Source organism: Benincasa hispida, chromosome 7 (genome assembly GCF_009727055.1).
Source record: "Benincasa hispida cultivar B227 chromosome 7, ASM972705v1, whole genome shotgun sequence".
NCBI classification, from domain to species: Eukaryota; Viridiplantae; Streptophyta; class Magnoliopsida; order Cucurbitales; family Cucurbitaceae; genus Benincasa; species Benincasa hispida.
In genome coordinates this window covers 38,038,544-38,110,632 of record NC_052355.1, presented here as the reverse complement: position 1 = coordinate 38,110,632, position 72,089 = coordinate 38,038,544, and the positions used below count along the sequence as shown (strand labels likewise).

At 34.3% G+C, this 72,089-nt stretch overlaps 1 protein-coding gene and 1 long non-coding RNA gene across 2 annotated transcripts; both read right to left on the bottom strand.

The window, feature by feature from the left end:
- Window positions 1-29,748: 29,748 nt before the first annotated feature.
- Window positions 29,749-30,621, bottom strand: LOC120081724 (sigma factor binding protein 1, chloroplastic-like). The gene has a single exon (XM_039036822.1). The coding sequence runs from the start codon at window positions 30,333-30,335 to the stop codon at window positions 29,895-29,897; it is 441 nt and encodes a 146-aa protein (XP_038892750.1). The 5' UTR covers window positions 30,336-30,621; the 3' UTR covers window positions 29,749-29,894.
- Window positions 30,622-39,954: 9,333 nt separating this feature from the next.
- Window positions 39,955-42,008, bottom strand: LOC120082136. The gene is made up of 3 exons (XR_005483073.1): window positions 41,985-42,008; window positions 41,588-41,783; window positions 39,955-40,400 (listed from the first exon to the last, which is right to left on the bottom strand). It is a non-coding gene; the product is annotated as an uncharacterized LOC120082136 (long non-coding RNA).
- Between the last annotated feature and the right edge of the window lie 30,081 nt (window positions 42,009-72,089).

Here is a 72,089-nt window from a genome sequence, read left to right as displayed (position 1 = left end):
CACAACTCACTCAGGATTCAGGTCATGTTACATATGGTCATCTTGGTGAAATGTAAGTCTCTATTATGAACGATGTTATATAATGATACTAAACATTTCGTGGTCCGGTCTTATACAAACTCCTTTGTATAGAATATTCCCGCTCACAGTTTTATATATAAATAAATATATTTAACTAATTTAAAAGGGTCATGCAAATCATATAACCATAAGAATCTAAGTTGAATTTCTGTTCAAAATTGCAGAAAACTTAAAACTCTCTAACTCTAAATTTGACTTTCAATCCATCTCAATTTGAGTTCCACCACTCAATCCAATGCCAAGAAATAGTAGAGAAGTCCTTGTGGTTGTCTATAACAAATTTGTAAGAAGAAATTCGTGGTAGATTGGAATATTAAAAGGATTCTTCAAATGTTGTTCACTCTAACCCTATTTTCTGAAAAGTTGAATACGCATGCTAATCCACTAAAATCGATATAGTTAGAGTGCTTAGGTTATTAATAGCTTCTATTGGTTGATTGTCAACTTCATCATATTCAGGCTACAACTAGAACATGATAGCCTCGAAGACTAAGAGAAGACCACATTTACCTGCTCATATGGGACTATTAGATCTTTAAAGGATGTATATTTTCTATGTTAATTTCCCCAAAATAGTGTTGATTATTTACTTTAATTACTAATTTTGTAGGTAAAATGGTCCCGAAGGCGTTTAGGAGTCATTGCAAGAAAACTAGGCCACAAGGATAAAAAATGACCGAGAAAATCAACTAAATTGAAGAGAATCAGAAAATTACCAGAATGCCATCGAGTAATCGAGTATAATCAAGCATCGAGTAAATTGCCATCGAGTATCATTGAGTACCATCAAGTAATGCTATCGAGCATCGAGTAACTACCAGAATCCTATCGAGTATAATTGAGTAATTGAGTGCCATCGAGTAATTACCAAAAAGGCCATCGAGTAAGGTTCATCGTGCATCGAGTATCGAGTTAAAGATAGAACGCTCTCTTCTGTTGCAAAACTCGATGTTTTGTAATGCTCCCCACATCATTGCAATGCTTCGGATTTTGACGTGATTCATTTCGCGCGCCTTGCGCAACCAAGCATCAGCGCAACATTGCAATGTTAGCCCAACGCTTCTTGGCTTTTCTACGATTTAACGTTGCAACACTATGCCTGCACGTATAAATAGTTTTCTTTCATTTTTGCTAAAGGGGGAAGCAGGATTTCGATGGAGGCTGGAATTTCTCTCTGTATCAATTAGTCTATATGGTAATTTTGTTTCCTACCTAGGTTAGATTTTGATTTCTTTTTTATTTGTAATCAAAACTTGCAATTCTTTATGAATTTGTCTATGGATTTGTGAAGTAATTCAATCTTGTTTCTATTTCAAGAGTTCTTGTAAATTCTTTTGAGTTTTCTACTTTTCTTTATTATTAGTAATCTGAATTTAAGCATTCTTGAATCTGATTTTAATTCTTGAAGCATGTTGAATGATTTATATCATCAGCATGTTTAGCCTAGATGCTTGGTTTTGTCACATTCACTCATGATTGAATACGTTGATTTTAATGTGTTTGATAGAATGTCTAGCCAAGATCTCCAAGAGGCAATAGTAATTGTGTGTTGAATGGATGACTATCCTATGATGCACTAATTACTAAATTTGGAGAAAATTTGGTCAATTGAGTAAGCTATCTTAACAATTAATCGATGCAATTGAATGGTAGAACTTAATGCGCATGTTTTCTCTTCTATATGGCTACTAAGGAACCCAATAGAGGTAGAAGCATATAGATATATTAGGATCAGGGCTATCCTACCTTAATCGTTGATTATGACACTTTCTTGACTAGGTTATGCTAATTGTCCGCCTTTGTAGAGACTAGTTTAATCTAGATTAAGTAAATAGTTGTATGCTTAATCCAATTGTGAATTAAATTTTAGAATTCAATGATAAAAATTGCAATAAACATCTAACTTGGATTAGAACCAAGATTGTTCTAAACTTGGTTACAACTATCCTTTATCTTTTGATTTTTAGCATGTTTCTTGTCTTAATCTAAAACCCCCATTTTATAGCTTTTATAGTTAAACTTGGTCAAAGAAAAGATTAAATAACATTTTCCTATGGATTGACCTCTTACTTCCACTCTAACCACGAGTTAGTTAGGTTGTTCGAGCTTTATAAATATTGTTTGTTTTGGGTTAGGTAGAACTAGCGACACCTACTTAGCTTTGAGCAAAATGAAAACATTTGTCTTTTGGCGAATGCCATTTGGGTTATGCAATACGCCTAGCACCTTTGAAAGGTGTATGATAGCTATTTTTTATGATTATCTGGAACGCTCAGTAGAAATATTCATGGATGACTTTTCCATGTTTGGTGACACCTATGAAACCTGTCTAGCTAACCTTGAGTTAGTGCTGTAAAGATGCGAAGATACCAACTTAGTGCTCAACTGAAAAAAAATGCTATTTTATGGTAACTGAAGGTGTTGTGCTTAAGGACAAGGTATCAAAAGCTAGCCTAAAGGTTGATAAGGCCAAGATTGAAGTTGTTGAGAAACTCCCCCTTCAAACATGAAAGCTTTAAGAAGTTTCCTTGGACACACGAGGTTTTATCAAAGGTTTGTTAAAGATTTCTCAAAGATAGCGCATCCATTAAGTATGTTGCTTGAAGTAAATAAGCCTTACATCATTGACGATGACTATATGAAGGCGTTTGAAACGCTTAAGAACTCTTGGTCTCAACACCAATTCTAATCACCCCTAAATAGTCGTAGCCATCTAAATAAATGTGTAACGCTAGCGATTATGCAATGGGTGTTGCGTTAGTTCAATGCAAGGACAAAATCCTTCACCCCATAGCATATGCCAACATAACACTCAATGGAGCGCACAAAAACTATATAACCACTGAGAAGGAATGTTAGCGGTTGTGTTTGTTGTGGAGAAATTCAGAGCTTATTTGTAAGGCTAAAAGGTCATCATTCATACAAATCATTCTGCCATTAAATATCTAATGACCAAGAAGGACGTGAAGCCCCATCTTATTTGTTGGATTTTTCTTTTACAAGATTTTGACACATAAACTGCTGATAGAAAAGGAACTGAAAACAATGTGGTTGATCATTTGTCAAGGTTTGAAAGTGAAGAATTGATTGCAGCCGACCAGAGGTGAACACATGCTTCCCAGATGAAGTTGTGTTGAAGAGATATTACTCTTTGGAACGTGGAAATTGTAAACTTCTTAGTTTGCAAACATTTCCCTGAAGATTATAACATACAACAAACAAACAAATAAATAAATAAATAAACCGATGCACAAGCACAAGTTCTATTATTGAGATGAGCCTAACTTATACAAGCGTGGACCTGATCAGATCTTCAGACAGTGCGTTCCTGAAACCACATACTGTCGCATTCTCTCACAATGCCATGAATCACATTTCGAAGGCCACTTCGAAGGGTAAGGAACTACTGTCAAAGTTCTTCAATGTGGGCATGACTGGCCCACGCTGTTCAAAGATGCCAGGGAATTTGTGGTAAAATGTGATAGATGTCAATACATATGGAACATTTGAAGCTGAAATGAAATGCTACTAATATCAATCCTTGAAGTTGAGTTGTTTGATGTATAAGAACTGACTTCATGGGCCCATTTCCACCTTCATGCAGCCATAGTTACATTCTGGTAGTAGTGGATTATGTATAAAAAAAGGTTGAAGCAATTTCCTGTGCTAGAAATGATGCAATGACAGTATCCAAATTTCTTCAGAAGCATATTTTCACATGCTTTGGCCCAGAGGCGCTGATAAGTGATGAAGGTACACATTTTCTCAATAACATCATTAGTAAACTGCTAATCTGTTAGCTTTTATGTCATAAATCTCATAGTTTGTAATATCATATTCTTGTTCAATAAAGCGGTTATTGAAAATCTTGAGTAAATTTAAATTCTATATTCATGAATCCAATAAACTGAGGTTCCAAGGCTATTAAGTTTAGTTTGAACTTTATGTAGTGACATAAATGTGGATCAAGTTCAAATATATATAGCCAAAATGGTGTATAGTATATGAATAAGGTTGGGTGCCTTATTCTGGGGACACTATGGATGCGGCCCATTTTTGTAGTTAGTACAAACGATGTGATCCTAAACCGTTCATATGGAGACATGAAAATGGGGGCATCCTATGTAAAGAGTTTACATAAGATTGAACCATGAAATAGTCACTTTTTACATTCTAAATGTCGTTTAATGTATAAAACTAACTATTTTGTTAATTGATGACCTAGGTAACTTAATCTTAATCCTGAGCTAACTATGAACTCCTGTTCACTCGGAATTATCCTTATGTAACGACCCGACCTTTTGAGTACTTTGATAAGGGTCGTTACTCATAATTACACACTTACATTCAAAACATTTTGACCATTGAGGAAAATAAATTTCATTAAAATAATAAAGATAGTTTTCCAAAATAAATAACAAATAAGTAAAACCTTTTTTCGGGGCCCCTAAAATAATGAAGAAAAAAAATAACTTAAACCAATAAAATTTTGACCAACATTGAGTTTCAAATCAAAACTTTTAAATAGCTTGAAAACGTAAACTGAGCGGAAGCGATTTACATGTCTCATATGGCACGATCACAGGTCTCTCTTATCACCCGCCGGTCTGTTCTTATCATTACCTGAAAAACATAAATTAAGAAAGGTTGAGTATAAAATACTCAGTAAGTGATCTCACTACCAATATCAGACTATGCATCCACGAGCAAAGAAAGATAACCCATGGCTCATACAGTTACATCGGTTTTTGATGTTGACGTACTATCTTGCCTTGAAACGCATGTCTAGTGGCCCGTAGGCACACCGTCAAACATGATAATAACATGAATGTGAACCCATCGGCTCACGTATGTCTAGCGACCCATAGGCACACCGTCAAACATGATAATAACATGAACGTAAACCTGTCGGTTCACATATGTCTAGCGACCCGTAGGCTCGCTGTCAAAACATGAAACATGAAAATAAAAGTAACATGAACGTAAACCTGTCGACTCACACATGTCTAACGACCCGTAGGCACACCGTCAAACATGATAATAACATGAACGTAAACTTGTCGGTTCACGTATGTCTAGCGGCCCGTAGGCACACCGTCAAACATAATAATAACCTACGTCAAGGCGAGACAATAAACCGCTCTACTGGTCTATTCATGCATCATATACGTAATATCAGTACTGATTAGAAATTTTAACATGCTCATAATACTTGTAACTGTTATGCAACTAGCAAAACATAATGACAAACAAAATCATGCATCGGAGTTCACCAAGTAACTTTATAGGTCTAATCTAGGTCGCTTGGCACGAAGGCACCAGTAATAGTATCACTTACCTCAACTTTATAAAAAATGCAAAACAAAATCTCCTTAAAACTTCTTGAGCACATTTGAATCAACCTAAAGTTGTGGCTTGATCCAAGACAAATTCCAAAACTTGATTCAATTAGCCAATCTGATCAAGAATTAAATCCAAAATCAATAACTTAATTTTTCACTATTACTCTCAATCCAAAAGAACAACCAACCAACAACTTACCCAAAACTTACCAATCTTTAACAATTTTCTGCAAAATGAAAGATGGTCTCTAGCTTAATGATTAATGCCTCAAAACTTCCAAATCTTGAATCTAAGTTTCACACCAAAGAGAGGTTACTAATTTAACCCAAAATTAGATGAGTGAATTTCATATCAATAAGTCTTACCCAAGGTTTTTCTCAAGATTCCGATAAAGATTGGACAATGGTGGCTGATGGCACGTCGGCTCGTGGCTACCATAGATAGGCAGCGGGTGTTGCTATCAGACGACATAAATTGTTTAGGCTCACGACTAGTAGTGAGGGTCTTGCATGAGGAGGGTTTGCGAGAGTGAGAGAGGGAATTTCTAGTTTTATAGTTTTATTCAGCAGCGATTAAGAACAAACCAAAGCTCCAAACAACGATCCAACCGTTTAAAATGAAACTCTATATATCTCGAACAGACTGACCAAATTTTAGCATGATCCAACGGTTCAAACTCTGGCAATCAACAATTTTGTGAAAGCTACCGCTGAAAAACCGAATTGCTCTCTTCCCAATATTTGGCCTCTTTTCACTCTCATTTAATTTTGAAAAAATCTCAATCCTTTTATTATTTTTTTTTTCAATTTTGAAAAGATAAATAAAATATTTTATCATAATATCTCTAAAATCCCCAAAAATTCTATTAAATTTATAAATCAATTAACTTTTCAAATTATCTTAATTTAGGCTTTAAAAACCAAAATTAAAGGGCAGATCCATCAATTTGATATAAATTAAATCCTTCCAAATATTTAAATCAATTCAAAATCACATGAAATTAATTATCTCTTTTAATCTTTTTTAGTTGGCCCTAAAATCCAAAATCAAAGGGAAGCAAAATTCAATATTATCAAGATAATCAGTTCGAATATTTGATCAATTAAATACAATTTAACTAATAAAACTTTTTCAATTATTTCAATTTAATCTCAATTTTCCAAATGAAAGGGAAATTTAAACTCAATAATTTTAGATAATTAACTTAAATTTTCCTAAAATTCGGGATGATACATTCTTCCCTTCTTAAGAAACTTTCGTCCTTGAAAGTTCAAGTCCTTAAAGGCTCGTAATACTTAGTTCTTGTCTCATCTTCATATTTCCAAATTGCTTCTTCAGACTGATAATGCTGCCAAAGAACTTTTAATTAGCGTTAACTCCACGTTTCAGAGAGTTTTCACCTCCTACCATGAATTGTATAACTTACTCAGACAATATCATGTTACTCTTTAATCTTAAAACAAACACATATCGCCATTTAGACCCTCCCATGCACGAGTCTAAAAATCTCACTTAAATGAAGCTTTTGAAGTCCCCATATACTGTAGAGCATTTGTCATTCCAAAATACATTACCATAACCTCATAATAGTTGTAACCATTATCTGATGCCAATTTCTAAGATAAAGACCTTCATGATTGCATACATCTATATTGAGAATGTTCACACTCCATAGAGTGGGTCATCTCACTGTCCATGCAACAGAAAACATATCTCTCATGGCATCTTAAGTCTAGGAATCAGAATTCAGGTTTGGCACCTAATTGCCCTGACAACCCCCTGCAACCGAGATACACTATCATATTCAATCCATAATAGTTGATACAAAGTCGTGTGAATCATCTTTCTTTCCTAATAAACAAAGTTGATGTGCTCCAAGTCAAAACATTAAGGCACATATGAAACACTTTGCTAAATGGTTCTTGTATCAATGACTTAGGCTATTCCAACTCTAGTAGAGTCCTTCTATAAGGAGCCTTAAGGATAGGAGTTGCCCTCAATTCAAGTTCATCTCTAGTGCTAGGGGTCATTCTAGGAGATCAAATTTACTCAACCTTAATACTCATATAGCTTGTTTTTTACATCGGTTTTTGATGTTGACGTACTATCTTGCCTTGAAATGCATGTCTAGCGGTCCGTAGGTACACCGTCAAACATGATAATAACATGAACGTGAACCCGTCGACCCACGCATGTCTAGCAGCCCGTAGGCACACCAAACTTGATAATAACATGAATGTGAACCCATCGACTCACGCATGTCTAGCGGCCCGTAGGAACACCGTCAAACATGATAATAACATGAACGTTAACCTGTCGGTTCACGCATGTCTGACGGCCTGTAGGCTCGCCATCAAAACATAAAACATGAAAATAAAATTAACATGAACGTAAACCTGTTGGTTCACGCATATCTAGCGGTCCGTAGGCACACCGTCAAACATGATAATAATATGAACGTAAACTTGTCGATTTACGTATGTCTAGCGGCTCGTAGGCACACCGTCAAACATAATAATAACATGCATCAAGGTGAGACAATAAACCGCTCTACTGGTCTATTCATGCATCATATACATAATATCAGTACTAATTAGAAATTTTAACTTGCTCATAATACTTGTAACTGCTGTGTAACTAGCAAAACATAATGACAAACAAAATCATGTACCAAAGTTCACCAAGTAACTTTATAGGTCTAATCTAGGTCTCTTGGCACGAAGACACCAGTAATAGTATCACTTACCTCAACTTGGTAAAAAAACGCAAAACAAAATCTCCTTAGAACTTCTTGAGCACACTTGAATCAACCTAAAGTTGTGGCTTGATCCACGACAAATTCCAAAACTTGATTCAATTAGCCAATCTGATCAAGAATTAAATCCAAAATCAATAACTTAATTTTCCACTATTACTCTCAATCTAAAAGAACAACCAACCAACAACTTACCCAAAACTTACCGATCTTTACCAAATTTCTGTAAAACGAAAGATGGTCTCTAGCTTGATGATTAGTGCCTCATAACTTCCAAATCTTGAATCTAAGTTTCACACTAAAGAGAGGTTATTAATTTAATCCAAAATTAGATGAGTGAATTTCACCTCCCAAATTATAAGGAAAATAAGTCTTACCTAAGATTTTTCTCAAGATTCCGGCAAAGATCGGGCAATGGTGGCTGATGGCGTGTCGACTCGTGGCTACCATAGATAGGCAATGGGTGTTGCTATCGGACGGCATAAATTGTTTAGGTTCGCGACTAGTAGTGAGGGTCTTGTATGAGGAGGATTTGCGAGAGTGAGAGAGGGGATTTATAGTTTTACCGATTTTATTCAGTAGCGATTACGAACAAACCAGAGCATCAAACAATGATCCAACCGTTCAAAATGAAACACTATATATCTCGAACAGATTGACCAAATTTTAGGACGATCCAACGTTTCAAACTCTGGCAACCAACAACTTTGTGAAAGTTGTCGCTGAAAAACCAAATTGTTCTCTCTCCAATTTTTTTTTGCCTCTTTTCACTCTCATTTAACTTCGAAACAATCTCAATCCTTTTATTGTTTTTTTTTTTTTCAAATTTTGAAAAGATAAATAAAATATTTTATCACAATATCTCAAAAATCTCCAAAGATTCTATTAAATTTATAAATCAATTAACTTTTCAAATTATCTTAATTTAGCCTTCAAAAACTAAAATTAAAGGGCAGATCCATCAATTTGATGAAAATTAAATCCTTGCAAATATTTAAATCAATTCAAAATCACATGAAATTAATTATCTCTTTTAATTTATTTTTTTTTTAAGTTGGCCCTAAAATCCAAAATCAAAGGGAAGCAAAATTCAATATTTTCAAGATAATTAGTTTGAATATCTAATCAATTAAATACAATCTAACTAATAAAAGTTTTTCAATTATTTCAATTTAATCTCAAATTTCCAAATGAAAGGGAAATTTAAACTCAATAATTTTAGATAATTAACTTAAATTTTCCTAAAATTCAGGATGTTACACCTTAGATCTGCATAGGTGAGGGCAGCTCATTATCGTTGGACCAATAAGCCTCTCGGGTAAGATCAGGTGGATAGTTGGGAACATAGAGTGCAAGACGGAATTCACTTCTACCCATTATAGGGATAGTAGATAGGTATTCCCTTTAGTACTGAATCCAGGTCTTGAATAAGGGGCCCACTTTCTCATTGGCTCGAGAGGGATTTGGTTTATAGGTTGGACTTTAAACCAATTGTTCATTAGAGGATCAATGGAACTTAAAGAATAAGATATAGTCTCGGGGGTAAAATGGTTTTTATGACCAGCCGAGATTACGAACAACCTGTGAAGGATTAGCTTACTAATCATAGTTATATCATATGGACATAAGAGGGGAGTGCAACTACGGGACTATAGTGGAATGACCCGTGAGTTAACGAATGTTGATTAGCTCCATCTAAAGAGTTTAGCCAGCTAATCTTGGATCGTTGGAGTCCATGATCTATAGGTCCATTAGGTTCCCCTACTAGCTCATATGGAATAAACTTAGAACAATATGCTAGAATAATTTGAATTGTTAAAATTAGGTGAAGAGAGAGAAATTGACAAGTATATGTGATATAGTGGTCGGTTTTTTAGTTTAGAGATACAACTTTAATATTTAAATATGATTTAAATATCAAGAATATGAATACGTTCATATTCGGAAGCTCAAAAATAATGGAAATGGTCAAAGAGTTGACTTTTGACTTTGAAAAGTCAAACTTTGACCGACTTTATATTCAAACGTGATTTGAATTTCGAGAAAATGAATGCAGATTCATGCTCGGGAGGTCAAAATTAGTCAACACGGAAAAATCATAAAAAATAAAAATGTTGACTTTTCGGTCAAAGTTTGTATTTAACCAAATGTCTATTTTGCCCTTTGACTAAAGTTAGTGGAAAAATCCAAACTTTTATTGGATAATTCCACTAACAAAATAGTGGGCTAGGTGTTGGCTTATAGTGAAGACATTAAGCCCACTTAGATAGTGGTCTAGGTGTGGGGTTTTTATGAAGTTATTTCATGGAATTTTGCATGGCCCTTTTCTATAAATATGGGCTTGTCATTTTAGATTAAAAACTTTTGAAAAATTTTCAAAATTAGTTTTTAAAAATTTGGTTGAAAAAATCCAAACCCAACCCAAATTTCACTATACTATTTCCATCTTTTTTTCTGTCTCTCGGGTTCTTCATTCATCGGGTCCCACAACCTGGTTTTGAATCCAGAGGATAGTAGGTTAGCTCTAGTGGTTGTTCGGTTCATGTTTGAGCGGAGATAGACGAGTTTCGGGAGCTTCAAAGGTAATGTTTCTAAAAAATCCTAATTAACTAATTTAGGGTTGTATGTTTAATTTAGGCGATTAGAGTAAAATTGATCCTCAATTCTGCTGTGCATGCCTACTTTTCCATCATGTGGTATCAGAGAATATTTAAATTTTACTTAATTTCATGTGGTGGGTATCAATTTATTAGATAAAATTGAGATTGAGATTAAAATTATTTTTAGGTTTTGACAATTAAATTAAGTTTTTTTTTGTAGTATTAATTTGTGATTGCTCACATGTTTATGAGCATTAATGTATGAAAAAAGGTCTTTAAATTTACTAGAGTCATTAGAGTTGAAATTAGGATGTAATTGCTCGGTTCTAGGAAAGAGGACAACTTCAAAATGAAGAAAAAAAAGCTGACAGACTCGGGTTTTCTCCCACACCTAAGAGATGTGCTCCCAGACCTGACCCGAAGCCTGGATCCGTCTCGCACGCTCCGTGCGCTCCACCAGACCCACCGACCGGGTTCGCTCCAGCCGACCCACGCTCCAGCGCTTTCGTTGACTGCATTAGCAAACGTTGACCAGCCGGTCCAGTTGAGCCGATTTGACCGGTTCAACCTGGTTTTTGGAGTTTTTTTGGCCGGTTCGAGTGTTTGAAGTTGGTTCGAGAGTAGGTTTTTTGTACTACATCAAATTATTATTGTAATAATTTAGTTGTTAGCTTAATTTAAGAGCCAAAACCAATCCATTTTAGGGTGTTTAACTAATTATGCATGTTGATGTATGTTTTAATTAAATATTGAATCTTGTTGTGCATATAGTATGCCATATAGATTTAAAATCCCATCATAGGTAAACATATACATGCATTTAATATATGTTATAATTGTTATAATGTATATAGTATGCATGTTAGGTATTTTTTTAATATAAAGTGTTATATTAAAGCATGATCATTAAGTATGAATGTATGTTATAGATGTATGATTCTAGGGTTATAATGGTTATAATTTTATTTTATAATTGTTATAAAATAACTTAGACTTTAAAATCTATAACAAAGGTAAAAGTTGCATGCTCACCTAGGATTAAATTGGTGCAATTTCAATTGGCTTTTCTAAAGAGTTAGAATAGGTCAATCACTTGTTAAACAAAGAGTTATTTACTTATCCGGGGAGATCTTGTCTAAAGTTAGGGGTTCTTAAGATGAGGGTTTACGGAACACCTCCTACCTGGAGATCAAACTAGTGTCTAAGTCAAATAACCCTAGTTTTAATGAGCATGCGTGAGAGATGTGAGGTAATAAAATTTGTTTATCACCTAGACATCATAGGTTAAAATCCAGTATAAGAGTTATACATGGCTCTATCACCTAGACTTAGTATATGTTTAATTTAGCTGAAATATATCTATAAGTATTTTTTTTATACCCTAAACCGTTATAGAACACTTCAGTTAAAGAGAAGTAGCGTACTTTTAGCTCTAGCGTCCCTAAGAGTTCACATCGTGAGGTCCATACAGGGCTTTGGGCCGTGCTTAGGAGCGGACTCTCTTCAAAGAGTGTTTGCATGGATCAATATCAAGATGAATAGGGGAAGTAGTTTATAGTAAGTGGGTGAGGGGTATGTAACAACATATCCCACGGTCTCTTCCATTAGGTCGCACCATGAGATTCCTATAATGCGCCTACATGTCTGCCCTGGAGCGACCTTTCCCTTCGGAGGGTTGTATTATAGGATTTGGAACATCGCGAACTCCAAATCTGGATAGGCTCTCTTAGATCAGTTTTTATATTGACTTTCCACTTTTGGGAGCATGTTGATTCTGGTTTTTGAAATCCAAAAATGGAAGGTTACACTTACAAGAATTACTAATATGTTAGTACATTCTCGACCAAAGTAGCGATAACTAAAGTACTATAGGAATAAAGAGTTATTTTGGGGTTAGCATCTAGTCAAGATTGTCTTGGTTCAAAAGAGGAATAATCGATTGTCCTTTGGTGGAGGTTACTCTAAACTTTTGAAATATCATTGCAAAATATAATAATGAAGGGTACATTATTAGTTTTTTTTGCTAAACTTGATTGGATTTAAAAAATTAATGTTTTTTACTAAAAAGGATATGTTTATCTTTTCAGCATGAATAACTCGATAATTCAACTCTTAGCTTCCGAGAAACTAAATGGAGATAATTATTCGACATGGAAATCAAATCTAAACATAATACTGGTAGTTGACGATTTAAGATTTGTCTTAATTGAGGAATGTCCTCAAGCCCCAGCCTCAATTGCTAACCGAACTGTTCGGGAAGCATACGATTGATGGGTCAAAGCCAATGAAAAGGCCCATGTTTACATTCTTGCCAGCATGTCTGATGTTTTGGCAAAGAAACATGAATCCTTAGCTATAGCTAAAGAGATAATAGATTCATTAAGAGAAATGTTTGGGCAACCATCATGGTCCCTTAGACACGAGGTAATTAAGCACATTTACATGAAGCGGATGAAGGAGGGGACCTCTGTTAGAGAACATATACTGGACATGATGATGTACTTCAATATCGCTGAAGTAAATGGCAAACCCATTGATGAGGCTAACCAGGTTAGTTTTATCTTACAATCTCTTCCGAAGAGTTTTATACCTTTTGAGACAAATGCGTCTTTAAATAAGATAGAATTTAACCTCACTACTCTTCTTAACGAGCTCCAACAATTCCAAAACCTTACTTTAGGTAAGGGGAAGGAAGTGGAAGCAAATATTGCTACCATTAAGAAAAAATTTATAAAAGGATCGTCCTCTAAAACTAAAGCTGGACCCTCTAAAGCTCAAATGAAAAAGAAGGGAAAATGGCAGGCTCCCAAGATAAAAAAGGGAAAGAAGGATATAAATAAAGGAAAATGTTTCCACTGTAACCAAAACGGGCATTGTAAGAGAAATTGTCCGAAGTATCTTGCAGAGAAGAAAGCTGAGAAAATGGCACAAGGTAAATATTGTTTACTGGTCATTGAAACATGTTTAGTAGAATATGATACTTCAACTTGGATACTAGATTCAGGAGCCACTAATCATATTTGTTTCTTGTTTCAGAAAACTAGTTCTTGGAAAAAGCTTGAAGAAGGTGAGATAACCCTCAGAGTTGGAACATGAGAGGTTGTCTCAGCTGAAGCAGTGGAAGATCTGAAGTTGTTTTTTGAAGATAGATATCTAGTACATAAAAATATTTTATATGCACCTCTTATGAAGAGGAATTTGATATCTATCGCTTGTATTATATAATAATTATATACAATGTCTTTTAATATAAATGAAGCGTTCATTTTTTGTAAAGATATTCAAATTTGTTCTGCTACACTTGAAGACAACTTATATAAGTTAAGACCAACTAGAGCAAATTTTGTTTTAAATACTGAAATGTTTAGAACATTAGAAACTCAGAATAAAAAACAAAAGGTTTCTTCCAACGCCTATCTATGGCACCTAAGACTTGGTCACATAAATCTCAATAGGATTAGAAGATTGGTCAAGAGTGGACTTTTAAGTTAGTTAGAAGATAACTATTTACCTCCATGTGAATCCTGTCTTGAAAGAAAGATGACCAAGAGATCTTTTACTAGAAAAGGTCTCAGAGCCGAAGTACCCTTAGAGCTCGTACATTCAGAACTTTGTGGACCAATGAATGTCAAGACTCGAGGTGTGTATGAATATTTCATCAGTTTTATTGATGATTATTCAAGGTATGGTCATGTTTATCTGCTTCATCAGAAGTCTGATTCTCTTGAAAAGTTCAAAGAATAATAGGCTGAAGTTGAGAATGAATTAGGTAAAACAATAAAGACACTTCGATCAGATCGAGGTGGAGAATATATGGACATACGATTCTAAGACTATTTGATAGAAAACAGGATCCAGTCACAATTCTCTGCACCTAGTACACCTTAGCAGAACGATGTATCAGAAAGAAGAAATCGAATCTTATTAGATATGGTTCGCTCTATGATGAGCTATGCTCAATTGGCTGATTCCTTTTGGGGATATGCATTTGAATCTGTTGTCCATATTTTGAACAACATTCCCTCTAAAAGTGTTTCAGAAACACCTTATGAGCTATGGAAAGGGCATAAAAGTAGTTTACGTCACTTTAGAATCTAGGGTTGCCCAACACATGTGTTGGTACAAAATCCCAAGAAATTGGAATATCGTTCAAAGTTATGCCTATTTGTAGGTTATCCAAAGGAAATAAGGGGTGGTCTGTTTTATCATCCTCAAGAAAACAAGGTATTTGTATCAATAAATGCCACATTCTAAGAGGAAGTCCACATTAGAAATCATCAACCAAGCAGTAAAATAGTGTTGAAAGAAATTTCAAAAGACGCTACAGATAGAGCTAGTTCATCTACTAAAGAGTTGAGAATGCCTCGATGTAGTGGGAGGGTTGTTCATCAGCCTGACCGTTACTTGGTTTTAACAAAAATACAAGTCGTCATACCTAATGACGGCACAGAGGATCCATCAATCTATAAACAGGCGATGAAAGATGTGGACCATGATCAATGGGTCAAAGCCATGGACCTCGAAATGGAGTCTATGTACTTCAATTCTATCTGGAAACTTTTAGATCAACCAAATGATGTAAAACCAATTGGTTGTAAGTGGATCTAAAAGAGAAAACGAGACCAAGCCGATAAAGTATAAACTTTTAAGGCTCGACTTGTGGCAAAGGGTTATACCCAGAGAGAGAGAGTGGACTATGAAGAAACTTTCTCTCCCGTTGTCATGTTAAAGTCGATAAGAATACTATTATCTATTGCCACCTTTTATGACTATGAAATTTGCTAGATAGATGTCAAGAAAGCCTTTTTAAACAGCGATCTTGAAGAGAGTATCTATATGGCTCTGCTAGAGGGGTTTATTGCACAGGGTCAAGAACAGAAGATTTGTAAGCTTCAAAAATCCATTTATGGGTTGAAACAAGCTTCTAGATCCTGGAATATAAGGTTTGATATTGCAATCAAATCTTATGGCTTTGAACAGAATGTTGACGAGCCTTGTGTTTACAAGAGGATCGTTAATTCTACTATAGCGTTTTTAGTTTTATATGTCGATGATATTTTACTCATTGGGAATGATGTAGGATATCTTACTGACGTCAAACAATGGCTAGATACACAATTCCAAATGAAAGATTTAGGAAATGCGCAGTATATTCTTGGGATCCAAATTATTCAAAATCGCAAGAATTGGACACTAGCCATGTCTCAAGCATCTTATATAGACAAAATGTTGTCTAGATATAAAATGCAGAATTCCAAAAAGGGTTTGTTGCCTTTCAGACATGGAATTCATCTGTCAAAAGGACAATGTCCTAAGACACCTCAAGAAGTTGAGGATATGAGAAATATTCCCTATGCCTTCGCAGTTGGAAGCCTGATGTATGCAATGTTATGTATTAGACCTGACATATGCTACTCAGTTGGGATCGTCAGTAGATACCAGTCTAATCCTGGACGTGATCATTGGACTGCCGTTAAGAACATCTTAAAGTATCTCAGGAGAACTAAGGACTACATGCTCGTTTATAGTGCTAAGGATCCGATCCTTACTGGATACACTGACTCTGATTTCCAAACCAATAAAGATGCTAGAAAGTCTACATCTGGATCAGTGTTCACTCTTAACGGAGGAGTAGTAGTGTGGAGAAGCGTAAAACAAACCTGTATAACTGACTCCACAATGGAAGATGAATACGTAGCTACTTGTGAAGCAGCAAAAGAAGCAGTATGGCTGAAGAAATTCTTGACAGATTTGGAAGTTTTTCCAAATATGCATTTATCCATCACCTTGTATTGTGACAACAGTGGTGCAGTTGCAAATTCAAAAGAACCTCAAAGCCATAAACAGGGAAAGCACATCGAATGCAAGTACCACCTTATCCGGGAAATCATACACCGTGGTGACGTTGTAGTGACTCAGATACCTTCGGAGCAAAACATTGCTGTTTCTTTTACAAAAACCCTCACGGCTAAAGTTTTTTAGGGTCACCTACAGAGTTTAGGTCTACGATATTTCTAAACTAGGACAAGTGGGAGATTATGTTGGGCGTAAATGCCTTAGTTTATTGTATTCGTATGTTTATGTACTCATATGTAATATTAATTTCTCACAGTTAAATTCAGCATTGTTTGATCCTACTAGGAGTTTTAGTCCAAGTGGGAGTTTGTTGGATTTTATGTCTTAAAACTTGTAGTTTGTAATATCATATTCTTGTTCAATAAAGTTGTTATTAAAAATCTTTAGTAAATTTAAATTCTATATCCATGAATCCAATAAACTGAGGTTCCGAGGCTATTAAGTTTAGTTTGAACTTTATGTAGTGATATAAATGTGGATCAAGTTCAAATATATATAGCCAAAATGGTCTATAGTATATGAATAATGTTGGATGCCTTATACTGGGGACACTATGGATGCGGCCCATTTTTGTAGTTAGTACAAACGATGTGATCCTAAACCGTTCATGTGGAGACATGAAAATGGGGGCATCCTATGTAAAAAGTTTACATAAGATTGAACCATGAAATAGTCACTTTTTACGTTCTAAATGTCGTTTAGTGTATAAAACTGGCTATTTCGTTAATTGATGACCTAGGTAACTTAATCTTAATTCTGAGCTAACTATGAACTCCTGTTCACTCGGAATTATCCTTAGATCTGCATAGGTGAGGGCAACTCATTATCGCTGGCCCAATAAACTCCCATTTCAGGGGTAAGATCAGGTGGATAGCTGGGAACATAGGATGCAAGACGGAATTCACTCTTACCCATTATAGGGATAGTAGATAGGTTGTTCCCTTTAGTATTGAATCCAAGTCTTGAACAAAGGGCCCCACCCTCTCATTAGCCCAAATGGGTTTCAGTTTATAGGTTGAACCTTAAACTAATTATTCATTAGAGAATCAGTGGAACTTAAGGAAAAAGATGTAATCTCGGGGGTAAAACAGTTTTTATGATCTAATAGATTACGAATAACCTGTGAAGGATTAGCTTACTAATCATGGTTATATCATATGGACACAAGAGGGGAGTACAACTATGAGACTATAGTGGAATGACTCGTGAGTTAACGAATGTTGATTAGCTTCATCTAAAAAGTTTAGCCAGCTAATCTCGGATCGTTGTAGCCCATGATCTATAGGTTCATTAAGTTCCCCTACTAGCTCATATAGAATGAACTTAGAACAGTATGATAGAATAATTCGAAATGTTCGAATTAGGTGAAGAGAGAGAAATCGACAAGTATATGTGATATAATAGTCGGTTTTTTAGTTTAGAGATACAACTTTAATATTTAAATGTGATTTAAATATCAAGAATATGAATACGTTCATATTTGAAAGCTTGGAAATAATGGAAATGGTCAAAGATATAAAAAGTCAAAGAGTTGACTTTTGACTTTGAAAAGTCAAACTTTGATCGATCTTATATTCAAATGTGATTTTAATTTCAAGAAAATGAATGCGGATTCATGCTCGGGAGGTCAAAATTAGTCAATACGGAACATCATGAAAAGTCAAAATGTTGACTTTTCAGTCAAAGTTTGATTTTGACCAAATGACTATTTTGACATTTGACTAAAGTTAGTGGGAAAATCCAAAATTTTGTTGGATAATTCCACTAACAAAATAGTGGGCTAGGTGTTGGCTTATAGTGGAGACATTAAGCCCACTTAGATAGTGGATTCTAGGTGTTGGGTTTTTATGAAGTTATTTCATGCAATTTTGGATGGTCATTTTCTATAATATGGGCTTGTCATTTTGGATTAATAACTTTTGGAAATTTTACAAAATTAATTTTTAAAAATTGGGCTGAAAAAATCCAAACAACCCAAATTTCACTCTACTATTTTCATCTCTTTTTCTCTCTCTCGGGTTCTTCATTCATCGAGTCCCACAACCTGGTTCTAAGTCCAGAAATAGTAGGTCAGCTCTAGTAGTTGTTCGGTTCGTGTTCGAGTGGAGATGACGAGTTTCGAGAGCTTCAAAGGTAATGTTTCTAGAAAATCCTAATTAACTAATTTCGGGTTGTATGTTTAATTTATGCGATTAGAATACAATTGATCCTCAATTCCACTGCGCATGCTTACTTTTCCACATAATCAAGTATAATGTGCATTATAGGGTGGCGACGACATACCATCCGCTAACCAAAGGATAGGTAAAAATTTCCAATTGAGAAATCAAATCAATCTTGGAGAAAGTTGTCAATGTCTCTCAAAAGGATTGGGCGTAAATGCTGGATGAGGCATTGTAGGCGTATCAAATTATTTGGGATGATGCCCAAAACTCTCGTTGGGTCCTGCATTTTGTAAACACTGTATTGAACAAATGCTTGTGATGTAATAATATAGATATTTCTTCACTATTGTCTATGAAACATGAGATGTTTTATTTGTTTTACCACAAACCAATAAACTAAGATCCCTTGTTGCCATTGTAACTTAAGCATGTATGTGGAGACATACAAGTGGATCATGCCTTAAGTGATAACCAAAATGATCTGTAGTATATGAATATAGGAGGGAAACCTTATCCTTGTGACACTACAGATGTGGCCCGCTTTGTAGAGAGTTACAAGTGTTGTAAAGTGCTATAAATGATGTGATCCTGATCTTTCATGTAGAGACGTATGAGTGGGGATGTTCTATATAAAGGAGTATAAGACCGGACTACGAGATGACTAGTCTCATTATATAATACCATTCATAATAGATACTTACATTTCACCTAGATGACTATAGGTGACATGACCTGAATCCTAGGTGAGCACTGAACTCCCGCCTATGAAGGTAGTCCTTTGATTTGTATGGATGAGAGTGGCCAGATCTTCGACTCAATAAGCCTACAATTTTGGGGATTCTCAATTGGAGAGCTGGGACCACAGCTACATAAAACAAAATTCACTCATTCCATAACGTTTGGATAAGTAGATAAATTGCTCCCTAAAAGATCAGCTACATAAAGTTGAAGGCTTCAGTTAACCCGAGTTAAAGATGTTGATCTCCATGTGTTGAGAGCATATGTTTTAGTCAGTTATTCACGTATCGTTGGATCTTCAAGCTACAGGTCCATAAGGTCCCATTGGTACCTCAATGGATTCAAGTTGAGAATCAGTTTTTGGGTTAGTTTGAATTGTTCAAATTAACAAGGGGGAATTTGATTATATATGATATAATTAAATTGATTCAATTATATGTGATATTATTTATTTGATGTATAAGATACATTAATTGGAGGAATTAATATAAATATGATTTATATTAAATGTCATAAAGGAGAAAAAGAACTATGGTTTAAATATTACATATGATGTGATTTTAAAACTATATGTTATAAATATAATATGATAAATTAGTTATTATATTTATTTATAATAAAATAATTATAAGATAATTGTTGGTGGTTGGTTATTATTTTCTCCTTTAACTATTGCAAATGGGAAGTTTTTATCAATTTTAATAACTGAAGGATAAAAGTTAAAATGTTTTTCGTTTTTTGATGATCACAACACATTCGATCGAGTGAAAAAAAAGTTATATGATAGCCTTTGAGAGAGTAAACGACCAAGCTCCTCATTACTAGATGATAGCCTCTTCTTTAACTTGACTCAATAATCCTTTAGGGAGCAATTTATCTACTTACCTAAACATTAAGGAATGAGTGAATTTATCTACCTACGCATTCGATTGGTTGTACGTGTTGAGGTTCATGTCCTAAACCTCGTGGGTCTTATAGTTTATAATTGTAATGTACAAATAATTTATTTATTTAATAAAATATGAGATATTTTATTTATGATTTAGTTGCATTAACCACAAACCAATAAACTAACATCTAAGGTTATCATTGTAACTTAAACATGTATGCGGAGATATATGGGTGGATTATGTTTAAGTGATAACCTAAATGGTCTGTAGTAGATGGATAAGGCTGGGTATCTTATCCTAGTGACACTACGAGTATGGCTCATTTTGTAGGTGTTACAATTGTTGTAAAGTGCTACAAATGATCTAATCATAATCATTCATGTATTATACATGCGAGCAGGGATATTCTATATAAAGAAGTTTGTATAAGACCGGACCATGAAATATTTAGTCTCATTATATAACACCATTCATAATAGAGAGTTACATTTCACCAGGATGACCATATGTAACATGACCTGAATCCTGAGTGAGTTGGGAACACCTATCTATGAGGGTGGTTCTTTGATTTGTATGGGTGAGAGTTGCCAGATTGTCGACTCAACAAGCTTACTATTTTGGGGATTCGTCTGATTGGGGAGTTGGGAACACAGCTACACAACATGGAATTCACTCCTTCCTTGAAGTAGGGGTAAGTAGATAAATTATTCCCTTAAGGGCTGATTCCAAGTCTTGAACAATGTGGTGCCACAGCCTCTCCTGACCCGAAAGGGGTTTAGTCATAGTAGGACTATGATCTATTGTTCATAGAGGGATCAATGGTACTTAAGGAGTTAGATGTATCTACAAGGGCAAAACGGTAGTTTAGCCCTGCTGTACTTACGAGAAATTTGTGAAGGGTCATCGTACTATTGATTGGTTATATCCAATGGTGAATAATGTAATTAAAGAGTTTAATTAATTATTCATGTACCATTGGAACTTCAAGCTACAGGTCCGTGAGGTCCCCTTGATAACTCAAAAGAATTTAGTTGAGAATCAGTTTTTGGATTAATTTGAATGGTTCAATTTAATAGAAGGATTTAATTATATATGATATAACTAAATTGTTTCAATTATATATGATATAATTGTCATAATGTATTTGATACATTATTGCTTAATGGGAGAAAATAAATATTTGAATGAGATTCAAATATATTTTCTATGAATGTGATCCATAGTTGTTAAATTTAATATAAGTGTGATTTATATTAAATGTCATATAATAGAGAAAAGAAATTATAGTTTATATTGTATGTGATACAATATTAAATTATAGATTATATGTTATATTTGATATAACATATAATTTAATATAAATATAATATGATAAGTTAGTTATCATATTTATTTATATTATATTATTATTATTTGAATAATATGGAAGGGAGTTACACCTCTCTTCCCCATCTTTTCTCTCCACCCACATTAGTGGGTGGTGGTTAATTTGGGCAAGTAGAAAAAGAAAAATGTTTTCTTCTTCTTGTTGTTAATATTGTTGGACGATTGAGAAAAGTTAATAGAAGAGTTCTGTATCTTTGAGTTGTGTGAGAAAAGTTCTCAATCTTCTTCCTCCTCCACATATTAATATTCCCCTCTAAACTAAAATAGTCAGAGCCCATCACTGTGATAGTGTCTAGATTTTGGTTCGAGATTTTCTTGAAGGTTTTCAAGTTGTACGTGACTGTTCGAGGGAGAAACACGAAGAAAGGTTTTTGAAAGATGAGGTTTTTTTAAACCCATTTTCGTTTAAAAGCATGCTGTAATTTATTTTTAAACGCATATCTATTTGTATGTTTACTGTAAACTTTGTATTCGATAATTTATGGAATTTGGTTGATCCGTTTTCGCTCAAGGTTCTCCTCATATGAGTTCTTTCACAAGGAAAGTATCATACTATACACATCACATATACATGCTCGTGAAGACTGGAACATTAAATAATGGTCATGACGTGCTAGCAAAAGAATCAACACACCACGCAATACACACTTGAACTCTAATCAAGTACACAAGCTCATTCACCATTTATATTTAGTCCATATCTAATTTTCTGCGACTGATTCCTTCGAGATACATTTCCCTTTGACCCCTTTTTATTTAGGACCTCAACATTCTCTATGGTGCTCAATGTTTAACCCTTGACGATTTTTATTCAAGGCATCAAACTGTGCATTGCCTCTTAACCATTTTTATTCAAGGCATCTTATGACTTCTTAACTACGCATCGCCCCATGACCATTTCTATTCAAGACATCTGATGACTCCTTAATTATTACATTGCCCCTTAACCATTTCTATTCAAGGCATTTGATGTTAAGCATACATGCTCTTTCTAGACTTATCATGCCGACCCTTGGCCATTTTTATCTAAGGCATCGTTTACAAACCGACCCGTGGCCATTTTTATTCAAGACATCAATCATTTTTATCTAAGGCATCAATGTTCCTCTCAATTCAACTGTAACATATCACTCATTGACCGTTGTTACCCAAGGCAAATGATATTCACCTTACTATCCTTTACAAGTTCAAAAGGTTTAGGTCCTCAACCCCTTTCTCACAAAATCTCGCAAATGCAAGATTTCACACCATATAATCCTAAACCATATTGCATGCCAAAGCCCATAAAACGACAATATGCCCTCAACATAAATCATATGCATAACCAAATATTCTCAACAAGTAAGCAATGTCATAAAAACAAGGTCAGTTATAACTCATTGACATACAAACTATTACATCATTACCCAACATCACAGTATGCTAGTATTTAGCCAAAATACATGATTTAAGAATATCAACATTAAATTACTACAAAAATACAGAATATGCTAACACATAACAAACATACTCCATAGGTAGAATTCCACTTACCTAGACGTCTTAAACCCTTCTACTTATTCCAATGACTCCAAACACAACCTTAAACCTTGAACTGAACACTTTGAATGAGTCTAACCACAAATAAAGTATACCCACGGGTTAACAACTAATTTACAACATCTAAAATCAATTCAAAAGGCTTTAAACAGAGTCCTATAAACTACAACTTACCAAGATGAACTTGGATCCTTACAAAGTGTCCGAACAGTTTTTGAATTTATTCTGAATCTACAAATATGGGATTCCAGGCGTTAGAGACAAGTCTAAAGAGCCTTAAACTAGATTGAAAGAGAATTTATAATCATAAACCTGTTGAAGCATACTCAAACCTAAATCCTTGTTGTTTGATGTTAGAAGTCGTTTAATCCTACATATTTGGAGTTGTTACAGAGTGGGTAACTCAAATCTAGTGTTGAAAAACAACAGGTAAGTGTTGAACCTTGTCGAATAGGGAAAATCACTCTATATGTTTTTACAAAATTAAAAAGTGAATTTTTTTTGAAAAAGATGACATGTGTTAAACAAAAAAAGAGAGATGTGATATCTTCCTATAGAAGATAAAAGAGATACTTGAAATAGAGAAATTAAACTTCTTAAAGAAGGAAAAAGAAACATTGTTAAAGATGTTGCTATTAACGAAATTAAAAAAAAAAAACATACAACAAAATTTCTACAAAAAAAAAGGGCAAAAAAGTTAGGAAGAGTCCGTTAACAAAATTTTTAAAAAAGAAGAAGAAAAGATACGTGATGGAAAATGAGATATTGAAATTAGCTATTTATAGGAAATATTTAGATCTCAAATCATATCTTGATTTTATTTTTTAAAAAATATTTTTTTATTTAATGTGAATTAGAGATTATTAGAAAAATTTGATTTTTAAAAAAATGGCCAATAAGAGATTAGATGATAAAATGAAATTTATTTTTAATTTTTTTTACTAGTATTTAACTTGAAGTAGATTTTAGATATAAAAATGTGATTAAAAAAAGATTTTCGTGAATAAGAGATTAGAAGATAAAATCTATATATATATATATATATATTATCTTTGTTTTAAAGATAAGTAAATATCATTAAAGATAAAATGTGACTTTTTAAATATTTTTAAATTTCTTTTCCATTTATTTAATTTGTAGCTAATATGAAAGATAAAATGAAATTTAATGATTTAAATGTAAAATTGCGTAAGATATCCAATGACCATCAACTAAAATGAACAAAAGAAGAAATAAAATGTTTCTCCCATAATCCCTTTTAGATTGTATAGATTATTCTTGAAAATAAAACTTATAAACATTTTTTCCACATAGTTTTCTTGTTTCATATTATCTACCTTTTGAAAACGTTTTACAAAATCAAGCTATATTTATTTTTTAGTATATATATGGTTTTTAAAAATTTTGATTTCATTTTTTAGATCTGGCTTACAATTCAAACGTGTTTTTGAGTATGATAGAAATATTACTAACAAATTGCTAAGAAGCAAGCATGAATTTCAAAAGCAAAAGCAAAAGAAAAAAAAAAAAGCGAGTTTAATATCTTTGATTAAATTACAAATTTGGTTCTTAAACTTTAGAATGTATTTAAGAGGTTCCTGAACTTAGAAAGTGTATAATAAGTTTTGAAACTTTCAATTACTTTATGTCCAATAGATCCTCAAGGCCCCATCGGGAAACCAATTAGATTTTAGTTTTTTAAATAGTTTTTGTACTACTTCTGCCCGATAAGAGGAGGATTGTTGGGAATGTGACTAAAGTCCCACATTAGTTAGATAAGAGGAGGATCATAGGTATATAAGTGAGAATGACTATCTCCATTGGTATGAGGCTTTTTGGTTAGACTGATGGATGATTGGAGGCTTGGTACTATCTACTATTCAATAGTATTTTCAAACTAGTCAAGTTTTGGAAACTAAAAATAAAAAGATTTTTAAAATGTAGCTTTGTTCTTGACTTTAGCTAAGAATTCAAATGTCGCCTTAAGAAAAATGGAGATCATTGTCAAGAAATTGTGCAAAAACAACAAATAGCAATTGTCAAGTTGGGCATGAAATTGTAGTTTTGTGTCTTTTAAGTCCTTGACTCCTTCAACATTTTTTAGAATTCATAAATTTATTAGATACAAAATTAAAAGATTAAGGTCTCATTAGACATTAAATCTAATTTTATACCTAGTAGATTAATTATATTTTAAAAAATTTAATTATTTCAAAAACCTATCAAACATGAACTTAGAAGCTTGGTAACCTATTACACATGAAATAAAAAGTCTATACATATATTAGACCCTTCTAAAAAGTTTAAGAATCAAACAAACACAAACATAAAAGTTTAGGGACTAAACACATAATTAACTTATTTTTATTTAGTCCAACAAAAAATTAACATTGAAAAATATCACACTAATCCCTATACTTTTAAGTTTGATTCATTTTGACCATTGTAGAATGTTTATTGAGATTCTTATGTTTTCAATTTTTGTTCATTTTGGTTTATGCATTCTTAGAATGTTCATTTTGGTCTATGCAAAGTAATCAATTTAATTTCTATTTAAAAAATTTAACATAAATTTTAAACTCAATGGAACGTTTTAGTGCAAATTTATGGCTACATCTTAAGAAATTTAATTAATGAAGTTTTATTCTAAAATTTTGATTAGAAATTGAGACTAAAATAAAAATAAATAGATAAAAAAAAGAGAAATTTTAACCAACAGAAAAAATATCAAATTATTTATAGAAATAGTAAAAACATACTGATAGACTTCTAATAGCATCTATCAGTGATAGACTTCTATCAATTTTTATCATTGACAGACACTGATAGACTTTTGTCTGCCTCTATTAAAGAAGATTAAAATTTTGTTATTTTGTGTAAATAGTCTCTCTTCTATTTTTGAAAATTCTCCCAAAAAAATCACATTTTGAAGTAGTTTGTGTGTATATTTAACCTTAAGCGAAAGATTTTTTTTTTTTTTTTTTTTTTGAAGTGTATCACATTTTAACTCCAAATTTTAAATGAGTTTTTCATATTTCAACAAACTTTAAGTAGGTAAATATGAAAAACTAACCCTGAAGTACGAAAAACAATTCATTGCATGCAATTTAATTATAACATTTTTACCAACATGAGTGATAGTGCTTAAAATGTGTTATCTCGTCCTACTTAATTTGGGATTGTTATGTAAGAGCATAAAGTTGAGGCTGGCATCACGGCGCCTCAAGACAATAGCATATGATTCTGGGAATCGCATGAAGCGCGCCGCTACAGACTTGTCGGATGAAACGGCATCACAGCATCTGCGACACTGCGTATAAAACCAAAGAGCAAATCTTCATAGAGCATCGCAATGTTGCTTCCAAGCGCCACACACGCCATCCCATATATATTTTATATATATATATAAATTAACCTAATTGCATGCACTACTCATCACAAATTTTACAGAGAATTCTCTCCATTCTTTTCAGATCTCCTCTGTTTTCTTTCTTCCCCATCCAATTGAGAACCATACTTGATCCTTATTTGGTGAATTTGATTATGTATGAAGGTTAAGGTACTATTATCTAGCTTGAGATTTATGGTTTTTATCTTGATTTATGAACTCATGAGATCATGAACAATTAGTTCTTGATATTTTATGGTTTATTGAATTTTCTCCTTGTTCTTATTCAATTGATTAAATGTATTTGAGATTATTTGACAAATTAGTTATGCATGTTTAATTCATCGTTATAAATTTACACCTAATACATAATTGCAATTAGGTTCTTAGATCACCCAATAACAAAATTTAAGTTAGAGTAGTATATTGATTCGACTTTTCCAATCGAATAGCATTCATCTATACTAACTTAGGAGAGGATCACATCGAATATTTAATTGGGCTTTTATTAGTTATTTTGTTCGTCTAGGCAATTGTCCTATATTTTAATGCTAATCAGTTTACATGTTTATGAGACTTTTCCTCTAGACAAAAGAATTGATTTGATTAAGAGAACATCTAACTTTTCTAGAAGTGATTGACTAATTTCAGACCAATAAAATTTTCAAGGCATTTTTGTGATTAATAATCGATGACTGAGAAGTAAATTAAGAGTAATTCCAATTCAACCCAAGCTAGGTCTTATTTCATTGATAGTTTAAATCCAATCAACATCTAATTTGTGTTTATTTGTTACCCTATAGTTCAATTTATTACAATCTAAACCAGTTCATCAAACTCCCCCTTGGTTACTCAACAACAAGTGAATTGAAAAGCAAATTGACCGATTCTCTGTAAATCAACCCATTACGGCCCTAATACTAACGAATTAGAGTAGAAAATGGAACAATTATTTGATTGACTCGAAAGTCTCGACAACTTTTAGCTCGTCAATGAGCATAGATCAGAACTATCAACTAAGGGTTCGTTTGATAACGTTTCCATTTCTTGTTTCCTATTTCTTGTTTCCTATTTCTCGTTTCTCGTTTCCTCTTTTCTAAGAACAAAAAACAAGAATATGTCTGATAATTGTTCATGTTCCCTGTTTACTGAAAAAAAAAAAAAAAGAAACAAAAAGTAGAAACTTTTTTGATAACTATTTCTTGTTTCTTTTTTTTTTAAGCAATAATATATATGTGTATAAAAGTTATGTACTAGATTAAACATCAAAAAAGACATTATCAAAAGTTTATGTCATCTAATACAAGTAAGTCTCGATGGAAACTAAATATAATAATAAAATTGTATCATATCCTTCATATGTTGCAAATTCGACACCGTCATCTCTAACTTGAGTCATTTATCTTAGATAATGTCAAGTCAAACTTAATTACATTATTATGTAAATAGTGTGGTTGTAAAATATTCAAGTTAAGTCAAAATTTATATATTGTAAAATTCTACTCGATTTCAGATATACAGAAAATATTAGAATTAAAATAATATATAAACATGCATATTGTAAAAATTAATACTAAAGAGTTGAAATATAAAAATGATATATATATAAAAAATTAAAATAATATAAATCCAAATATTGGAGAATTTTAAAATTCAAAATTACAATAAAATATAAATATAGTAGAATTATTTTTCTTAAAATAGCAAAATTAATAAAAAAAAAAATAATATAATATAATATAAAAGATGGAAATAAAAAATAAAATAAAAGTGCTCTTGTGAGTTGAAATTTGAAATAGGAAAAAATCATAAAAATATAATATAATATAATATAATATAAAAGATGAAAATGAATATAAAAGAAAAGAATAAAATAAAAGTGCACATCTTGTGTGTTGAAATTTGGAGAATAATTCTTTTTAAATAGAAAAAATAATAAAAATATAATATAATATGATATAAAAGATGAAAATGAATATAAAAGAAAAGAATAAAATAAAAGTGCACATCTTGTGTGTTGAAATTTGTAATAAGAAAAAAATCAATATACATATTGAAAATAAATATATAAATTAAATAATTGAGAATTTTAAAATTCAAAATGAAAATAAAATATAAATATAGCAAAATTATTTTTGTAAATAATAATATTAATAGAGAAAATAAATAAACTATAAAAAATGAAAATAAATATAAAAGAAAAAAAAACAAAATAAAATTGCCCAACTTCAGAGCACATAACCAAGAGGTGGAAGGGTAATTTAGGCATGCACAATAATAAAATATGTATTACATAAAATAGAAACAAAACAGAAGAAACTATTTTTTTTTAACTTCTCAAATTTAGCCACATTTTCAAAAACGTTAAATTTTAGAAACAAAAATGAGAATATTTATCAAACAATTCAATTTCTTAAAAAATGAAAAACATATACAAAAAACGAAAAACGAGAATGTTATCGGACTCTAAGATATTAGAACGTTTGAATTCTTACTATCCACATTGAATTAAAAAAAAATAGTATAATATTTTTCAAATTATTTAGAAAATAAAATCAAACTGTTCTATAACAACCAAACACAAAAATTTGGGCCTTTTTAAATATAAAAGAAAATATTTAAAAAATTATACTTTATAACAAAAAAATTCAAAAGTACAAAATATTGTTAGAGGTATGAAGTACAAATGTATTTTTGGACTTTTTTATTTATAAGAATTTTACTAATAGGGATAATAGACTCTCCAACTATCTCCACAATGGTTCAAAAGGGTCAACATGGTATCTCAAAATGGGTCATTCTAATGGAGATAGTTGTCATCGAACAAAGGACCACTGAGCCTATAATGATATGATATTATCCACTTTAACATAAATCCTTATGATTTTATTTCACCGCAGAAGGTCCAATTTCAATGGAGATAGTTATCTTCCTTTATATATCCATTATCTTTCTCTTATCTAACAAATGTGTAATTTTGATAGCATTCTCAACCAGGAATCCCAAATAATTCTCAAAATTGCCGTATATATTGTATTCAAAATATATAATTATCGACAAAAAAAATGTGGCAACAATTTCATGTATCTATACAAATCCACGTCACATTATTTAGTTAAAAAAAAAAAGGGAGAATCATAAAGTACGCCGAATCTACAGTAGTGCACTTAAACCTGGCATCATAGTTTGTGCCGTAGAAGAATCATACCAAAAGCCATGGAACATTTCTGCAAAACTCGCATCGAAATTCTGCAGAACCGCCAAATCATCCAGCGGCGGAAGAGCCGCAACCGACGATTCATACGCTGCCGTTTCGACCTTTCCTGACACCAGTAGATCGTCATCGCCGAGGAGTTGGTAGTCGAGGAACGGCGCCGACGCTGACGATTGCAGATTCCGATCACTAGCGGCGGAGGCGATCAGTTCCATGAACCTCTCGGCATCGGAGTCCTGACCGGTGAGTTTCTGAACGAGAGATCGGAACTTCGAGGCGCTGGTTTTCACCTTCATCGGACTTGAAATGTACACGACTTTGAAATTGGCCGCCGCCGATTTCTTGCTTCTTTTTGGGTGTTTTTTGCCAGTTACATTCATCGGGAATTTTTCTTCTTTTTTCTTTTTTTGGTTTAATTAATTTGTATAGAGGTAGATAGGGTTTTTATATTTTGAGTGATTTTGGAGTGGAAGGATATGGTGGTGGTGGTGGGATTTATAAAGGAAGTACGGATTATGGATTGGAGAAATTTTCTTGGGAATCAAACATGCGGCGGTTTCCCGGAAAGTGGTGGGGGTGGAAATTTTGAGCGAAAAGGAAAATTCCTATTGAAAATGAAACAAAGAGATTGAGAAAAATGGGAAAAGCAACAGAAGGTTCTTTCTTTCAAGATGTCCTTAAAGGACCCGTAATCTTCCGAGCTAAGGGACCAAATTTTTACGTCCATACGATTTAGGTATAGTTTTTATCTCATACCTAAGTTTCTTTTTTATTTTTAAGTTTTTAGTTTTATTTCAATTTAGTCTTTAAGTTTCTTCAAAATATTACAATTTTACTTTCGAGATTTGAGTTTTATTTCAATTGATTCTCCAATTCTGAGATTTTATATTTTTTAACTTCAATTTTTTTTTATTAAATACTCACTTTCAATCATTGATAAATTTTTTTATTAATTGATTAGAAATAATTATGAAGTGAAATATTGAACTTAATTAATTATAATTCTTATAATGATTTTTTATTTATTAATATAAATTAATACTAAAGATGGAAAATGAGGGAAAAATTAAAAGTATATTGCCCTTTTAGAAACTATTTAGGAAAATATTGTTGTTTTCAGACTATTTGTAAAAATATTGTTTTTTTTTTAAAATAAGTCGAGGTTCAAAATTCGACCTAAATCCTTCCTTTCATTTGTACGTCGAACTTTGAACCATCGACCTTACCCTTCCTAACATTATTATTGAGTTTGTTTAATTATCATTCCGGAGACCTTCCTCTATCAAAAGATCGTATTTTTAAATTTTCATAAAATTCCCTTGGAATTGCTTGTTGAATAATTTTTACGGATTCTGTCAATCTCAATTAAATAACGAGCTAATGAATCTCCTTCTAATCACTGAACGTCCCAATCAAATTCGAGAGCGAGATTTTGAGCGTGAGCGAGAGTGAAATAGCGAGATTTTGATAGAGAGCGAGAATACCGTACAAATTTTCCCCGTTTTTTCCTTTTTAATTATTACACATTCCACCTTCTTCTTTCTAATCCTTTCTTTTTCTTTTTCTTTTTTAAAAAAATTTCCATTTTATAAAAACAATTTCTAAAAATATTTTATTATTTTATTTAAACTCTAAAAAGAATAAATTAAAAATAATAATAACTCATAAAAATAAAAAAAATGTAAATTAAATATCTCATTTATATAAAAATAATTACAAAAATCAATGTGTCCCATGAGGCAGACGTTGTCAATTTCGAGCTGGTTGTCGTTGTCGACTTCGAACTTGAGGTTGCTCGGGTTCTTCTTGATGTTGCTCTGGTACCTCTGCAGGCGCTTCATAATATAAATATTCATTATGCTCTCCACGACCCCGACCATGTCCATGCACGTATGAAGACGAAGGACCAGCCTCTGAGTCATAATGTCCTGAACCAAATGCTGGCATTATCATCATGGGACTAACATAATCAATTTGACTCTGCGTCAGCGTCATAGAGGGCAACTCTTCCACATTATGTGCAACCTCATCAAACTCATCCTCTTCCCAAATAGGTCCTCTACGTTTAGGAACTGGTGGAGGAACAATAGGTATATCGTACATATAATGAATTTCCTCCATATAGCTTTGGTTGTCACTACATATAGCAAGAACCTGGTTCAGATCATTCGCAACCTCACGGAGTCTACTGTTGTTTGATCTTTGTGAATTATAAAACAATTAGACAATATTTAAAATAAATTTAAATTAAAAAATTAGATAATATTCATTCATTTACCATATGACCCACAGCTGCTCCCGGACGAGTGACGTAACGCCTTGTGATATTATTATACCAATGAATATATTCTGGAGTGACATCTGTGTCAAATTGTTCAAGAGAAACCCCCACTACAATAAACCTTGCACGATAGTGCCTTCGTACTACCAAATGTGCAATTTTTTCGAACCAATCTCCAGTTCTTAGGTCAATATCATGCAGTATGGGTTCAGTATTACAAGGCGATGGGACATCTTGCTGAAAACCGAATTGTCTCATCACCCTGTCAGGAAGATGCCACTCACCAATGTGAAAATATATGAGAGGACTCATCATCCGTCATATGTTTTGACCATTCGTACAAAAATTAGGCAAAGTATGCACAATAATTTTGTACGGCTCCCAAATAACCTGAAATACAAAATATTATATTAGAGAATATTAAAGACAAATACAATAAAAATGTGAATAAAATAATCGATTAGGTTTAGTGTAATGTACCTGTTCAGGTTGAAGCAGATCAAACATGTATCTATACTAGTTGACTATATGTGTAGCTGTCCTAATCACACAAAATTTGTCTCTCCACCTAAATTTTTAAATTGATAATTTATAATTTAAATTAACTAGATTAGTGATATACAAATTAAATTGAATTAAAACAACATACTGAGAACCGTAGGCTCGTCCAACTAAACTGAAGCGTCATTAATGATGATGTAACTGTGGAGCCATTATGGAAATTGCTCCCAAGCCCATAGTTGCAATAAAAGTTAATGAAGAGTGCCCAACTATATACTGAAACCTAGGTAGCTTGCTGTCTTATGAGCTAAGTTGTTATATATCATAAAAACCATGCCAGCATTCATCCACCCCTTACGATAATGACTGCCCACGCATCATGGTAGTGTTGAGGCTAACAGTGATCTAGGAACACAAGGGAACAAATAAATGACTTGATTTATATTCTGAGAAAACAGACTTCCACCATTATTTGTCTATATATTGAGGCGCTACGTAGCAATATCTTAATATGAGGTATAATCTCGTCAAATATGATTAGTTATTTAATTTATAATTAGTGATAATGTTATTTAATGAATTAACATTTTGTGAGCCTCGAAATTGTTGTTCCAATAACCATAATTAACTTAACCATTTGATGCCTTTAAATTTATATAGTCGGAGCAGAGAGTGGAAAGGATAGAAGGACGCACCGAAGGGTAACATTATAGACAAAGACTTCTACAATTCGCCAGGTCATGTATTACACCTTCATTGGTCGCGTGAGCTGGGAGACTCCACTGACCGACGTCAGACAGGGTAACCCCAACAATAGTTCTATGTCTTGTAGAGTGATAGTGCACACTCTCAAACAGACATATGGAATGTATGCATCTCGGGCTTTCATCTCTCGACCAAGGCTGTGAATCAGATGATTGAGGAGAGTAACATTTAGTATACGTTGATAATTTAGAGTGATAGTGTGCTAAATTTCTTATGTCTTGTAGAGTGATAGTATACTGTTCATGTAACAAGTGGTAAGTATTCGACATTTATGTACGCATCTTTACGGCTCGCGTTTGTACACAGTGTTTTAACTCCATAATGAACTACAGAAGAATTTTATTGGGACTAACTACTCAAATTGTCAACGTATGCTGAATGTTACTCTCTCTCAATTTCAACCATTCCATGTACCGTATGAAGATTACTGGATCACGCACCCTAATATGCTCGTCTCATCCTGAAGTCACATCTGATTGTTGAGAAAGACCTGGTAGATCGAAAAGTTCACGTTATCACAACGAGATGGATTGGAACAGAAACCGCCACTCGACAAACGATTGTGATTTTTGTAACCAGTTAGGACTATAAGTCGGAATGGAAGTGTCCTTCGTTACTAAGACGGGCTCCAGATAGTTGTGACTTGAATAATAAATAATTTTTAATTTTATATTCTTATAGATAAATAATCAATATATTCACTTTATAGTATAATAATATAATATATTCAATTTATTATCTAATGATTATTCAATTATAATTATATAGTAATCTGAATATATTCAATTGTGTGTCTACTGATATATTCAATTATAGTATAATAATCTAAATACTATCAATTTGTTGTCTGAATGAATTATTCAATTATAGTATAATAAAGTATAATAATTCAATTTATTGTCTAATGATTATACAATATGTTATATATAATAATCTAATATATTCAATATAGTCTAAATGATTATTCATCGTCTAGGTATGATATTGTTAGCGTTTTATATATATAGTATACTGTGAGGAATAATCTTCTATGAAGTTCATAATCTGAAAACTCTCACTCCTCTCCTAAGATCTGCGCTTCTCACTCTTCGCTTTCTGTTTTTCCTAAGTCTCTGCTCTCGGTCACTTCTCTGCCTCCCTCATCAAATCCTCTTCTTCTTCACTTCTCTGCTTCTCTCTCCAAAATCTCGCTCTCTCTCATAATGTCTGCTCCTGTTTAATTAGGTTATTTTATTTCGATATTATATGATTCTAGCTTTTATTATTCTTCTGGAACAATCACACAATACTTTTTTGATTGATTATGTCTATTACCAGAAACTCAACGCGTAATCTTAGCATTCATGATGTAGTATCCTGAATAATCTCATTTTTCAATTATTCAACCATTTCATTTTACGAAGTTCACGCTCTTCTCCAACATTCTCGCTTTGAATCTCTCCTCTCTCTTAATCTGAATCTGCTTCAGCCCACTTACCTCCTTAATCTCTTTGAAGTTTTGACATGTGTGTAACCTTTGACCAACCTAATATACAAATATTTTGTTCGTAGACAAAGCTAATTCGGAATTTGTCTTTCATTCCAAGGCATTACTTGTATCCATGCGCTTCATATTCGCCTGGGTTGCTCTCAGAAATATTAGTCATCCCCACCCCCTCACGTCCATTCCACAAGCCTCTGTTTAATTCGAATGAATATAAATATGCATAGGTTGTTTTAGAAGACAGCCCGCAATACATTACTGATACAATGTATATACCATCTCATTACTTTTTTCCTCTTATGAGGAAAAAGAAAAGTAATAAACCTGCAATCTCGAGGGTGGATGTGTGTCAAAACTTCAACCTTCGACAATCTAAGCGAGATTCACGAGATTTCCCTCGTTGAGGGTTGAAGTTTTGGCTTATGTATTGTTTCCAAGTTTTTCTTTGTTCGTCGAGTTCTCAACGTTCGACCTCTAGCCTCGAACTCCCAAAACAACAATATTTCTCTAATAAGTTTCAAAACAACGATATTTCTCTAATAAGTTTTGAAAACAACAATATTAATATTAAAGGTCCGGAAAATGAGTATTTAGTAAATAATCGAGTTTTAAAATGTAAATCTTGAAATATAGAGATCAAATTGAAGCAAAACAATGTTAGGTAAAATTGAACATTTTGAAACTTAGAGACTGGAATGAAACCAAACTCAAAACTTGAACTAAACGTAGGGACTGAATAGAAACTAGACCCAAAATCTAGGATAAAAGGTATTTTTCCTTAAAATAAAATAAAATAAAATATATCAACCATTATATATATCAATGACCTAATTACAATTAATTTAAGTCATTTAAATCAAACTCAACTTATTTTCACACATATATAAAAGTAAATGTGTTGTAGACCATTGATACGCACTTCTTGATTAATTTTACATTGTTGTATTGACATCTAAGATGTGTGAAATTTGATGCAACTCATTAGCTATTGTTTTATCCGCATTTCTTCCCTAATTAATAACACCTGTTTGGCTATGGAAAAGGGACACTTGAAGTATTTAATATAAGAATAAATTTATCGTAACTAATGACTTAAGCTTTTGACTTACGTGTGATTTAACAAATATACAAAGACAACCTTTTAACTCAACTATACACATTATTTGGTGAGTTGCTGTAACGTGGCTGACAATTTTTACCTCTCAAACTTATATTTAATAGAGCCATGTAAATCAATTTTTTAATTCATATCCAACGATTATTATGAATATGTGATAGTTTCATTGAATAATTTTTCTAGTTACATTTGATTTTCTATATCAATAAAACTTTAGTATGTTGATATTCTAGTAGCTCTAGGGTATAAATAATGTCTCCTCTTTGTTTTATCTTGTTGATTTCTAACATGTAGCTTATTTTGATTCTATGAAATATGAATAATACTTTGATGTATCTTGGTGTGTAATCTATCTATTTCAATGTCACACAACGAAAACAAACAAAAAAAGATAAAAAAAATATTTTACCACATGATAAATTGTAGTGAGCAATTGAGTAGGCGTTACACAAAAATTGGTACAACCTATAATGCACCTATATATTTTTTAGGAAAAATTATGTTTTTAGTCTCAAAGTTTTGAATAATATGTGTATTTGGTCCAGAGTTTTAAAAATGTAGCTTTTTAGTTCTCAAGTTTATAAAATTAGGTCTATTTGGTCCATGAGTGTTCGAAATGTACCTTTTTAGTCCCCAAGTTTATAAAAAATAGATTTAAAAGATCCGTGAAGTATTTTTTGTTTGATTTTTTTAAAAAATAATTATTTGATATTTAAAATTAGAAAAAAATAGTTTTAGAAAGGATGTGCGTTTTAAAAATTATTCTTCTAATTTAAAATGTAATATAATTATTCAAAATAACATTATAAAGCTATTTGAGGGTCTTTTTAATCCTATTTTTAAAAATTGAGAGACTAAAGAATTATATTTTGAAAACTCAAGGACCAAATGAGTCTATTCTTATCAAACCCGTGACTAAAAGATACAATTTTTAAATTTATAAACCAAACACACTTATTTTTCAAAATTTGAGAACCAAAAGAGTAATTTTGTCTATTTTTTATTAAATATTTTTGTCCATATGTCATAGTATTGGTCAAATACACTATTCACTAAAAAAAAGTATAGTGCCCAAATGAAGTTAGGGATATTAAAAGTAAATATCAGAAAAGTTAAATGTGGGTCAGAGCATCAATACAAATAAATTGTTTTTTATTATAATAAATGGGATATAGAAATTTAATTTTTGTCGACCTCAAAGGAGAATAAAATTTTTAATTATCGTTGGACAAATACAATAAGATTGAAGGTTACACTTTTACAAGTTTGTATTACTCTAACACCACAAATATGAAAAGAAGTTATTCTTGAATCCAATGTCAATGAATTGAATAATATCTGGTATATATTATTATTTTTTGTTTGAAACATTTTTATTATGTCACAGTGAAATATTATAATAGTTGTTAATGATGCGATGATAGATTCCGAGCATTTTTATTGAAAAATTAATAGTAATAATAATAATAAAGAACATCATTTTTTAAGTCATAATGATTTAGGTAGATTTGATGCAGATGTTGTTGATGCCAAAAATTACACAAAGAGTAAATTTGTATTTATGTTTAAGAAGAGTAATTCGATATCCTGCAAAAATGTGAGTAAAGCTAACACCGGTGTGGTGTTGAGCCAAATTCACTCCGATGCTCAAGTTAAAATCAAGTTTGAATGTAATTCAACTGCTATCATCATTGTCTGGACCGCTACACATCTCAATCTTTAATGAGCTTGACTCTTGGGTAGAACCATGATGCTTGATTCTCCAATTATCAAATACATTATGATTATATTTTCTTAATTAATTGCTTTAGTAAATAATTGAGTTATACAAAACAAAAAATGGTAATTTAATAGTCTCCAATAAATAATTACTTTAATAAATTCTTTTGAATGTAACGCATGGCTCTTGCATGTCTAGGCCATATTAAGAATTTCTTTTACAACACTTAATATGACCTTTGGACGATCAATCAACGTAAAATTCTATTAATAAACACTTAATATATATACATATATATATTGCAAATTTAAAAGGTGGGGTTGACAAGTTGTTGACCCTCTTCTTCTGTCAAAAGACACCAGATTGATCTCTTTTGAGGTTAGCCAAGCTTGGTAGCCCGGCTGCCTTGTGAGAAAAGTGGCAGTCGGGCTGCCTTGTAGGGTGCAAGCATACCGCCCCCTCCTCCAATTACCTTTTTTTTATTTTTATTTTTTTTACATACATACATATATACATCTATACATCTATACATATTTTATTATTTTGCCTGGTTAAGAAGCATACCTAACAACATTGTTCTTAAATGGCCGAAACCCACCTATTAGCCTGGCTTCCTAACTCGAACTATTTATCGAGCTTGATTTGCTTTTCTTAGCTCAATGTTTCAGCTCAACTCGCTCTCTTAACTCGACTTACATTCATAGCTCAAATGGGTCAAGTTAATTAAAACATTTTCTCAGCTCAACTATCTTTGATTTAATTAGGTTAACTAGGTTTAATTTCACCCTCCACAGATGTGATTCGATTTCAAATACTTAATCATCCGATTCTTTTTTAGCTATACATGTATGCTTGATTTGAGGATACGAAACACATGATGTTCTTGAAGTTGAAGTCTTGGAAGAATATTTGTATTTTTAGGAGACTTGTATCTTCAAAGATTGTTCAGGTTGAGGAGTGCAAAGTTTCAAACTCTTCACATAAAGGAGAATTCCTCAATTTATAGAGTCTCAAGTGGACTCTATGGTATTGGGCTTGGTTAGTCCATGAACCTGACCATTGGATCAAACTAATTAAATTTAAACCTTAATTGGCATTTGAGCCAAACTAAGCCTATTTCTTTTGCTCAATTAGACTTTAACCCAATCTTAAATTTTAATTGGACCAAAATAATTGATTTGATCCAACAATAAAGAGAAAAATACATGACATTGTTAGATCGGCCCGTTCTTGTCTTAAATTTTAATCTGGGACATATGTCAATTTTTAATTGTTTATTTATTATTATTTTAGTTAAAGCTTGTAACTCAAATTTCAATGTCGGTGCTAGTGTAATCTAAAAAGGTTCTTTATTAAATTATAAAAAAATCTTTATTATGAAAATTAAAAAAAAGTGTTATATTTGGAATCATCAAATAACGGTAATGGAAAAGGTAGAGAGTTAAGTTGAGTTGAGTTGGTAATTATTATTTGGAGAGTTAAATTGTCTATGTTTGTTGTGCAGAGTGGAGTTGGATTGGTAATTATTGTCTATCTTTGGTATGCAGAGTTGAGTTGAGTTTAGAAGTCTGTGTTTGGGTGCAAAGTTGAGTTGAGTTGGGGTATCTGATGCAATTTTTGTAAATGAGATTGGTTATTTTTTTTGTTTGTTTTTACTTTTTTTTTTTTAATGTTTTCCTTTGCTATTGTTAATTAATTTTCAACTATACACCTATTGTCTCAACTATTTTATGACATAAACCGTAAAATCTCAATTTTTCTATCTCAATTTGTAAAACATAACAGATTATTTTCAATGTATTATTTTAAAAAATTGTAATAATTCTAATTCTCTTCAATCTGTAAAACATCCCACCAAAATACATGTCATATTGCTAATAAATTACTAATGAATTGGTATATTGTATGTATGTATATTGAATCTTGCTAACTTAACATTATTATTTAACATATTGTACACATTAACGTTGAATAATTGGACAACTTGTGAAACTGAAATTGTACATAGAATAATTACCTTTCATTTCATAATGATGGTGAGAATGTGATAGTGTAGTACAGTTACATTATTCTGAACATCACACAAATTCTATCAAACAACCGAACATGTGACTGTTTCAAAAAATAAATTCACAAAATATACGTTTTCGGGTTGAACAGCTCCTGAACAGTCTCCATCTTACTAAGGTAATAAGGGAAGTATGTAGATCTTGAAAGGATGAATTATGCTTAGAATTAGTAAACTTGGATTTAATTACAAAATGACAAGTCATGACAACTGAATACATCACTCATATCCTACTATCCCGAGCCAAGTATACATTACGATCATCCCAAAAATGAAGTCTATTACAGTTGCAATAGTTGTACTATATTGCCCTACGCTCTGATTATTAACTTGTCCAACGTGTGTTGTACTGTAAGACCTATACGCGTGCTCCGCTTCATCAAATGTGTCATACGACTTGTATAATGCCCTTTGTACTCATTGACTTGTCTATGACATTCGTGCCAGGATAGGTAGATACCTGGGTTACGACCAATGAAAGCGACATAGAATTTGTGTTTTCCCATCTACCTATATTTTCAAAATAGGGGTCGTCAATACCAGTGATGAACGTTGAAGTGAATGATTTTTTGGGGAATCAGGATGCATAAGTTCTAATGGTTATAGTTAAGGGTTCTCATACATCCCTACTTATAAAAAAACTAAAATGTCCAACTAGATATTCTAGTTGACAAATTATAAGTGTTTCTACGTAATAGTGAAAGAAGTCTACATAAGTATTATAATAGTTGAAATCTTTGGATTTGTCTAAAATTTATTATAATACTCTACAATTTAAGCACAATCTAAAGTTGGTTGGTAATGATAGTTTCGAAACTTACTTAACATTACCTATAATAACTCTGTATAATTAATATAATAAATATCAACTAAAAATGTAATATATGTATATTAAAACAAAACACTACTTTCATTTTATAATATAATTTAGACAATTTGGTTTTAGTCAATATTTGATGGTTAAGATTTTTGAAAGAGTTATATAGTGAAAAAAAATGTATACAAAAATATCAAAGTATCTAAAATTAATTCTAGGAAGACCCTTGTCATCCCACACCCAAAAAATAATAAAAATTTATTTTTAAAAGTAAAATTTTTATCATATTAGAAATTAATGATTGAAAAATTGGAAATTTGATCATTCATAACAACATCAAGACTTGTTAAAAAGCAATTTTAAGATATTTGTCATTTTATTGCTATGTTTTTTATGTTGAAAAAGTTATAACTTTTGTTACTATGCCTATTCCTGTAATTATACTTTCTTTGTCGTGAAATTTATGTCATATTAGAAAATATTACATGGATAACTTTCCTTCAGAATTAGTCTCCATTGATTAATATTTTTTAATATTTACGGACATACTTTATATAAATAAAAACAAATTTTTTTGTTCTATACTTATTTCAAGTGTACTTTTTAATTCACATAAGATTGTTAAATAAAATGAAATGAATATGGAATGCACCAAATTAAAACTGTAAATAGAATTCTACATTGAAATATGGAGATTGAAAATTGAAACAAACCTCATAATACTTACAACAAATCAAAATCCACAACTAAACAATCCCAACATATTAAACATACAATTGAAAAATACAAAACCATAATACATTACAACTAAACAAACCTCAACAAGTTCAACAAACAATAGACTATAATGAAGATCATTCCAAACGTAAAACTTACGAACCTCAAACTACTTACGAAAGGTATGTTCGATTAGTTTGGGCCCTACATAAAAGAAAGAGAAGTCTAGTTAGACCATAGGGTATGTCAATACGATTGAAGTAGAAATAAAATATACGAGATCATATCTTTGCTTATGTTCGGAGTGAATGAAGGTCGGGACAATCCACAACTAGGAGGCAGAATAATTGGTTTAGGGCCTAACAAAAGCATGAAAATGTTAGCGACAAATGTTACTTTGATTATAAGGTAACAAGGAAGCATACCTTATATGGATGGAATAAGTTGAAGTTAGAGGTGGAAGAAAGAAAACAAATATATTGCAAAGCCAGACAACACATATGAGAATGTAAAATGGTTTAAGAGAAAATTGAAATAAAAAAGTAAGAGTAGGGGCATACCAACATAGTTTACCAGAGGAGTCTGTGGAAAAGTATAAAGAAGTATGAGGAGGGATTGGGATATAAGTAGAGGATACAATAAAGATGGTTGGTGAGGAAAGTTAGGTATATTTAAGTGCACCTAACCTCATTAAGTTCAAACAGTAAGTACAATAAACCCCATAATAAGGAGAGTCAACTCATAAATAAATAAATTAAGTAATGGTTAGATCATATTAATTTGGTGATTGAGCTAAAAATGGACATCAATACAACATAATATTTCACATATGAAAGGATATAATAATAAAGAATAGAAGGCCTCAAGATTTCATATAGCTATTTCATTGGAACAAATCAACTTCAAGCAAAGAAAATAAACAGAACACTGGTAAAATTGAAGTTAAATTTAAATGTAATAAAACTAAATTTAATTGAATACTAAAAATAAATTCAATGGAATGAAAGAAAAAAATCCATTCACCAAATGTAGAACAGAATACATATTGAATATGTATGGAGGAAGAAATACAAAGCAGTCTACAAAACATAAGGAAAGACGGAGATGCATGCATTTTTTTAATCTAAATATCGAAATGAAATAAAATTAAATTAGAAATCATACTCAAATATGAGACTGTAGATTTTTTGAACAAATCATCAGCACAAAAAAAGATAGAAAACAGATCTATTGTTGGGGTGGATTGACCCCTACCAAGCTCCAATAACATAGTAGCATCCCCTACCAAGAATTCACTCGTAGTCCAATTTTGATGGAAAAGCATAAGAAAAACGACAAGGGAGAGGAAGTTTAAAAGAAAAAAGTATGGAAGACAATCAGTAAACAAAATAGATATCAGCAGGGGAAGAAAGAATAAAGGCGAATTAAATACAATATAAATGAATATCAAACGACGAAAGAAGAGAGAAGATGAGTAATGAAAACGCGTGACGAGAAGAGAGAGGGGAGTAGAGTAATTAAAACACTGCAAATGGGGAGTCAAACGAGGGGAGAAAAAGGGGTGAGTAAAATGAACCCACCATTTTCATTTAAGCGGTCATCAAACACGGGTGGACTTTTTAATCCCACCCAACCCAACGCCAATCCAGCTATCAAACAACCCCTAACTGTAGTTAACATAATTTTGAAGAAGTGTCGCTTATATGTTGGCTGTCATTAACTATTTTTGAGGAATTGCCATTTCATATTCTATAAAGATTTTAAATCTAATTTTAATTGAGGTCTGAATAAGTTTTAAGGACTGTTGAAATTGATTTGAGAAAAAACCATTTTTTTTAAAAAAATTATTTTTATTTAAATATTTTTTATAAAAGCTGATTAAAATGTATTTGAAAAACTATTTTGAGTAATTCTCAAACACTCAAGTTTCTTTTCAAATGACTTATTTTTAAATTAAACACTTGAAAATGTATTTCAAACACACACTTAATTATACTAAAAATTCTCATTTTCATGTTTGGACTTTTTTTTTTCCTTAATTATATTTGGACAATTTTTCTTTTTACTTTTTAAACGATGGATAGAAACCGACACATGGTGAATGATATGTAAAATTAAAAGACATATGTTATATTATTTACAAATTACAATACCATTCATATAAACTAACATGATATCTCGGTTTGACAATAGATTTTGTGAATGTTTAATAGCACTTTTAATCGACTATAAATTTAGGATTGAGTTGTAAATAATGTCATCTACATCGTTCAATTTTTACACATTAAGTCGAAAATTTCAACCTTCATTTAATGGAAAAAAATCTCCTATGACATTCTTAAAAACAATTTCCAAATTTAAAGGTTAAAATGAAACTTCTTCAATTTTAATTAGTCAAAACTCATAACCCAAAAGTTCAGAGATATTACACATAATTCAACCATTAGTTCTTCCACTTTTATTTTTTGCTGGTTTCGAGATTAAAATTATTTTAAAATATCTATTCTTTTAAATGAGATTTTAAAGGTACTTTTAAGAATAAATGCTTCTATCAAAAGTTTTTTTGTTTTTTGTTTTTTTTTTTTACTTTTAGCGAACAAAGCCAATGTGAATGAAAATAAAATACGAATTGATGAAGTGTTATTGTTAGGTTAACAAAATTTGCAACTTTTTAAAATTTAAATTATTCATTTTTTAATGAAAAATTTAAACCAATCATGTTGCGTGATTGGAATTTAGGCAACATAAAAAAGAAAATAATCAATCAATACTAAGGTAATAAGCTTGGACTTCCGTTGATGGTAGTGAGCTTACTTTTATACCTATTTTTTAGAAATAATATTTTAAAAATAATATTTATATGAGTCAGTCGGTTTTTAGTGAAAACCGAAAATCACCGATCGAGTCCTAACTCTAACCGACCGACCGACCTCAATTCAATCGATCAGATCGATTTTCGGTGCCTTTATGCTCACCTCTATCATTAATGAGATTTCAAAAAGTTATTCCATCTCTCCTACCATTTGATTAAAGCTGAACTAAAGTTTCCCATATTTTGTTCTAATAATAAAGCTCCCATGTAATAGTTTTTCTTTTTCTTTCTCTCTCTTTTCTTTCTTTTAGGCCACATTTACTTTAGGTGAAACGTAATCTAACAATGATGATTTAAAAAATAGGTCCAATTAATTAATTTGTTTTTATTTGCCTGTGTTTTGTAATTTTAATGACTTGTGGGGCCCGTTTCCAAATCTGTGATTAAAATGAGCAATGTGAGCGAAGGGTGTTTAATCCGATTGCATTTGAAAATTATGTGAAACCCACTATCTTTGTTGTTACCGTTACATATATTCTTTTTATAACAGTCTAAAAATTATGAATCTGTCACATATACTGTTACCTTTACGTTTATCGTTATCGTTAGGGTCAAAACAATAACGGTAATGATAAATGTGACATATCCATCAGTGGATCCTATTACGATTACACCAATTTTCATTATGAATTGGTAAACGTTGTCTTAGTTCAACAATTAAAGGGTAAGAGATCGAACTAATTGACCTTTAATATGGGCAGTTGACGTATTTTTTACTAAACTATGATCGAATTGGCTAATGTATGTTTCCCTTTTTTTTGTATTATCTATAAATCAATCATTTCATAAATGAAAAAAAAAATACTTTTCAAAAACAACAAATAATAATATAAAATGGAAAAAGAAAAACTAAATTTTTGTACAACAATGATAGGGATATAATGGGAGACCGAACCTCCAACTTAAAAAAAGAGAATATATGTAAATTACAATTAAGTTGAACTTACTTTGGTGTTATTTACTCTCTAGAAAGTCGTATGTACGACTTGGAGGGAGATCTTTCATATCTTTTGAGATTCACGTTCTTTTTTCTCTGACAGATGGTCAAAACATAAGGAAATGATAGAAGGAAATAAGAAAAAAAAGGGGAAAAATAAGTAAATAAAAAGGAAGCAAAAGAGTCCATATTCCAAATGGAAGGCCTCCTAAGGATAAGAGTGACTGATGCGGACAATAACCAATTATAACAATTATAACAAATATCAAAATATCAAAATATCAAAATTTTTGCAAGTCTTCATGGGACGATTATCACTGCTTATGGACCTGAACCTATGTGATCTATCCATGACCAGGATGAAACTTGGGTGAAACTAAGTGGAGGTCCAAACTGATTGATGTTGAAGAATCAGCGGATGAGTTGTGATTAGGGATGAAATGACACTCGAACTCAGAGCTAGCTGGTTGATTAATTATTGAATGATATACTACAAAATTTATGGATAATACATATATATTTTTTAAGAATAAAATTTATGGATAATATTAGTTTTACTTTTAAACGTATGTTTCCCAAAATAAAACAATGTTATGATATAAACCTAATTGCAATAATTCATGTTTTTTGTACCAGTATAATTTTCTTACCTTCCCTTTGATTAAAACAAAATGCTACATCTAATTTATAATTCATTTGGATTCACGAGTAACACAATTTGTAAGGTTTAGTCCAATTGAAGTGTTTTAAAAGCATACCAATAAATTAAATTTAAGGGGTACTCTATAAATTTAGTTCATCAACTTTCATGTTTTAACTATTTGATCTTTAAATTAGAAAAAAAAAAAACCATATATACTAAATCATCAAATTTTCAATTGTGTTTATATATCATCTACTTTTTTTATTTTTTAAAAATCCATAGGAAGTTTAAGTTCTTACATAAAATTAAATTCTATATCTAATAAACTCATCAATTTATTATTTTTTTTAAAACTCCAAAGATGTATTAGAAAAAAATTGAAAATTCATAGACCTATTAACCCATCTTTAGAGTATAAAGATGTTCTAGAAAAAAAAAAGAAAAAAAAAAAAAAAAAAAGAAAAAAAGAAAAGAAAAGAAAAAGAAAACCCTTAAAAGTTAAGAAAGAAAAACTTGTAATTTAAGGTAAATTTTAATTTGTTTTTTTTGTTCCCACAATACCAACCATCTTATTTGACATTTGACCATACAAACCAAACGTGTGTGGCTATGATTGCCTATCATTGAGATTATCATCTTCGAAGATTGTTTATTTATTTGTATTTTTTTAAAAAAAAAGTATTAGACTTGATCATTTCCATATATCTTTATCAATGACTATTAATTTTTAATAACTTTGTGAAAAATAAGACCAAATTCCACAAAATAATTTGGCATATCTTATAGAACATCACAGGGTGTTTGACACCAACTTCAAATGGATGGAGACATCTGGGCTCAAATTTTAATAGGTTATTCTTTCAACTACTACAAACTATCATTAACTACAATATTACTATTTTAATTCCCTTCTTTTCACAATATCGACACATTTTTTTTTTCATTTTATTACCGCATTTTTTATTTCAATTCTAGACTAAAATAATAGTTTATACGTTAAACACATATTATTATAATTCAGATTAAAATAATTTTTACCTTAAATACAAATTATCATATCTGACAGACTATAATCACCACTAACTATAAAACAAACTCGTCATTCTAAATACCTCTTCAAATTATAAAATGATGATCCAAACTACTCCCATTTGACGTTTGAAAATATATTACATATATTATAAGCTTACAAGCACCATATAAAGTATAATGGTTGTTTTAAAAGCTAAAAGTTGTGTTCTAGAACACGTCTCTTTGAGAAAATATGTTAAATTTAATAATGTATTTGTGTAAGTATGGTTCAAAAGATACCTCATTAAAATATACAATTTATTTAGTTTCTTCATTCCCTCTTTTTCCTACCATCGAGTTCTTTTTCAATACGGCATATCTTTTCTCTATTCGTCCACATTATATTACGAGAAACAGGTTTAAAATTGAATTCGTTTTCATAATATTATTCATATGGATAACAAATTAAAAGTTATTACTTTTAAGTTATAATGAGCATATTAAGTGATCTTAATTATGTTAAAATAAGCACAGTTGAACTAATATAAAACATATTATTGAATGGAAAATTTTGGACCATTTAGAAATTACCACGTCATTTCTCAAATTAATGACAAAATTACCAAATCATCAAATTAGGTCTAATTAAAGGTTGTCATGTGTCCTAATTAAAATTGAAGACATAAATTGGCAAATCTTGATGATGCCATGTGTTTTCTTCTTGACCGTTGGATCAAATTAATTATTTTGATCCAATTAAATATTAAAGTTTGAGCTAAAATTTAATTGAGCCCAAAAATAGGCTTAATTTGACCCAAATGTCAAATAAGGTCCAATCCAATTAGTTGGGCCCAAGGGCCAGGTCCATGGACCAACCAAGCCAAAACCCATAAAGCCCGCTGGAGAACTCTATGAATAAAGGAATTCTCTTCACTTGAAGGAGTCAGAAATCTTAGACTCTAGAGAGCCTAGTGAGAATTCTCTATAATCAGAAGACTCCTTGATTCCGGAAGTTGACCAAACTTGAAAACCGAAGTCTTTTGTAGATACAAACATTTTTCGAAGACTCCAACTTCAAAAACATCCACACTTCCATACATCAAGCATATGCATTCAACCGAGAGAGAATAAGAGGATTAAGTACTAGAGATCGAACCACATCTGCATCAAATCTACATCAATACAAGTTCAACTCCATGAAATATATTTCTCCAAAAGTCTCGTGTAAATGTTGATCATCCAAGAAGATCAACAAGCCCAAAGGCCGATCATCAAGCCCAAAGACAATCATCCAAGAAGATCAACCAGCCCAAAGGTCAATCATCCAAGAAGGTCAACCAACTTAAAGATTAAAGTTTATTTTGAAAGCATCAAAAGATTATGTACTAGATCGTATTCGCTATACTGAAATTAATACAAATAAAAAAAAGTCCAAATTCCACGAAACAAGTTTCTTTAGAGACCTTGTGCGAACAAATAGGCACGCCCAATAGGACATCTCTACCTCTCATCTCTCTCTTGTCATCCAAATCAACAAATCAACAAATGACACCAAAGAAAGCTACATCCAGAGCAACTACTACAAGTGCCTCCTATATGGGACATGTTACCCGTAGTCATTCAAAGGATATCATGCAGGAACAAGAATAAGGTTTTGTCCTCACAAAGAAAATATGGGAACAACTGATGGAATCTCCTAAAGGTAGGATCTTCATCAGAGAAAATCCCTTGTTCGACAACTATGCTTCTGCTTCTGATTAATTAGAAAAAGAATCGCACTTTGATGCAGTGTCTATCATGATGGCTAACGTAACAACTGAGTTAGCCATGTCAGAGTTGGAGAGGAAGATAAATCTCTTAATGAAAGTTGTTGAGGAGCAAGATCATGAAATCACCGCCTTAAGAGATCAAATACAGACTCGAGAAACTATTGAAATAAGTCAAGCTCTAACTACTAAAGGTAATGACAAAGGAAAAATTGTCTTGCAAGAAAACTAACCATAACAATCTACCTCTGTCGCCTCCTTGTCAGTTCAAGAACTGCACGATATGATCTCAAATTCCATAAGAGCACAATATAGAGGACTGTTGCAATCTTCTTTCATGTACTCCAAACCGTACACCAAGAGAATCGAAAACCTAAGAATACTAGCTGGGCATTAACCTCCAAAGTTCCAGCAGTTTGATGGAAGGGCAATCCGAAATAACATGTGACTCACTTCATTAAAACCTGTGAAAATGCAGGAACCAGAGAAGACCAACTAGTCAAGCAGTTCGTCTGTACCTTGAAAGGAAATGCTTTCGATTAGTATACTGATCTAGAGCCAGAAGTGATTGGTAGTTGGGAATAGTTGGAAAGAGAGTTCCTCAAAGCTTTTATAACACTAGGCATATCATCAGCATGATGGAGCTAACAAGCACCAAGCAACGGAAGGGAGAGTCAATCATCGACTACATCAACCGATGGAGAGCTTTAAGTTTGGATTGCAAAGATAGACTTACTGAATTATTCGAAGTGGAGATGTGCACCCAAGACATGCACTAGGAGCTTCTTTACATCCCACAAGGAATAAACTTCATACATTTGAGGAGTTGGAAACATGCGCTCATGACAAGAAATTGAGCATCACCAACAAGGGAATTAAAGAATTCCTATTCCCTAAAGAAAGAAAAGATAAGAATGAAACCAAGAGCACTAAAAAGATCGCGAACAGTGAATCTATGGTCATTCATGTAACCCAAATCAAATTTCCCTCTAAAGGAAAACATACAAAATTTGAAAGAAAATACAATGAGGGCAAGAAGCATCACCCAACTTTTAAATAAAGATAGGAAAAAGTTTGTCCATTCCCTGACTCTAATGCTACAAATATGTTGGAGCAAGTATTAGAGAAACAACTCATTCAACTGCCAGAATGCAAGCAGTTGGAGCAGTTAGGAAAAGTAGACGATCATAACTACTACAAGTATCTTCGGGTCATTAGTCACCTAGTTGAAAAGTGCTTCGTACTGAAAAAGCTAATTCTAAAGTTAGCTCGTGAAATGAAGATTAAGCTGGATATTGATGAAGTAACTTAGAAAATCCATACCGCAGTGGCAATGACTTAAAATGTTTCACTACAACATCATTCTATGATCAAAGGGAAAGCTTGATCCAGTTTGGAACTTTTGAGTCTATAGTCGTTTGGTTCCAATAAGAAATTCTAACAACAGATTCCCAAAGCAAAGATGATCCTGTTGAATATGATAACGAAGGGTGGATCCTTATGACTCGAAGAAATAAAGGAAAGTTAGGTTCCGCTCAAAAGAAATTGAGCTTCTGTTAAAATTACAAAAGATGAGGCAAAACTCAAAAAAAGAAAGGAAACAAATAGGGCATGGAAGCCTAAACCTGGTAAGGAAGAAGACGAAGACTTTCCTCAACTTCAACGATCGGTTACTTTGGCAGAATTCTTCCCAAGAAACTTCCTCAATAATCATCCAAAGAAAGTATTAGAAGTCATTGTATACCATGCTATCAGCATAACGAAAGTCAACAATAATCATATAACTGTTGAAGAAGTCGGCGATTCAAAAGAAACTGAGCAAATTTTTTTGTCTTCGATCGTATCAAACCTTCAACTACTCAATCTTCAGTCTTTCAAAGATTGAGTATGGCTACAATATAGAAGAAGAAAACCAATGTCCAACGTCTACTTCCACTCAAACTTTAGCCTTCAAAGGGCAAAGTATCTCCATATCAAAGAAAGATTGTCCTTCAACATTTGCTTTTGATCGTCTCAAAATGGCAAGCGATCAACATGAAAGAAAGATGAAAACCTTGAAGGCAAAACCATCTCATGAAAAAACAACAATGAAGAGATTCATAGTTGTGTCCCTTCACGCATGAAGAGGAAACTGTTTATTGATATAAATACCGAAATTCCTTGACGGTGAAACCCAAGCTCATTATATTGACATATCCTAAAAATGAAGAGGATCAAAGTCATGATGAAATAAGAGATTCTGAAGTTTAAATGTAGACCCCCCCCCCCCAAAAAAAAAAAAAAAGTTTGAACTACATTATGACATGATCCTTGTCATTGTAAAGGGTACGTAGATACGTCAGCTGGATGGTTGAAGAAAAGAAGAAGACAGTAATGTAGATGATGAAAATCAGGGAAGATCAATTCGCATTCCCCTTTTTGCTTCTATTTGTATATTAAATTGGTGTATATTTTTTTCTGTATTTTGATACAAGACAGTGGTATGTATATATACAATTGGTATTGAATAAAAGGATAAAAGATAACAACCAAATCTTCACTGCAGTAGGTGAAGGACAACGAATTTAACAAAGTTTATTAGGGAGAGAGAAGGTCCACGTGTTAACTTCTACATGGCGCTTTGTCACCTGCTGATGAGGCAACCTTTTTATCCTTGTCATCCCCCCTCAAGCGAGAGGATAAGTCTTTTAGCCTGAGCTTGCTTTGAAGGTATGAAAATGTGTCCAAAGGGAGAGGCTTGGTTAAACAATCAACCAACTGTTCTGCAGAGGGGACATAACGAACGTGAAGTTGATCATGAAGAACAAGGTCCCGGATGAAGTGCACATCTATTTCAATGTGCTTAGTTTGTGCATGGAAAACTGGATTAGCAGCTAAGGCACCTGCGCCCATGTTATCACATCAGAGGACAGGTATACCCTTTGGAGGGAAGCCAATCTCGGTTAGCAGATTCTTCACCCATATAATCTATGTGGCAGCTTGTGCAATAGCTTGATACTCTGACTCGGTGCTAGAGCGGGCCATAGTCATTTGTTTCTTAGAAGACCAGGAGATAAGTGTGGAGCCAAGATAGAGACAATATGCTGCTGTGGACTTTCGATCATCAAGACTCGAGGCCCAATCTGCATCAGAGTAGGTTATTATACTGAGGTAAGGGTCATAGTTAATGGCTGTCTCTTATACACATCTAGATGTGTATAAGAGACAGACTCGTAGACGATCATCCAAGAAGATCAACCAGCTTAAAGATTAAAGTTTATTTTGAAAGCATCAAAAGATTATGTACTAGATCGTATTCGCTATACTGAAATTAATACAAATAAAAAAAAGTCCAAANCAATATGCTGCTGTGGACTTTCGATCATCAAGACTCGAGGCCCAATCTGCATCAGAGTAGGTTATTATACTGAGGTAAGGGTCATAGTTAATGGTGAGGCCAAAGTGAAGGGTCCCAACAAGGTATCGAAGCACACGTTTAACAGCTGACCAATGAACATCAGTAGGAGCTTTGAGGAACTAACTAAGTTTATTAACAATGAAGACAATGTCAGGTCTTGTATTAGTGAGATATTGGAAAGCACCAACTGTGCTACGATAAAGGAATGGGTCATGTAGAGGTGTGCCAACACTTAAGGAGAGTAAGGTGCCAGGTATTGCAGGAGTTGGGCAAGGTTTCATATGATTGAGATTCAGTTTGGTGAGGAGGTCAGTTATGTATTGGGCTTGGTGTAGATGAAGGCCTGAGGATGTGTAAGTGATTTGAACACCAAGAAATTGACTGAGTTGTCCTAGGTCTTTAAGAGAAAACTGATTATGAAATTGGGAAATGAGGTGATCTATTTGAGTTGGATCACTACCAGTGAGTATCAAGTCATCTACATAGACAAGCAGCAGAATGATTGAAGTTGAGGTATGCATGTAGTGTAGAGAGGTGTCTAGAGAGCACACTGTGAAGCCGGATCGACAGAGAAATGCTTTGAGTTCATCATTCCACGCCCAAAAAGCCTGCTTAAGACCATAGATAGCTCTATTGAGCTTACAGATATAATGTGGGTGAGTCTTGCTTTCAAAACTGGGAGGTTGAGACATGTACATAGTCTTCTTCAGCCTGTCGTTGAGGAATGCATTATTAAAATCAATTTGGCGAAGTGACCAATGATTTGAAACCGCCAAGTTGAGCACAATTCGAACAGTAGACATCTTAACAACAGGACTAAACGTATCAAAATAATCAAAACTAGGGTGTTGGTGAAAGCCTTTGGCAACAAGGCATGCTTTATACCTTTGGACAGAACCATAAGCATCACGTTTTAAGCGGTAAACCCATTTGCAACCAACAATAGTTTGATCAGGAGAAGGTGGTATTAGTGTCCAAGTATTTGTACGCTGCAGGGCAGCAAGTTCTTCAAGCATAGCTTTTTGCCATTGTGGAACTGCAAGGGCTTGAGAGACTGAACCAGGTTCAGTCTGAGTAAGGTCTTCGTTGAGCTCAGCAATCCAAACTTTTGGCTTGAAAATACCAGCCTTCCCTTTGGTGATCATTGGATGAGTGCTAATGAGAGGTTGAGCTGTAGGTTGTAAGGATTATTATGGAGAGGGAGGTAGGGGTGTTATCAAGGGTGACACTGCAGAAGAATGAGGATATGCTGAGGGAGATAGTGGTGGACTGAGGTGTGAAGTAGATGGACTCATGATTGGACTAGGTGAGTTGTGACGGGACTAAGGTTGGATGGAGACATTGGATTCTGGTAAGTGTTGTTGTGAGAGTAGGTGGGCAGGAGGTGAAGGGAACCATGTGGAGATTGGTGGAGTTACATTGGAGGGGATAGAAGTCTGAATGTTAGCAAAGCCTATTTGGAATGGAAATTCATCTTCATTGAAAATGACATGGCGAGATATGATAACCTTTCCATCCTCAATGAGACATCTGTGACCTTTGTGTATTGGTGTGGGGCCAAGATAAACACATTTGCTGTTGTAGAAGGCAAACTTGTGTTGCTGATATGGACGAAGGTGTGGATAACATGCACATCCAAATACTCTGACAGATAACAGGTCTAATTTGCTTCCAAGTAGTACTTCCATCAGGCTGTTACCCTGAAGTATAGAAGAATGAAGGGAATTGAGAACTTATAATCGGGGATCGACAAATTAGAAGATGCGAGTAAACTACCTCCTAGGATTGAGATAGATACGAGATAGTTCCCAGATATCACCCTTCAATTCGAATTAGCAAAAGCAATGTCTCCTTGCATAATATGGATTCCAAACTAAGAAGAACAGCAGTTTGGAATGCATACCACCATAGATGCAAGGGCATCTTAGCTTGTGCTAAGAGTGTTAGACCGGTCTTAACAACATGGTGATGTTTGCGCTCAGCTCGACCATTTTTTGCTGAAGTGTAGGGGCAGGAGACCCTGACTTGAATTCCGAGCTGATCACACATATGTGCCACAGCTTTGTACTCACATCCTCCATCCATTTGAAATATGCGAAGAGATTTGTTGAATTGAGTATGAACAAAGGCCTGAAAATTTCTAAAAGCAGTAGCAGTGTCACTCTTCTATTTTAAAGGATACAACCAGGTAAATCTACTATAGTTATCAATAAACAACATGTAGTATCTATAGCCATCAGCAGAAAGCATTAGGGCTGGCCCCCAGAGATCAGTGTGCACTAATTCAAATGGTGTTTGTGCATGAGATAAGAAGTCAGAAAAAGGTAAGGTATAAGACTTTCCAAACTGACAAGCTTCATAAAATGACTTCTCATTATCAGTAATTTGTAAGTTACATCCACTAATTACTTTTGACAAAATTCTAGGGGATGGATGGCCAAGTTGCCTGTGGAGAAGCATTGTGGATATTGTCTTGCTGGTTTGGAGAGAAAATGGAGGAGAAGACAATGGATCGAGTGGTCAAGCTAGCATCTGATGATCTTGAAACAGTCAGTGCATTTTTATAGACTAGTTGACAACATCCAGCTGGTAGAGCCCATCTTTAAGCCGACCTTTCAAGATTGGGACTCCCGACCCCTTGTCCTTAACCACAATATTATTGTCCTTGGCAAGTTTGGATACACTTACTAAATTTTTGGCTATGGCAGGTACATAAAGTATATTGAGTAGTGAAAGGACACCAGACTTAGTGAGTATATTTGAGTGTCCAAAGCAAGTTATAGGAAGAGAGGTACCATTTCTAAACACTACTTTGTCAGTACCTGTGTATGCAAATAAGGACTAGAGGAAGTTGGGATTGCTGGTGATGTGCGTGGAAGCTCCACTATCTACATACCAGTTGGGGTCAGCAACTGATTCAGGTGGAGCCACAGCTGAGTGAGTAAGTAGAACAAAGGTGTTCTGTTCTTGAGTCCTGTTTGGTGGAAATTGAGTAGATTCAACACGAGTATGTGTCTGTCTGGGGTTATTAAAATTCTTGTTGTACCTGAAATAGAAAATGTCAGCTGTATGGCCAAGTTTTCCATAAGTTTGGCAGGTTGGTCTGGTTGTTGATGCATTATTCCATCGACCACGTCCTCTGTTACGGCCTTCTCCTCCCCTGAAATTTAATGGTTGAGTATTTCCATAAGAATTGTGAGAGGTGTTTACTGATGAATTTGAGTTGTTATGCACAATATTGGCTGAGGGTGGGCTGGGTGAGAGTGAGACATTAGCCATTCCAGTGATTCCTGTTTTAACAGCAAGTTGATATTCAAGCCTCTTCTTATATGACAGCAAATCAGATTGCAAATCAGAGCAACGTGTTATTCCTTTGCTTTGGACTGCTACTACGGCTGGATTATACTTTTCATCAAGGCCAACTAGTACTTGTGAAGTAAGATCAAAGAAGGAGACAGAGGAACCTGTAAGGGCAAGAGCATCGGCATATCGTTTCATCATGGTTAGATACTCACTCATTTTCAGGGCGCCTTTGCGGGTCTGTTGGAACATTCTCTTGAGATAATCTATTTTAGCTTTGGATTGAACTCCAACCAGCTCTTGGACTGCTTCCCAAAGTTCTTTAGAAGTTTGGAAGCCCATCACTTGTGTGGCGATTTCTAGGTTCATTGAGTTGTAAAGCCAACCCAAGAGAAACTGATCAACTGCTATCCAAGCATCATAGGCTGGGTTTGATTGCATTTGTACATTAGGTATTGCAGTGATAGCTGGATCTACACTAGAACTTTCACCAGAGTGATAACTGGTTTGCACTGGGATGAAGCGATTTGTGTAGGGGTTTTCCCCAGTTAGATAGCCTTCCAATCTATAACTTCTTAGAATCGGCCAAGCAAGATTTTTCCAAAGTAAAAAAATCGACCTATCCATTTTAATGGATGTCATTTGGTTGAGTAGTTGATTTAAGGGAGGTCCTATGATGTTACCATTATTGGCAGCTCCAGGAAAAATGTGGGAGAAGAAATTTCCAATAGGTGGATTCACCATTGTTTACCTGATAGCTCTGATACCAAGTTACGTCAGCTAGAAGATTGAAGAAAAGAAGAAGACAGTAATGTAGATGATGAAAATCAAGGAAGATCAATTCGCATTCCCCTTTTTGCTTCTATTTGTATATTAAATTGGTGTATATTTTTTTTCTATATTTTGATACAGGACAGTGGTATGTATATATACAATTGGTATTGAATAAAAGGACAAAAGATAACAACTAAATCTTCTCTGCAGCAGGTGAAGGACAACGAATTTAACAAAGTTTGTTAGGAAGAGAGAAGGTCCACGTGTTAGCTTCTACATGGCGCTTTGTCACCTGCTGATGAGGCAGCTTTTTTATCCTTGTCATGTAGGCCGCTTGAAGAAAAATTTAAGTTCAATCTAGATAAAAAGAAGCAAAAAAAAAAAAAAAAAAAAAATTCCTCCTAAACTACATCATGACTTTATCCCTTTCTTCAGGGTTACATAGGCAACTTAAAGAAATTTAAGTTCAGTCCATAAAAAAGGGTACCACAATCACTCTATGTGTGACGCTACACAACAAATTCAAGATGTTCATCTCTACTGGAGGCAACACAACAAATTGAAGATGTTCATCCCTACTAGAGGTAATGCAACAAATTGAAGACGCATCTGCATGATGTTACACAGGTTGAATGTGTACAATAAGGTTCTCGTTAGAAAATTTAATTGTCTTTTCTCTCACTTAAATAAAGAAGTAGTGTTGGTTGTTGCTGTTGGGGTTTGTGCCCTAAAGTTTTGGGTCCTATAGTTTGTAAACAATTTTGTACGAATACTTGTGATGTATAATATATATGATATTCACTTCACTTCTTGACTTTGCACATTTAGATGTTTTTATTTTACCACAAACCAATAAACTTAAAATCCCTGGTTGTCTTTATGTAACTTAAGCATGTATGTAGTGACATACAAGTGGATCATGTCTTAAGTGACAACCAAAATGGCCTGTATTATATGGATATAGGAGGGAAACCTTATCTTGGTGACGCTACGGACGCGGCCCACTTTATGGAATAGTTAAGAGTGTTGTGACTTGTCACAGATGGTCTGATCCTGATCATTCGTGTATGGAATATGCGAGCGGGGGCGTCCTATATAAAGAGATTGTATAAGACCTGACCACGAAGTGTTAACATCTTGTCATATAACTCCGTTCATGACAAAGACTTCACTTCACTAGGATGACCATAGGTAACATGACCTCAATCCTAAGTGAGTTGGGAAGTCCTGCCATTGAGGGCGATCCTTTGATTTTCATGGGTGCGAGTGGCCAGAGCGCCGACTCAAATCTTCCACTTTGAGGATTCGTCTGATTTGGGAGCTGGGAACTCAACTTCATAAGATAGAGTTCACTTCTTCCTCAAAGCAAGATTGCTCTCTTAAGGACTGATCCCGAGGCTTGAATGATGTGGTGCCACACACACCTTCGTATGACCAAGAGGTGTTCACATATAGTAGGACTATGTTGTATTGTTCATTAGAGAGATCAGTGGTACTTAAGGAGTAAGTTGTAACTACGTGGGCAAAATGGTAAATTGGCTCAATTGTACTTACGAGAATCTGTGAAGGGTCATCGTACTGATGATTGGTTATATCCAATGGACATAGAAATCTATCTATGGTAAAAAGAGTTCAATTATCGATCTTTAATGGAATGCTTGGCAGATAACGGATGGTGGATATCGTGGCTAAAGAGTTTAGTCAGTTATTCATGTATCGTTGGAGCTTCGAGCCATAGGTCCATAAGGTCCCCTTGGTAGTTTGGATACAATTTGAGAATAAGTTTTTGGGTCAGTTTGAAATGTTCAAATTAACAAGAGGGAGTTCAATTATATGTGATATAATTGAACTAGTTAATTATATATGATATAATTAACTTTATGTATGAGATACATTAATTAGGAAAAAATTAGATATAAATATGATTGATATCTAGTGGAGAAAAAAATACTATAGTTAATATATGATATGATCCATAGGTTATGAATATAATGTGATTATATTTATTGTCTATTAATTGGACGGTTAAGGGATAATTGGTCGGCATCTCTTCTATTTTTCATAACGGATGAGTAAGATGAAGAATCATTTTGAGACGCTTAAATAGGTCATGGTATGTTAAGCATTGGATGCGCGAACATAGAGTTGAGGTGTGTCATCGCTTAGTAACATCAATGCCTATACGATAGTGTTGAACGATTGCTTACTTATACGATAGTGTTGAGCGATCGCTTAATGCTTACACCCATGCGCGCTATTTACTAAACGATCATTTACCTTTTCTAAGTGATCGTTTAGCGCCTGATATTTACTAAACGATCGTATAGACGATTGTTTAGCTTTTCCTACACGATCATTCAGATGATCGATTACCTTTTCCTACACGATCGTATACTTCACCTAAAAAATCAAGCATTTTGTCTATACGATAAGTGAGCCTTTCTTCCACTTGCTCGATCATTGTATATGATCTCCCTTCCTTTTCCTCTCTACTAAATCCAAACAAAGCCCACCCTTTGGATTCTCACTTCGAGAATAGTGAGGGCTCTGAGTGGTGGTGTCGTCTCTATTTACTTCTGTTCATGTGGAGATTGTTCGAGGTAGATGATTAGAATTTATTGAATGATAGCTTATCGTTCTAGCGAAAAGCGAGATTTGCTGTGAAGAATAAGTCTTCAACTGGTATGATCTCTCAGTCTCTAGTTTATTGTTCCTTTAAGAATTTCAATAATTTAGCGTTATGAATGCATATCTGTATGTTTAGATGTATATGTGGAAATTTTGTCAAAATAAATTGGAAAGATCCGTTTTCGCTCGTAGGTACTCTAGAATAAGAGTTCATTCAATTGGTATCAGAGCCTGGTTTCTGATATTCCAATTCATTGCTGCAAAAGAATTGCATTTACATTCTCGGTGGGTGCAGCATGTCTACTCTCTGTTTTAATTGTTAATTCGTTTTTGGATGTGTGGATTAATGGAGTTTTCTGGGATGTTACCTCGGTTTGTTAAACTCTCAAGTTAATCGTAAAGGCCCCTGCGTTTTTGGGCAGAATTAATTTCTATCGAGTCTGTAATTTCAAAGTTAGTTTAAGTCTTGAGTCGTTCGTGAAGAAGTTCAGAGCAAGGGTTGCTATTCTTCAAGGAAGAAGACGATCAAACGTTGGTCGTGTCGTGTAGACGATAAGGTAGACGATCGCTGAGTATCAGATGCTCGGTTGTCGTTTTATGCGTGCGCGCACTAGATGATCGTATAGCTCAGAAAGCCTCATCACTTAGTTACTGACTATACGATTGCGGAGTAAATGTGTGATAAATCATTTACCTTTCACGTGCTAAGCGATCGTCTAGACGATCAGGCTTCGCAGCCTCGTTGTTGTCTATGCGATCGTTTAGCTTTGGCGCTATTATCTAGTGTGTGCTACACGATTGTTTACCTGGAGGCGTTTACTAAACGATGGGAGCTTCACCCAACGATTCAAGACCCGGTTCACTTGTGAATCGATTTGCTCGGTGGAACAGTTTTGTGTTGGTTCATCCCAGTCCATTAATCCATGGTTTTATACATGCGATGTATGTTTTTTATGTCATATGGTATGCACATATAGATAAATCCCACTTTAGATCATGCATTGGTCATGCATCTTCTCTTTATTTTAAGTGTTATGATTTAGAGAAGCATGATTTAAATTACGTAACTGCATGCTCATACATCATATAGTATAAGAGTTATATTTATGTCTACATTATTTATTTATAAGCGTTATAAATACTTCGTTATGTGATAGTGAGTGTTTTAGTTGTTTATTTTATAATGGTTATAAAATAAAATTAGAACTAAAATCAATAATAAAAGGTTAAAGTATAGCAAATCTATCTATAAAGGACCTTTTGTCTAAGGCGGGTTATATCTAGGCTGGGGTATTTAAGGTGATGGCAATGGAACACCCCTACCTGGGAACCTACCTAGAAAGGTGAATTAGATATATTTGATACATGCATGCAAGTTAAGGACAGTCCATTAAAGAGTTTAATGTGACTACTTGAACTTTTTTTATTTCAAGGAGAAAAGTTGTTTTTTAGAAAACTTAATAAATGACATAGATTATAATCAGTAGCCGGATTGTCTAGGTTAATAAACCCCTAGGTAGAACATTCAATGGGAGGTACTTGGGACATATGATGCTTCATTTAAACCTTTTGCGTTTTTCCCTTATTGTCCACACCGTGAGATCTATCATTGGCCTTGTGACACCCTGGGAGTGTCACCCTAAAGGATGGTGTTTGGGTAGGTCAATATCAAGGTGTATGGAGAGAATGTTCATAGTAAGTAGGAGCGGAAAGTGTGATAGCATATCCCACGATCTCTCTCGTTGGATTAAATAAAGTTTCTGCACATCGCCTCGAGGCACCCTGGGAGTGTTCCCCTATAGGATGGTTGTTTTGTGCGTTTCCTTATTTGATCTCCTATAAGAGGATAAGGTTGCTTAGTCTCTTCTCCTAATATGCTTTTTCCCTACGGTGGGCGCATTAGGATGGGACTCTAGGGTAAAAAACGAGAAGTTACACTTACGCGGAATTGTTAAGGGTGAACGATTCTGGACCGAACAAATGGTGGTTGTTAGGTATAGTTCCAAGAGTTGGTTATGCCTAATGGTTGAGAATGTCTCATCCCAGTGAAGGGACATTTAATCACCCCACCGGTGACGTCTATCCTGCTTCATCGGGGCATCATTACAAAATAGAAGTCTTATCACTTAGGGTACTTGTAAACTGTTTTGCGAAAACTAATTGGTTAAAAATGTAGTTTTACAAAGTCTTATAAAAGTTTGTTCGTTTTTCAGCAATAGTTTTAACCTCTATCAGTTTACTTAGCGTCGAAAAACTGAATGGCCAAAACTATTCGAGTTGGAAACATATGCTCACGATGATAATCATCATCGAGGATCTGAAGTTTGTCCTTACGGAGGACTATCCTTCTATTCCACCTCAGGACGCTACTCAAAATGTTCGGGCAGCGTACGAGCGCTGGACATGAGCAAACGAGAAGGCCCGAGCCTATATCTTGGCCAGTTTTAAGGATGTGTTGGCCAAGAACCATGAGCCCATGGTCTCAGCACGTGAGATCATGGAGTCCCTACGGGGAATGTTTAGACAATAGTCTAGATAGCTCAAGCACGAGACTCTAAAACACATCTTCAGCTCCAAAATGGAGGAAGGCACCTCTGTTCATGAACACGTGCTAAATATGATGGTCCACTTTAACGTGGCAGAGATGGATGGGTCTAAAATCGATGAGGGCAGTCAGGTTAGCATTATCTTGCATTCATTGCCAGAGAGCTTCCTTCACTTTGTTAGTAATAAAATTCTTAACAAAGTGGACTATACCCTTACTACTCTCCTCAACGAGTTGCAGACTTACTAATCCTTGCTGAAAAGTAAGGAGAAAAAGGGAGGTGAGACAAATGTTGTCTCATCTTCTAAATGGTTCCATCGAGGTTCGACCTCAGGAACAAAGTTTGCACCTTCAACTTCTAACTTTGAAAAGGGGAAGAAGAAGAATGGTGGTAAAGGGAAAGGGGAAAGCGCCTGCTAACCCACCACCTGTCGCCCAGAAGAAGTGTCCACCGTCGGTTGAAAAAGGAACATGTTTCCACTACAACCAGAATGGACACTAGAAGAGGAATTGTTCTCGCTATGTGAAGGAAAAGAAGGCAGACAAGGCTAAGGCCAAGGCAAACAAAGGTAAATGTGATTTACTTATGTTATAAACTTTTTTAGTAGAGAATGATGATTCTGCTTGGATAATTGATTTCGGCACCACTAATCATGCTTTTTCTTCTTTTCAGGGGATTAGATCCTGGCGATAGCTGGAGGTTGGTAAGATGACATTGCGAGTAGGCACCGGGCACGTCGTCTCAACTATGGCAGTGGGAGGCATCCAGTTAACTTTACATAATAGGTTTCTTGTATTATAAGATGTCTTTGTAGTTCATGAACTAAAAAGGAACCTTATTTCTGTAAAGTGTCTGTTACAATGCAATTACACTCTTTCTTTTAAATTGAATAAAGTGTTTATTCATAAGGATGGTTTTGAAATTTTTACAACTAAACTGGAAAATAACTTGTATGTGCTAAGACTGTTAGCCTTAAGTTCCCTCCATAACTTAGAGATGTTTAAATATGTTGTAACTCAATCTAAACGCCAACGAGTTTCTCCAAAAAAAAATGTTCATCTTTGGCACCTTCGATTAAGGCACATCAATCTCAATAGGATTAAGAGATTGGTGAAGAATATCCTTCTAAGCGAGTTAGAAGAAAATTCTTTACCAGTGTGCGAATCTTGCCTTGAGGGTAAAATGACTAAAAGGCCTTTTACTACAAAAGGTTATCGAGAGAAAGAGCCTTTAGAATTAGTACATTCTGACCTTTGCGATCCTATGAATGCGTGAGCTCGAGGAGGCTATGAGTACTTTATCAGTTTTACTAATGATTACTTGAGATATGGGTATGTTTATCTGATGCAACGAAAGTCTGAATCTTTTAAAAAGTTCAAATTATTTAAGGCTGAAGTTGAGAATGCTTTGGATAGACGAATTAAAACATTTTGATCAGATCGAGGTGGAGAGTTTTTGGATTCTGGGTTCCAGGACTATTTATTAGAACATGGAATCGTTTCCAAACTCTCAGCGCGGGGTACACCTCAGCAGAATGGTGTAGCGGAGAGGAGAAACAGAACCTTGTTGGACATGGTTCGTTCGATGATGAGTTACTCTTCCATACCGAACTCGTTTTGGGTTTTGGAGACTGTGGTATACATTCTCAACAATGTTCTTTCTAAGAGTGTTGCGAGAACACCTCTGCAGTTGATGATGTAAAGCTAGTTTACGTCACTTTCGCATATGAGGTTGCCTAGCACATGTGCTTGAGGCAAATTTCAAGAATTTGGAATCACGGTCGAGTTGTATCTCTTTATAGGCTACCCAAAGGTACACGAGGGGGTTACTTTTATGATCCATCCAAAAACAAGGTGTTTGTTTCCATGAACGCTACTTTCCTGGAGGAGGATCATATCAGGGAGCATAGTCCACGTAGTAAAGTCATATTACGTGAGCTTTCCAACGAAACTATTGAAACTTCAACAAGAGTTGTTGAAGGGCCTGCTTCATCAACCAGAGTTGTTGATGATAGTTCATTTGGTAGGTCAGTTTCACCTCAAGAGTTGAAGAAACCTTGATGCAGTGGGAGGTTACGAACCCGCCTGATCGCTATCTGGGTTTCATGGAAATCCTAGCTATGGTGGCAGATGGCGACATTAAGGATACGTTGTCTTATCAAAAGGCAATAGAGCATGTTGACCGGGATGAATGGGTCAAAGCCATGAATCTCGAGATGGAGTTAATGTACTTTAACTTAGTATGGGATCTTGCAGATTAGCCTGATGAGGTAAGACCTATAGGTTGTAAATGAATCTACAAGCGCAAACGAGGTGCTGATGGGAAGGTGCAAACCTTCAAGGCTCGACTTATGGCAAAGGGTTATACCCAGGTGGAGGGAGTCGATGATGACGGGCAGAAATGCACGTCATTATAGGCCTTTTATTTAGAATTACGAATCCTGTTAAGTAGAAGATGTGGCAATTATACTAAGAATTCATGAAAAAACGAGCTTATGTCGATCGGTATTAAGAATCTCGGCTAACCCACTATTATGCGTTATTATGCGTTCAATTGTTTATTTTTGTAGCAAACGCAGAAATCGATCGCATGTACCGAAGACAGGCTATCGCAAAGACGATCGCATGTGAGGAATCTCTCCATCGCAAAGGCGAATGCATACATTCTACGCATAGATGTTGCGGCCATTAACCACATGTGTCCATCGCATAGAAGTTGCGGCTACAGAGTAATAACCATAATAGAGGGATGAGCGCAAGGGTGGTGGAATGCATTGATACTTCGAGAACCAAGCATGAACGCATACCTCGGGAGTATCAAAAGTTGATGTTGACATTTCCCTCACCACGCCGTTAGCAGTAGAGATTCAGAGCAGTCCATCACGTCGTTAGCTGCAGAATTTCAGAGAAGGACTATTAATGTTGTCGATAATCAAGCTCTATAAATAGAAGCTGATAACTGGTAGAAATGCCAGTTATTATAAGCCTTTTGTTTAGAATTATGAAGTCTAACAGGTAAAAAACGCAGTGATAATACTTAGAATTTGTGAAAAATTGAGTTTTGCGTCGATAAGCACCTAAAACCTCACTGACCCAATATTATAGTTATTCCATGCCAAAGTGTCTATTTTTATAGCTATCACAGAAATCAAACGCATGTGTTTGTAATAAGAAATCACAGACAAACGCATGCACTGAAGCCAGGCGATCGCAAAAGACGAATACAGACGGCAGCCCCATGCGTCCAATGCATGGAAGTTGTAGTAATCGCATGCGTCCAACGCATGGAGAATGCGGTGAACAAATAGAGATTGCGGCCATGGATTGGCAGCCATAATAGAAGATCGCAAGATAGGTAGAACGCGTTGATAACTTCAGCTAAATTCAGCTCGAACGCATACCTTGGGAGTATTAACAAGATAAGGCGATGTGACAATGCCCATACCGCGACAAAAGCAGCAGTGAGCCATACCTTCATCATTATAACTGTCGGCGTCCTAATTCTATAAATAGCCCTTGAGACCTTCATTTTGAGACATCCGAGCTTCTGCCTTAAGGCAGAAGTTTATGGTCACAGATGAGAGCTTGAAAGAGATTTTCGGTGAGAATTCTTCATCTCCATAACCTAGACCGAGTGACGATCGGAGCATTCGCCGAAAATAGAGCTCGAGAGAGACATCTCCACAATTCAACCATGGCATCACCGGCAGCCTTGACGCAGAGTCCTTCATCTCCCTTCTAATCTCTGTATTGTATTGCATTTTAGCTTGAGATATTAAGATATTTGGTGATCAATGCAAATCTTAATTCTTTCATTACCATCTTCTTCATCATCTTCATCTCTATCATAGTTTATCTTCAGCATTTATTTATCAAAGTCAATCGCAGGCTTAATCGTGTAGTCTAGAGATAGGACACATGTAGCAACCCACCTTGAGGTGTGCGTTGTGCGAGTATAGTGAGTTAATCCTCTTTTCTTGGTGAAAGGCGTGGCATGCCTATCTATGGGATGCTACATTTCTTGTCTATAAGTTAAGTAGCCACGTCTAACTGCCTGAGAAGGTAAGAGATGGAACGCACTAAGCAAGGTTCGTATTGTTCTTAGAGATAGGCATAATCTTATGCTCGACGTAACTATGCACTATAGAGATATAGTCATGCGGCTGACCACCAAGAGGTGTGATGTGTTAGTGCAACGAGCTGAGATTACTAGGGCGATTTAAGATAGTAAACATTACTATGCGTTATTGGTTGTTGTGTCTCTACTTATTCTCATTGCAAGTCTTCTATTGCTCAATCTGTTTAGTTAGGAGTAGGAGTAGTGTGTAAAACATTTAAACCTTCTTCGCTTTATTTTTATTCTTATTCATTGCCTCAAACACATCACTTCACAAATATTATTGAGTGACAAGTCCCCATGTTTGACCTCAAATTACCCGAGAAACTTGCGTTTATGTTATACTTAGCGCAAGCATAAGAAAACTTGTGATAGGAACGCGTGATCATTGCATGCTAAGATTAATGCATCATCATTTCGACGCATGACCTCAGACGCATGGGAGAAAACACATCAATTATGTCTAACGCATGATTTCATGTTCAAACCCTTCCATCCTTAAATGATAAAAACAAAACAAAACAGAACGCGTCCCTAAATTATCCCAACATGTTTTTGGTGCCGTTGCCGAGGACTTAGTAGCTAATGTTTTGTGAAGTTTTTTTTTGTGTTTTCACAGGCACCCTTTCAATCTTAGACGTATTGTAGATTGTGCGACCATGCTACAAACAATATTTGAAGTATAGGCGATGCGTTGAAAGTCAAATATTGACCTCGAGATAGAAAGGCTATCTGTCGTATGAGTTGGAAGCAGTCTTAGATGCATGTCAACCATCGTGCGTCCAACAATTGCTGGAAGCTCCAATGGTCAGGGCGAGCCCTTGACCCAAGAAGTTGAGAGCCATCTCTTGTATGGGAGACTCTTTACGGTGACAACACTCCAATTTCTCCAGGGACGTCTTATACTCTATCTTTTATACTACTTTCCTAGTTTAGTTTATTATTTTTATTTATTGTTATTTTGGATATACGACTGCTTCCTTGGTTGTGATGCGTTTGCTTCTTGTAGGTGCGATAATAGCCCTCCTCGGTGTGCAGTTACAACGGATGAATCCTCCACATCCTTCAACACATGGCTTCAATCGCATGAACTCTAACGCATTGTCGCATGCATTCTTCTACTTAAGGTTCTTTTCTTGTTATCTTTTATGCACTATCCTTTTGGAATTCTCCTTGTTTGACTGTGGTTCTTTGCGATGAGTTTATAATGGTACAAATAATTCACCACATCCTCTAATTAGTATCGCAAGACACCCCTTACTTTTAATAGCCTCTTCAAATTGTGAAAGTCTATAGTTTTATTATGTGCAAACCTTTGCTCAAGCATTTGTTATTACATTCCTGTTGAGTTTGCTTTTAGCTTGCAGTGAGAATGCTGCCACCCTCTAAGTTTTGGAGGGGGGGGGTGTAGCGGTCTCGGAGAATTGCATTCATTACATTGCGGTCATTTTCTTCAAAAAAAAATTGAAAATAAAATTTCCACTGACAACGCAATGGGGAAATCCATGTTGATAAGAGTTAAGTTGTGAAAGGAATTTACCCGTAGTTGGATGTCTGCATGACACCCGTGGGGGCAAGCCAAAACGAAGTTAAATCGCTAGGATCGACGCATCAGCGCAACTTCTCTGTCTGGCGTAAGCCAACTTAAGCAAGACATGAGTTGAGTTGAATATGGAACGCAACCAAAGTTGGATGCCCGCATGACACACGTGGGGGTAAGCCAAAACGAAGAGTGTAACTAGGTTCAACACTGCATTCGAATAAGTAAACGCATAAGCTTGAATTGTTTTAAACAAACATATTCTCATGAGCTGAACGCAATGTTGCGGAGAATGAATACAAAGTTTTTGAGCAAGGGCTTGCCAAATCTCAACTTAGAAAAGATCTCTTTGAAGAAGCAACCAAGGTAGAGGAGAGCATTACAGCCATGGTTAGAGGTACGAGTTAATTATATTCTGAAAAGCTGGTCATCGCAAAGGAACGCCGAAAGGTCTGTTAAAGTCGACTATAGGGATATTTTCTCACCTGTTGCCCAGTTAAAGTCGATCTGCATCCTTCTGTTTATTGTCGCTTATTATAATTATGAGATATGGAAAATGGACGTCAAGACAACTTTTCTGAATGGCAATCTTCAAGAGACCATTTACATGGTGCAACCCAAAGGATTCATTGCCCAAGGTTAAGAGCAAAAAGTTTGCAAACTGAACCAGTCCATTTATGGGCTGAAGCAACTGTCTCAATCTTGGAACATTCGGTTTGATGCTGCGATCAAATCGTATGACTTTGACCAAAACATTGATGAACTTTGTGTTTACAAGAAGATAGTCAACAATTCAGTAGCTTTCTTCGTGTTGTATGTAGATAATATGCTACTCATTGGGAATGATGTAGGTCTACTGACTACAGTTAAGAACTGGCTAGCGACCCAATTCCAAATGAAATATTTGGGAGAGGCTCAGTTTGTTTTGTGTATATAGATCTTTCGGGATCGTAAGAACAAAGTGCTAGCGCTGTCTCAAGCATCGTATATTGACAAGATCTTGCTCAAGTACTCGATGTAGGACTCCAAAAGGGGCTTACTACCATTCAGGCATGGAGTCACTTTGTCTAAGGACATGTGTCCTAAGACGCCTCAAGAGGTTGAGGAGATGAGACATGTCCCATATGCATCTGCCGTTGGCAGTTTGATGTATGTGATGCTCTGCACTAGGCCAGACATCTATCATGCTGTGGAAATAGTCAGTAGGTATCAGTCTAACCCAGGCTAGGGTCACTGGAACGCAGTTAAGAACATCCTCAAGTATCTTCAGAGAATGAGGGACTACATGCTTGTGTATGGGTCTAGGGATTTGATCCTTACTGGATACATAGATTCTGACTTTCAGACTGATAAAGACTATCGGATGCCCACTTTAGGGTTAATTTTACTCTTAACGGAGGAGCTGTAGTATGGCAGAGCACTAAGCAGGGGTGCATCCCCGAGTTCACAATGGAGGTCGAGTACGTAGCGGCCTGTGAAGCTGCTAAGGAGGCCATTTGGCTCAGAAAGTTCTTGACAGAGTTGGAAGTTGTTTTAAATATGTCTAGACCTATCACCCTCTATTGTGACAATAGTGGTGTTGTGGCAAACTCCAAGGAGTCTAGGAGTCACAGGCACGAAAAACACATAGAGTGGAAGTATCATTTAACCCGCGAGATAGTGCATCAGGGAGACGTGATCGTCACAAAGATCGCCTTGGATCAAAACTTTGCTGATCCATTTACGAAGGCTGTCACAGCTACAGTGTTTGAGGGTCACCTTTAGAGCATAGGTCTATGAGACTGCCTGCGGCTGGACTAGGGCAAGTGGGAGATTTTATTGTACTGGGTTTTTTTTATGCCCTCGTTTATTTTTTTGTACTTAGTTTTGTACTCCCCACTTTGCTTTAGGACAAGTGGGAAACTGTTGGGATTGTGCCCTAAAGTCTCATATCATGTAGTTTGTATACAATTTTGTACGAACGCTTGTGGTGTATAATGTATATGATATTTACTTCACTTCTTAACTTTGCACATTTAGATGTTTTTATTTTACTACAAACTAATAAACTTAAAATCCCTGGTTGTCTTTATGTAATTTAAGCATGTATGTAGTGACATACAAGTGGATCATGTCTTAAGTGACAACCATAATGGTCTGTAGTATATGGATATAGGAGGGAAACCTTATCCTGCTAACGCTACGGATGTGGCCCGCTTTGTGGAATAATTACAAGTGTTGTGACTTGTCACAGATGGTCTGATCCTGATCATTCTTGTAGGGGATATGCAAGCGGGGGCATCCTATACAAAGAGTTTGTATAAGACATCACCACGAAGTGTTAACATCTCGTCATATAACTCCGTTTATGACAGAGACTTTACTTTACTAAGATGACCATAGGTAACATGACCTTAATCCTGAGTGAGTTGGGAAGTCCTACCATTAAGGGCAATCCTTTGATTTGCATGGGTGCGAGTGGCCAGTACGCCGACTCAAACCTACCACTTTGGGGATTCATCTGATTTGGGAGCTGGGAACTCAGCTTCATAAGATGGAGTTCACTCCTTCCCCGGAGCAAGGGTAAGTAGATAGATTGCTCTCTTAAGGGCTGATCCCGAGGTTTGAACAATGTGGTGCCATACACCTTCTCATGACCTGAGAGGTATTCACACATAGTAGGACTATGTTGTATTGTTCATTAGAGGAACCAGTGGAACTTAAGGAGTAAGATGTAAATACGGGGGCAAAACGATAAATGGCTCAGTTGTACTTATGAGTATCTGTGAAGGGTCATCGTACTGGTGATTAGTTATATCTAATGGACATATAAATATATCTATGGTAAGAAGAGTTCAACTGTCAGTCTTTAGTGGAATGTCTGGTTGTTAACGGATGACAGATATCGTGGCTAAAGAGTTTAGTCAGTTATTCACGTACTGAAGCTTCGAGCCATAGGTCCATAAGGTCCCCTTGGTAGCTTGGATACAAGTTGAGAATTAGTTTTTGGGTCAGTTTGAAATGTTTAAATTGACAAGAGGGAGTTCGATTATATATGCTATAATTAACTTTATATATGAGATACATTATTTGGAGGAAATTGGATATAAATATTATTTATATCTAGTAGAGGAAAAATACTATGGTTAATATACAATATGATCAATAGGTTATGAATATAATGCGATTATATTTATTGTCTATTAATTGGACAGTTAAGGGATAATTGGTCGACATCTCTTCTATTTTCATAACGGATGAGTAAGATGAAGAATCACTTTGAGATGCTTAAATAGCTCACGGTGTGTTAAGTATTGGATGCACGAACATAGAGTTGAGGTGTGTCATCACTTAGTAAAATTAGTGTCTATGCGATAGTGTTGAACGATCGCTTACTATACGATAGTATTGAGCAATCGCTTAACGCATACACCCGCGCGCACTATTTACTAAAGGATCATTTACCTTTTTCTAAGCGATCGTTTAGTGCCCGATATTTACTAAATGATTGTATAGATGATTTCTTAGCTTTTCTTACACGATTGTTTAGATGATCGCTTAACTTTTCCTACACGATCGTAAACTTCACCTAAACGATCAAGCATTTTGTCTATACGATAGATGAGCCTGTCTCCCACTTGCTTGATCATTGTATACAATCTCCCTTCCCCCTTCTCTCTACTAAATCTGAATAAAGCCCACCCTTTGGATTCTCAATCTGAGAATACTGAGGTCTCTGAGTGGTGGTGTCGTCTTCGTTTCCTTCTATTCATGTGGAGATTGTTCGAGGTAGACGATTGGGATTTGTTGAACGATAGCTTACCGTTCCAGTGAAAGCGAGATTTTCTCTGAAGAATAAGTCTTCAACAGGTATGATCTCTCGGCTCTAGTTTATTGTTCCTTTAAGCATGCCAGTAATTTAGCGTTATGAATGCATATCTGTATGTTTAGATGTATATGTGGAAATTCTATCACAATGAATTGGAAAGATCCACTTTCGCTCATAGGTACTCTAAAATAAGAGTTCCTTCAGTTGCTTACTTGAAGTTCGAAGCATCACTCGTCTATAGTTAGATAGTTCATCTTCAGCTATAGATGTTCTTCAAGATAAAGTTTAGAAGTTTTGTCGACACTTCTTTAAATTTAGGTTCGGTGGCTTCGTTGATGCTTCTTTAAATTCAAGTTTAAAGTTAAACACATTCTATTATCAATAAAGATGTTATTCAACATTTCTTCAATAAAGTTGTTATTGAATCTTTAAATTGCACTCATACAGTCTAAATCCAATAAACTAAGATTTATTGCTATTATATGAATACTTGGAACTTCATGTAGAGACATAAAAATAGATCAAGTTCGAGTAAATAGCTAAAATGGTCTATAGTATATGAATAAGGTTGGGTTCCTTATTCTGATAACACTATTGGATGCGGCCTATTATGTAGCAGTTACAAGTTGTTGTAAATGTGCTACAAACGAAATGATCCTGATTCATTCATGTATTGACATGAGGAGTGGGGGCATCCTATGCAATGAGTTTGCATAAGATCGGACCAAGAAATAAGTCACTTTTACTTTACAACGTTGTTTACTATTTAAGATTGACTATTTCTCTTAGATGACCTAGGTAACTCGATCTTAATCCTAAGCTAACTATGAACTCCTGTTTATTCGGGATTATCCTTAAATTTGCATAGGTGAGGGTTGGCTCAATAGCGTCGGCTCAATAAACCTCCCGTTTCAAGGGTAAGACCAGGTAGATAGCTGGAGACATAGGGTGCAAGACAGAATTCACGCCTACCCGATTTAGGGATAGGAGAAAGGTTATTCTCTTAAGTACTGAATCAAAGTCTTGAACAAGGTGTCCCACCCTCTCATTGGCTTGCGAGGGATCCGTTTAGTGATTGGATCATAAACCAATTGTTCATTAGAGAATTAGTAGGAACTTAAGGAACAAGATGTAATATCAGGGGTAAAATAGCATATTGACCCAGCTGTTATTACAAACAACCTGTGAAGGGTTGATTTACTGGTTATGATTAAATCATGTGGACACAAATATATCTACAGTGAGAAGAATGTAACTATTGAGCTATAGTGGTATGACTTGATAGTTAACGAATACTGATTAATTCTGTCTAAAGAGTTTTATCTAA

What these genes read in the sequence shown, in the direction of transcription:
- LOC120081724 (XM_039036822.1), bottom strand. Translation starts at nt 30,335, where the DNA reads ATGAATGTAACTGGCAAAAAACACCCAAAAAGAAGCAAGAAATCGGCG.